Source organism: Mus musculus, chromosome 2 (assembly GCF_000001635.26).
Source record: "Mus musculus strain C57BL/6J chromosome 2, GRCm38.p6 C57BL/6J".
Lineage (NCBI taxonomy): Eukaryota > Metazoa > Chordata > Mammalia > Rodentia > Muridae > Mus > Mus musculus.
Window position 1 is genome coordinate 176,621,458 of NC_000068.7, and position 72,089 is coordinate 176,693,546.

General features: G+C 40.4%; 2 protein-coding genes across 6 annotated transcripts in view; one reads left to right on the forward strand and one right to left on the reverse strand.

The window, feature by feature from the left end:
• Nucleotides 1-14,966, reverse strand: part of Gm14308 (predicted gene 14308) — a 16,491-nt gene extending 1,525 nt beyond the window's left edge. The window contains exons 1-6 of one of the 5 annotated variants that reach the window (XM_030245967.1): nt 14,783-14,958; nt 11,265-11,319; nt 9,858-9,959; nt 4,114-4,240; nt 3,848-3,908; nt 1-2,690 (exon numbers count right to left, since the gene is read on the reverse strand). The exon at nt 1-2,690 is cut by the window's left edge and continues 1,487 nt beyond it. In XM_030245967.1, the coding sequence (XP_030101827.1) occupies nt 1,385-2,690; nt 3,848-3,908; nt 4,114-4,147 (1,401 nt within the window). In that variant the 5' untranslated portion in view covers nt 4,148-4,240; nt 9,858-9,959; nt 11,265-11,319; nt 14,783-14,958 and the 3' untranslated portion in view covers nt 1-1,384. Of the gene's footprint in view, nt 3,909-4,113; nt 4,241-9,857; nt 9,960-11,264; nt 11,320-14,782 lie in introns of all 5 variants that reach the window. The other 4 variants (NM_001099349.2, XM_030245968.1, XM_030245965.1 and 1 more) reach the window with 4 other exon arrangements.
• A 34,098-nt stretch (nt 14,967-49,064) lies between these two features.
• Nucleotides 49,065-59,633, forward strand: Zfp973 (zinc finger protein 973). Its single transcript, NM_001242943.2, has 4 exons — nt 49,065-49,202; nt 57,079-57,205; nt 57,412-57,472; nt 58,625-59,633. The coding sequence occupies exons 1-4, from the start codon at nt 49,143-49,145 to the stop codon at nt 59,331-59,333; spliced, it is 957 nt and encodes a 318-aa protein (NP_001229872.1). The 5' UTR covers nt 49,065-49,142; the 3' UTR covers nt 59,334-59,633.
• The last annotated feature ends 12,456 nt before the right edge of the window (nt 59,634-72,089 follow it).

The window sequence follows — 72,089 nt, forward strand, 5'->3', positions numbered from 1 at the left end:
ATTCCCCACTCCTGATACCAATTTGTCTTAGTCAGGGTTTCTATTCCTGCATAAACATTATGACCAAGAAGCAGTTGGGGAGGAAAGGGAATCCACTCACAATTTCCACATTGATATTCATACCAAAGGATGTCAGGACTGTAACTCAAGCAAGACAATAAGAAACATTTCTTGTATCCCCTTGAACTTTGTATGATTATTTTCAGGATTATAAAGAATTAGAAATGTTTAAAGGCTTCCCCATATTGAATGCATTTATGGGTTTCCCATTCATAATGATGAAGATTTGGGAAATCTGAAAAGGTTTCACCATATTATATTCCTAAATTTATTTGCAGTATGAATTGTTTCATTGTGAAGACTCTAAAATATTCAAAAAGTTTCACCATATTAAACACACTCAGCCTTTTGTTACATTTTGTTTTCTTTTGTGTCTTTGAATATGACTGACAAGTGAAAGCAATACCACATGGCTTGTAGACATCGGATTTCTCACCTCTATGTCTTCTTTTATGTATTTGAAGATTTTAATGCACAAGGCTCTGTTCACTTGTTCATTTCATAGTGTTTTTCTCAACTGTGTCTCTTTTTATTTACTTAGAGACTACTGTGACTTATAAAATGTTTACCACATTGCCTATATTCATAGGGTTTCTATCTAGTGTGTATACTTTTGTGTTGGGAGATGACTCTTTTGTACAATTGCTTTCCCTAATTGGTGTTATTCAGAGGATTTCTCAAAACCTCATGTTCCTTACAGATTTGAAGATGATTGTGATGTAGAAGTGTTTTAAAACATTGCCAATATTCATAGGGTTTCTCTCCTGTATGTGTTCCTTTATATATTTGGAGGCCACTGCTTTGTGAAAAAGCTATAAAAGCACCATTGCTAACATTCAAAAATCTCTCTCCTATACGTGCTCTTTCATGATTTTGTTGATGACTGCTTTTTGAAAAAGTTTAACCACATTGGTTAAAATCAAAGCATTTCTCTCAACTATATGTGCTTTTATGTGTGTAAAGACTATTGGTTTTCGAAAAAGGTTAAACACATTGGTTACGTTTAAAAGGTTCCTCTCTGGTATATGTTCATTTATGTACTTGGAGATCAATGCTTGCTGCAAAGGCTTTATAACATCAGATACCTACATAGAGTTTCTCTCCTGTATGGTCTTTTCTCTTTAAAGGTCACTCCTTTCTGCAAAGACTTTACCACATTGGTTACATTCCTGGGTTTTTCAGCTGTGTGTGTTCGATTATGATATTCAAGACCACTGCTTCCTTCAAAGGATTTACCACCTTGGTTTCATTCATATGGTGTCTTTCGTGTATGTGATCTTTTATGGCATTGGAGACCACTGCTTCCTGCAAAGGCTTTACCATACTAGTTACATTCATATTGTCTCTCTCCTGTATATGTTCGCTTATGGATTCGGAGAGAACTGCTTTGTGCAAAGGCTTTACCACAGTGGTTACATTCATAGGGTTTCTCTCCTGTATGAGTTCGTTTATGTTTTTGGAGGTCACAACTTCTTGCAAAAGCTTTTCCACATTGGTTACATTCATAGGGTTTCTCTCCGGTATGTGTTCGCTTATGTATTTGGAGGACTCTCCTTGTTATAAAAGCTTTACCACATTGGTTACATTCATAGGGTTTCTCTCCTGTATGTGTTCGGTTATGGATTTGGAGAGTACTGCTTTCTGCAAAGGCTTTACCACATTGGTTACATTCATAGGGTTTCTCTCCTGTATGTGTTCGCTTATGTATTCGGAGATGACAGCTTCTTGCAAAGGCTTTACCACATTGTTTACATTTATAGGGTTTCTCTCCTGTATGTGTTCGCTTATGCATTTGGAGAGTATAGATTACTGCAAAGGCTTTACCACATTGTTTACATTCATAGGGTTTGTCTCCTGTATGTGTTCGCTTATGCATTTGGAGAGTATAGATTACTGCAAAGGCTTTACCACACTGTTTACATTCATAGGGTTTGTCTCCTGTATGTGTTCGCTCATGTTTGTGGAGATGACTGCTATGTGCAAAGGCTTTACCACATTGTTTACATTCATAGGGTTTCTCTCCTGTATGTGTTCGTTTATGTTTTTGGAGGTCACCACTTCTTGCAAAGGCTTTTCCACATTGGTTACATTCATAGGGTTTCTCTCCTGTATGTGTTCGCTTATGTATTCGGAGATGACTGCTTTGTGAAAAGGCTTTACCACATTGTTTACATTCATAGGGTTTCTCTCCTGTATGTGTTCGTTTATGTTTTTGGAGTTCACCACTACTTGCAAAGGCTTTTCCACATTGGTTACATTCATAGGGTTTCTCTCCTGTATGTGTTCGCTTATGTATTTGGAGGTTAATCCTTCTTTTAAAAGCTTTACCACATTGGTTACATTCATACTGTTTCTCTCCTGCATGTGTTCGATTATGTATTTGGAGATGACAGCTTCTTGCAAAGACTTTACCACATTGTTTACAGTCATAGGGTTTCTCTCCTGTATGTGTTCGCTTATGTATTTGCAGGACATTCCATGTTCTAAAGTCCTTACCACATTGGTTACAGTCATGGTGTTTCTCTCCATTATGTTTAATTTGATGCCTTTGTCTACCACTCTCATATGCAAAGGCTTTACCACATTGAATAAACTCAGAGGGTTGCTCTGCAGAACAACTTCTTTCATGCCTGCAAATAAAATTTGCACACGTGAAATCTTTCTTACACTGATTATACTGATGAGTCTTTTTATCTGTATGAATTGTTTTAAATTTTGGTTTCATTGAACAGAGCAATCTAATGTTAACATAATATTACTTTGTTTATATTCAAAGGAGTTCTACTAAATTATGAATTGTTTTACATCTTCGAGGATATATGAAATGGGAACAGTATTGATTATCTGGCTCACATTTATAACATACTTTTTCTATAAAAGGTTACTCACATATTTGAAAAAAAACAGGAAGAACTCACAGTGTTTGCACAATTATTGCATTCACAAATTTTGTTATCATGAGAGTAATACTACATTTGGAATATGAACAAATGCAAAAGAAAAAAAAAATTCTACTGCCTTAATTCTCATTACTATTTTCAGCAGTTAGAGTTGGTAAATGTCCCCAGCAATGTTCGGAAACAAATTTTTTATAAACTTATATAGCACATTTAGTATGTTGTTCAAAATATGTTATACTGCATATCCTCTAATTGTTCTGGAAAAGTGAAAGGTATGTGGCTTCTTTCAATGCCCCAGTGATCACAAGGCTTGTATCAATCGTAACCTATGACATCCACATCAAAAGAAGAATAACAAGTGAAAATTCCACATTACATTCACAGCTGACTTTTTTTTGTCACAGAGATGTGGTACAGAGATTAAGGTTTTTCCACAAAACCATTTTTGAATCTTATGAACTGTTCATCTCACTAAATTTAGCAATGTTATTACAAGTATATCATTGAGCTCAGATACACTATGGATTATTTGCTCATTACTAGGTTTTAGACATATACTTGTCACCTAATCACTGTGTGTTCCTTTTGCAATAGCTAAGCGATATGAGACTGAAGACACTCACACTTGTATAGCATGGCTGTACTAGGCTTGATTTAAACAGTAACATACCTGTTAAGCCATTATTTCTCTGTCTTTGACCTAATGGAATGTCTTGCAAACAACAGTTACATATCTGCCATAAACATATATGATTTTTATGAAAGTCAGTAAACATCCATCACTGAAAGCAGTGCTTATTGTACCCTATTGGTTTTCTTTACTACTTGTAGCACAAGTTAAACTTTCTTCATAGGCATTTTCTCCTCAGCTTGCAGAGTAAAATTACCTTCCATGACTTCTAGAAGTTTGAAAATGGTCTTCAATCGTATGTTCTTCCCAAATGTAACCTAAACCCAGTACCAGAGAAAGTATGTTACATTATTGGCAATTAAACAGTATTTAAGTTATTAACTCCATTGAACTTTAAAACCATGAGTGATTTATTCATCATATTCTTCCTCATTCTCAATTGAAATTATAAAAACAAATAAAATAACAAAGAAACAGTTGTGCATACATGTTATAAAGTAAATAAAAAAATCATAATATTACCTATAGCTGTGAGATTCTTATAGGTCTCTAGCATCACACCCTTGTAGAGACTCTTCTGAGAAGGATCCAGCAAAGCCCACTCATCCTGAGTGAAGTTCACATGCACGTCATCATAGGTGACTAAATCCTAAAAGATTCGATACGTGTGAATATTAAAAAATATGATACAGACAACAGTGTAAAGGTGTACTTCAAAATGAGTATTCGCTGACTGCCCTGCCCACCCACATAGTACTTTTTATCCAGTCTTTCACAGTTGGACAACAAAAACTTAAGTAAATAAATGATCTCTGGGAACCTGATGCCTTAGTATTAAGATGTTAATACATGGAACCATGTAGAATGCTGCTAGACCTTCACCCATATTTTGTTCCCTGAGACCCAATATGCAAGAGTGCCCTTAGGACTGCAGTTTCCTCTCACCTGTCCATGCTACCTGCAGATACAAAAGACCTTTTCCATCTCCCCTTCCTTTCTTGCCACATGTCTGTGTCTTAGCCCCCAAGTATGGGCAGACACACCCTTCTCAACCATAGCCAGTACTCCCGAAGAACAAGCAATCTGTCTAAAGACCAAGACCATTATCTGTTATCCTAGACATAATTCTCATAGTAGCCCACAGAACTGCAACACAATATCAGGGAAAGCTTCCTCTGCCCATTTCCATGTGGCCAATTTTCAACTTTTCTTCAATAACTAATACAACTACACCAGGAACAATGTGAACTTGACCAATGTTACCTGTGCTAGTATGTGTATAGAAATAAAATCATATTTCCTGACTCCGATAAAAATAACATAAATAAGTGACCCTGAAACTGTTATAAATCTGACCCTCCAGATACTACTGATCTGTCTTCAAACAGAGAGGCCCCATGCTCTAGAGTTCTCATTGAAATTGTTGATGATGAGAAAGTTGGACTATGGCTCAATAGCTGTTCATGACCCTTAGTAATTTCATGTTAAACCAGCCCCACCGAAGTATACAAAACAATGCTGAATGATAATTTAATGTCTGCTTCCTGCCATATGCATTATGTTCCAATCTGTCCTATCCACCCACCCAGCACCATCAACACCTGAGAAACTTCTGCATGTCAGAAGCTTTTTTTTGTAACCAAGAATTGAAGTTCTGTGAATCATTGCATTTTGACAATAGTTAACAGAAAGATAAAAGGAATCTAATCAAATATTTCTGAAGGATGATCGTGATCAGCTCTTTACTACTAACTTCTAAAGTATTTATAAAACTAGTCACACAAAACTGAATACAGAAGGGTCAGAAATTCTAGAAATCAAACCATTGCTTTTCCAATGTTGTCCTACTACACACCAAAGGCAATTCCTGTATATACACACTGCATAGTGACATTTAAGTTTCATACCTTGCCACTCCCAGGGCTACCGAGCCTCTGGGAGCCCTGTAAATCCACACTTAGGAAGAGTCAAAGGACGAGGAGCTCTGTTATGATCACCACATGGACCAACAGAACCACACTCTGACCCACAGTCCATTTAGAACCAGCAGATCAGACTCAAATAGCTCGCAGACTTGCTCCTCCTGTATTCTCAGTGGAGATTACTATAATAACCAGGGGATGGCTTGTAGTCTTCCAGGCAGCTTGTAACACATGCATCTGAGGAGAATCTTGTAAAGAACCTGTAAGCTACCTTCCCCTAGTGTTCCTGATTGTTAGTCCTGCCCAAAGTCCCTCATTAACTTGGAAAAGCCAGCAGGGCCTCAGGGCAACAGCAGCTCCTCTACTGTGGGATCACTGAGCAAAAGACTCAGACAGCTGAAACCTTCCAAGCTCAACTGTTACACCCTACAAGCAGACATAGCCCTAGTCTGGAAAATTTACATTGAAAAGAATATTCTAGTCCTGCAGACCAAGTATTTTCCATTTAAAAGGCCTAGGGTCCTTTCTTTGTATATTCAATTATGCATGCAGCCAACTCTTCTTCATAGTGGGGAGGTCCTGCAGACAAACTGGGATCAAATTCATACATTAACAATATTAAAAGTAAAAGTGGCTATGAATTTTAAAGATAGAAACTTTTAATGGGCAAAAAAAAAAAAAAGGAAGAAAATGAAGAAATAAAATGTAAAGACATCACTGCTCCTAGGTATGGTAGAGGAGAAAGTATATTATACACAAAAGAGTGAACATAGCCAGACCCAGTTATACCTGGGATAATACAGAGTAGACATGACCTGGGACCTTGTGGAGAGAGGAAGGAGGGCAGAAGCAAGAGTCAGATCAGGATGATTAATGATAGATGAAAAGTCCAGTTCCTAAATGATTGAATTGCATAAGGAATGGCAGCTGGGAGATTGGCAGTCCTACTGCTGGGGTAGATGGTGAGGTATGCCAGCAATATGGTGTCACAACGAGGGCCTGTGATCTCATTTGACATTGCCCTAATCTGAAAAATGCCTGAAGATGACCAGTATGGAATTTTACTGATTGTGTAAAATTGATTACTTGACTCCTCACGGTGAATGTCAACTACTGCCAAAGCAGAAAGACCTCACCTACTGTACTGGCTAGTTTTGTGTCAACTTGACACAGCTGGAGTTATCACAGAGAAAGGAGCTTCAGTTGAGGAAATGCCTCCATGAGGTCCAACTGTAAGGCATTTTCTCAATTAGTGATCAAGGGGGAAAGGCCCCTTGTGGGTGGGACCATCCCTGGGCTGGTAGTCTTGGGTTCTATAAGAGAGCAGGCTGAGCAAGCCAGGGGAAGCAAGCCAGTAAAGAACATCCCTCCATGGCCTCTGCATCAGCTCCTGCTTTCTGACCTGCTTGAGTTCCAGTCCTGACTTCCTTTGGTGATGAACAGCAGGGTGGAAGTGTAAGCCGAATAAACCCTTTCCTCCCCAACTTGCTTCTTGGTCATCATGTTTGTGGAGGAATAGAAACCCTGACTAAGACAAATTGGTACCAGCAGAGTGGGGTATTCCTGTGACAACCTGACCATGTTTTGGGGAGGACTGTGGAAGGACTTTGGAACTCCGGGCTTGAAGATCCATCCGTTGTTAAGAGCTCTGTCGGATGTTGTGTAGGAGCTTGGAAGATAGTGTTGAGAACACTGCAGAAGATGGAGGTCTGGTTTGTGAAATTTCAGAGGGAAATTAAAGACTCTTTTCAGGGCCATTGCTGTTTTGAATGTGAAGATTCTGTAGTTCTGGTTAGCTGGGGCTGAAGAATCAGCTGTCATTAACAAGATACCAGAACTACTAAAGCAAAAACTTTGCATTACTGGGACTATTGATGCTGGTTAGCTGGAGCTAAGAAATTAGCGGTGATTAAGAAGAGACCAGCATCATTGAGGTGACATCTTCTGGGAAGTGTTTTCTGAAAGCACAAAGAGGCTGTGTTCCAGAGATGGCCAAGGTTGTACTCCTGCTGCAGCAGGACTTAGTAATATGTAAGGGTCACCCAGGTGGTACTGGTTTTGAAGGCATGAAGGGGTCACGCAAAGCAGCTGAGGCTCGGCACTGTGAGAGGCCATGGAAGGCCATTGGTGAAGGTGCAGCCTCAGTTGCAATTGAAGGCCCAGGATTGAAAGGGTCATGCAGTATTTTGGAGATGCCAGTACCATGAGATGACCACCAAGAGCAGCAGCAGCAGTTGAGTACAGGCATCTGGAGCCTAGAGGATGACGCCTGTGCTACAAAGGGCCTGGCTGGAGAAGTGACCCAAGCCCTTGGAGGACCCCAGAAGATCGTGAGTTGGATCCCAGACATTGGACGGTTGGAGATTGACTTTTGCTTTTGATTGTGACTGTGCCCTGATATTTTTCCTCTTGAAGGAAGAAACTGTTTTAGTGGAGCCCACAGTTAAGAGACTTTTAATTGTAAATAGACTTTGGATTTTAAAAGAGATGGATATTTTAAAGAGATTGAAATTTTAAGAATATGTAAAGACTGTGGGACATTTAAAGTTATTTAGATCTTGGGGATGAATAAGAATGTAAGGGTTGAGGCTTACTAGTGATGTGTTTGTGTGTCAAGTTGACAAGGGGTCAATTGTACTGGCTAGTTTTGTGTCAACTTGACACAGCTGGAGTTATCACAGAGAAAGGAGCTTCAGTTGAGGAAATGCCTCCATGAGGTCCAACTGTAAGGCATTTTCTCAATTAGTGATCAAGGGGGAAAGGCCCCTTGTGGGTGGGACCATCCCTGGGCTGGTAGTCTTGGGTTCTATAAGAGAGCAGGCTGAGCAAGCCAGGGGAAGCAAGCCAGTAAAGAACATCCCTCCATGGCCTCTGCATCAGCTCCTGCTTTCTGACCTGCTTGAGTTCCAGTCCTGACTTCCTTTGGTGATGAACAGCAGGGTGGAAGTGTAAGCCGAATAAACCCTTTCCTCCCCAACTTGCTTCTTGGTCAGCATGTTTGTGCAGGAATAGAAACCCTGACTAAGACACCTACCTTATTCCTCCTCCATTTCTGTGCTGCAAGTAGACCAGCTTCAAAGTTGGTCAGTGAACTCAACCTTATACCTGTCCCTCTTTATTTGTAACCCCCTAATTTGTAACCCTGTAACCCAGGGAGGTTAGACAACACTCATTCCCTGGTGTCTTTTGTCTCACTGATCAGTCAGAACCCAGCCTGAAAGCAGTTGTAGGACTGTTTTCCAAGCCCTGGGCAGCAGAGGCTGGAAGAGGAGTTCAAAGCAAGTTTTAACTACATGACATAAAGAAAGTAGGAGCTACAGGAGATGTTTCTCTAAACAGACAGATATGAAATCTCTTTAAAAATAGGAATGAAATTCTTAATTAGGGGAAATATTGGAGAATAGAAACACGTAAGACGTCAAATCACCTATGCATAATGAAAATGAAATTCAGAAAAGTAATACCAAAATTTAATATTTAAAAAGATCAATATAATTGAAAAAATATATTCCTGTACTGATTTGAAAAAGATCAGGCCCTTCCTGGTAGAAGGAATGTCATTAATAAGATAGCATTTGACCTTGCCCCTATGTGCTTTGTTAACTACTGAGACCTATAATGTGACACACACAGTTACAAGTAATGGCATGTGTTTTACATTTTTGAGCTCACTTAAATATGTCACCCAAGGATTGCACATGTTTATCTAATACAGATCCTGAAATGGGAATTCATTACTAATTGGTTCTAGCTAACCTGCCCAAATTAAACACCCACCAATCAGATTTTACTAAACTATATCCATAAATTAATATAATCTGTGAAGTTATCAAATTATTCTCACTGCCCTAATCAGGTCCTTCTCCATAACAGTGACCCCTGCAGCATACTCCCCTCTGGTCTGTGACCTAGCTCTTGTCAGCACTGTTTTATCTGACAGTGTACACAGTAAGCTGTTTCTCTGGTTCTCATCCTGCCAAGTGTATTTCCACACACAAGCCCCTGCCACAAAGGTTTTGTCCAGATGCAGGCTTATAATAAAGTTACTCAGAGGCCACAGCCTGGTCCAAAAGGAGAGACTAAGTCCACAAGGGACCTCACAGGTGGCCCCATCTGTCTGGCTGAGGCTTACCATCCTGCCTCTGGGAAGACCTATTATACAGGCATCCTTTGCTAAGATGTTTGCTCACCCCACTTCGTTGGAGATGAAGTTGCACTTACCATGTCTGAAGTTCTAAGCTTGCCTGAGCTAATCTCACAGCATTCAGTAAAAATAATAAGAACCGATTCCACAGAAAATCTGAGAGCAGCTGAGTTACACAGAGAAACTTGCAGGCTTAGTACCTGGAAGAGTCACCTCCTCTTCTGCCTGGCAACTCCATGTGGAGGTTTTGATTGGCCATTGAGTCTTGAGTGACATGAGGACCATGCTTAGGGTCAGAGTGTCTGTAGGGACACAGCACAATGGTTCGAGCCTGGGCAAATCCTTTTCCATATCTGCAGATTTCCAGTTCAGTAGCACTAGTGTGTCTCCTCCAATGGCCTACCTGTCTGATCCCCTGCCAAGCCCTTCTGAGGGGCTAAGATTCTTGATCCCTGCTGCTTACCTGCCTGCCTCTCCACCTTTCTGGTCAGTGACCCTGGGTTCACTGCTTTGAAAGGTTGGAGCTTGCCTGAGCTCCAAATCCAGCGCTCAGGAGGCATTTCCCCTTCTTCCTCCTGGAATCAAGCTGGGTAGCTTGCATACCCCATCAATCAGCTGACACTGGAGTTACCAAACTGTCCACAGGTGGTCAGTGCCAGAATATTAGCAACTGAAGAGGGATTTTAGGACACAAGATTTTGTTTTGTGGCTTCAGGCTGGGTTCAGGTAAATTGCAAGTACTTTCTACCTAATGGCTATGAGACAAGGCTCAGAGCAAAGCAGGACACATGTCACTGAGGAGCACTCAGTGCATTAATCAGAACAATTGTCCTCACTGGGTTGGTAAAACAAACATAACAACAACAAACCCACACCTATATTAGTAAAATATATCACTGTTCTGATTTGAAAAAGACCAGGCCCTTCTTGGTAGAAGGAATGGCATTAATAAGATAGTGTTTGACCTTGCCCCTAAGTGCTTTGTTAACTACTGATGTCTACAATGTGACACACACAGCTACAGATAATGTCATGTGTTTAATATTTGTGGGCTCACTTAAATATGTCACCCAAGGATTGCACATATCTCATAATACAGATCCTAAAAAGGGAATTCATTACCCACTGGTTCAAGCTAACCTGCCCAAATTAAACACCCACGAATCTAGTTTTATATACGTCCATGCATAATTAATACAATCTGTGAAATTACAAAATCATTCTCACTGCCCTAATCAGGCCCTTCTCGATAACAGTGGCCCCTGCAGCATACTCCCCTTTTCTTTGGTCTGTGACCTAGCTCTTGTCTGCACTGTTTTACCTGACAGTGTACACAGTAAGCTGTTCCTCTGGTTCTCATCCTGCCAAGTGTATTTCCACACACAAGCCCCTGCCACAAAAGTTTTTTCCAGTGCAGTCTTATAATAAAGTTACTCAGAGGCCACAGCCTGGTCCAAAAGGAGAGACTAGGTCCACAAAAGACCTCACAGGTGGCCCCATCTGTCTGGCTGATGCTTACCATCCTGGCTCTGGGAAGACCTAGTACACAGGCATCCTTTGCTAAGATGCTAGCTCCTCCTCTTTGTGGGACATGACACTGCACTTACCATGTGTGAAGTTCTGAGCTTGCTTGAGCTAAATTCACAGCATCCAGCGAAGACACTAAGAACAGATCACACAGAAACACTGAGATCAGCTGAGTTACACAGAGAAACTTGCAGGCTTGGTACCCGGAAGTCACTGCCTCTTCTAACTGGCAGCTCCATGTGGAGGTTCTGATTGGCTATTGAATCTTGAGTGACATGAGCAACACCCTTAGGTTTAGAGTTTGCTGAAGGGACACAATATAGAGTTTCCAGCCTGGGCCAATCCTTTTCCATATCTGCAGATTTCCAGTTCAGTAGCACCAATGTGTCTCCTCCAATAGCCTACCTGTCTGTTCTCCCGCCAAACCCTTGGGAGGGGCTAAGACTCCTGATCCCTGCTGCTCACCTGCCTGCCTCTCCACCTTTCTGGGCAGTGACCCTGGGTTCACTGCTTGGAGCTTGCCTGAGCTCCAATGACAGGACTCAGGAGGCAATTTCCCTTCTTCCTCCTGGAATCAAGCTGGATAGCTTGCATATCCCATTAATCAGCTGACACTGGAGTTACCAAACTGTCCACAGGTGGTCAGTGCCAGAATATTAGCAACTGAAGAGGGATTTTTGGACACAAACTTTGTTTTGTGGCTTCAGGCTGGGTTCAGGTAAATTGCAAGTACTTTCCACCTAATGGCTATGAGACAAGGCTCAGAGCAAAGCAGGACACATGTCAGACACTGTGGAGCACTCTTGTTAATCAACTCATTGTCCTCAGTGGGTTGGTAAAACAAACATAACAACAACAAACCCACACCTATATTGGGAAAAATATATCACTGTACTGATTCGAAAAAGATCAGGCCTTTCTTGGTAGAAGGAATGGCATTAATAAGATAGTGTTTGACCTTGTTCCTATGTGCTTTGTTAACTACTGAGATCTATAATCTGACACACACAGCTCCAGCTAATGGCATGTGTTTTCCATTTCTGATACATTCTATCTATATAGTACAGATCCTAAAAGAGAAATTCATTATCACTGGCTCAAGCTAACCTGCACAAACTAAGCACCCACCAATCTAGTTTTATTTAATATCATGCATTATTTAATACATGCTGTTAAATTACAAAATTATTCACCCTGCCTGACTCTTATCCTTCTCTAGAATGGTGACACCTGGAGCAGATTCTCTTATGGTTTTATCTATGATCAAGCTATCTCCTGCCCTGTTTCACCTGACAGAGATAACAGTAAACCATTGCTCCCGTTCTTATCTAAAGGTGGAAGAAATGGAGGGTTCATTATATGACTCAAATGAGCAATTATAAAACACTTTTTTGCTACATTCTTTAACTCAAGAATTTAGGAATTTATATCAAGAGGAAAGCAAGGCCATTGTCCTGGGTAGCAGCAGACCAGGATCAAGGCTACCTGAGTCAAAATAGCTTGTCTTAGAAACATCTCTATATGGGGAAGAAGAGACAGCTCTCCCAGAACTAACATGTCACCCCAGAAAAAATCTCTCCATATAAAACTAAAATATTAATTAGGAAAAATGTCTTAATGACAGCATGGATTCAGCTGCGGCTAATGCTCAAAGACCAGGCAGCCAAAAACAGGTTTTGGATTCCACACATGCTCTCACCCATAAGTTTCTTTCCTGTTCAGTCCCCAGGTTATTTTGAACAATTTTAATATGGACTGGAGATTACAAGTCCTACTTAAGACTGCTAGGAGATTTACACAGCAAAGACCCCCAGAATCACTTATTAAGTGTCTCAGAGCCCTGAAATAGCAAGCCATTTCTCAGAGATGGGTTCCTGAGTTGGAGGTCGCAGGAGATGAGAAAAATAGCAAAAGTAGAAGGTAGAATTTACAACAGCTGCAGTGGGGACAGCTTACACAAGCTATGTCTTATGCCAAGTAAACTTTTTAAGAGTAGCATCAGCCGGGCGTGGTGGCGCACGCCTTTAACCCCAGCACTTGGGAGGCAGAGGCAGGCGGATTTCTGAGATCGAGGCCAGCCTGGTCTACAGAGTGAGTTCCAGGACAGCCAGGGCTATACAGAGAAACCCTGTCTCAAAAATAAAATCAAAAAAAAAAAAAAAAAAAAAAAAAAGAAGAGTAGCATCTTGTATCCTACTTACAGGGATAAGTGGAAAGAAATGGAGACCTCTATGAAGTTTGCAGAAGCTAGAATACACTGGGACAAATTCAGGAGAAGTCTAATAAAACAACCCTGCACAAGGGAACTGCCAAGTATCTAAAAAAAACATTACTGACCAAGCCCCCAGTGGACTTGGGGACCCTACTCAGTGCAGGGTGGCACAGAATTACTGCATGGCACAGCAGAGACAGAGGTGGAATTGACTGGCACTGCAGAAGCAGGTTTGCAACTTCCCCTCCCTGCCTGCATTCCTTTGTATTTGCTGGAACCCTCGCACCAAGGCTGGCAAGAGATCTCCGTGGAAAACCTTTGGTACCCAAGTCCACAAGCTACTAGGGCTACTGAGCTTCCCTCATCCCCATTAATCCACACTCAGGAAGGGGCAAAGGACAAGGGCCTCTGCTATGATCACCACATGGACCAACAGAACCACAGTCCTTGGAAATAGCAGAACTGACTCAGATAACTCAGGAAACTTGCTCCTCCTGGCCTGGCAAAGGAGACAATTACAATCACCATGACATGGCTTTTGGCCTTCTTCACAGTTTGCAACAGATGGCTCTGAAGAGACTCCCATAAAGAACCCCAAGCTACCTTCCACTAGGGTTCCTGATAGAGAGGCATGGACAGAGTCCCTCATTAGCCTGGAAAACACAGCTGGGACTGGGACAACAGCAGCTCCTCCACTGTAAGATCACAGAGCAAATGATTCAGACAGCTGAAGCTTTCCTGGCTCAGCAATTCCGCCACAGTTGCAGACAGAGCTCTAGTCTGGGAAATTTGCATTCACTAGAATTTTCCAGACTCCACTTATTTTCCTTTTTAAAGGCACAGAGCCTTTCTTTGCAATTAAAGAGCATTATTAAATTATACAGGCAATGTCCAGTGCAGCCATCTCTGCTTCATACTTGGGAAGCCCTGCAGCCAAACTGCAATCAAATTCACACAGTAACAAAAATTAAAAAGAAAACCTCCGGCCAGAAGGCCATCCTGTGCTCCAGCCCCGGACCTGACCAAGGACGCTGGCTCGCGTGGGAACCATTCAGTGGCCCCTATCCCCCAACTTCTCCTCCCTTTGGCCCCGAAGCCAGTGCCACCCCGGGGACCCCATTCTGTCCTAAGCTCTTCCGGGGTATCCAGCGTGGGATGCTGGAGACTGGGAACCTGGTGCCTAGAGCTGCCCTTGTCCACCACCCACCGAGTTGGGTCCGTGCCTTCCCATGGCCAGACAGCCACCCGCGGCCATGTGGAAAGCGTCCTGCAGTCCTCCCGCTCCTGCCTGCCCAGGGCAATGGAACTCTGGCCAGAAGCGAGTTCTCTCCCACTCCCCTCTTTTCCCCACACCGACGGCACCGCAGGAGATGACCTGGCACTTACCACGTTTGGAGTTCTGAGCTTGACTAACCTTCTCTCACAACACCCAGTAGAATCACGCAGAACACATCACACAGAAACTCTCATGATCGCTGAGTTACAGAAAGGAGCTTGCAAGCTTGACCTGGAAGAGCCGCCTCCTCTTCTGACTGGCAGGTCCATGTGGAGGTTCTGATTGGCTATTGAGTCTTGAGTGACATGAGCACCACCCTTAGGGTTAGAGTATGTTAAAGAGACAGGGCACAGAGGTTCCAGCTTTGGCCAAACCTTTTCCAGATCTGCAGATTTGAAGTTCATTTGCACAAGTGCCTCTCATCCAATTGCTTACCGGTCTGTCCTCCCATCAAGCCCCTGGCAGAATGTAAGACTTCACATCCCTGCTATTCAACTGCCTGCTTCTACCCCCTTATGGGCAGTAACTCTATGCTTCCCTGCTTTGCAAATTTGGAGCTTGCTTAAGCTCCAATCACAGCACTCAGAAGATATTTCCACTTCTTCCTCCTGGATTCAAGTTGGATGGCTCTCACAGTCAATAAATCAGATTACAATGGAGTTAAATCTGTCCCAAATGTGGAAATGTGCCCAGAATATTAACAATTAAGAAAGATTTTAGAAAGCAATATTTGTTTGGTGCCTTCAGGCTGGGTTCAGCTACAATGCAAGGACTGTTCACCTGGTGTTTCTGAGACAAGCCTCAGAGCAAAGCAGGAAACAACAACCACAAACCCACAGCTGTGCTATCAAAGATTCTTCTGATGAACAGAGCTGATAGAATGAATCTCTATTATATAGTTAATGCATGTATTAGAATGACTCACAGGATGCCATTCAACCAGTCCAAAAATGGCTGTCTACACATTTAAAATTTCCAATAGTGGTTCAGTTCATGTGGCTTGACGTCTCAACTAGTCTTCATTATATACCTAAATTTTCAAAATTATGCACTACTGCCAAAAAACAAACAAACAAACAAAAACAAACAAACACACACAATAACAACAACAACAAAAAGTTGTTAGAAAGAGGTAGGGCATTAAGGCAAAGAGATAGAGCTACCATCTTCAATGTCCTTTATATATGTAGGCTGTCACCATAAACTGTTGCCTAGATCCAAGGTGGATCTTATCACCCCAAAAGACCCAGATTAAAAATACTTTTCCCAGATTGAAAACTACAATTAAGAAAAATCCCTCACAGTACCCAACTCTTTCTGTTTCAGCTAATTCCAGATGTGTTCAATTTGACTGACAAGAATACCTAGCACAGCAGACAAGACAGAACAGCTTCAAAAGATTTTTCCGGTGATGGGTAAGGAGAGCACAGGAGCCATTTCCAAAGCAACGCCTTTCTTCAAGTGTGGGAGCATTGAGATTTTACTCAGGGAATCTAGACACATTTACACATAGATCTGCCTACTCCTATGAATGTTAAGTTAAATTCTTTTCTGAAGATGATCAAATGTAAAAGCTGAGATATTGAAGGGTATTCTTACCTCATAGTCATCCAGAATCATCCATAAATTATAAAAATGTTGGACATAAATGCATCTGGAAAGTACATCTTGTAGTACAGGTCTTAGCTGTAAATCAAGGGAAAGGTGAGAACTCATAATTTGAACTCCACGAAAGTGGGAGCTTGCAATATCGGCGTGTTAAGAAGAGGATAAAGCCTGAAAATGCACCCAAGTGTCACACCTCTTCCAAAAAGGCAGACCTGTGTTCCTTCCCAAACAGTTCCACAAACTAGGAAGTCTATGGGAGCCATATTAATTTAACCTATGAGTCTATGGGAGCCATATTAATTTAACTACCATCTGTCTCCTTGAAAGTAAAAACACCTGTTTACCTAACATCACTGTACCATATCCTAAAGAGAGCCTATTATGCTTTCAACACACAATGTCACAAAAGAAGCCTTACCAGAAAGAATCAGAGCATTATAAACAATAAACAGAACAAACAAGACCAAAATTCAACAGGGAATCCATCAAAACTAAAAGTTTCTTGTTCAGCAACTTGAGATTATGATGAAATTGCCTTAGCCACAAGGTCTTAGGAACTCCCACTCTTCTAGGTCTGTCACCTGAAGCACACACAGCTTTGTTTTCTCAAAGTCGCTGTCTTCTTTCAGCTTTCCTCAAAGCTTGTGTTTTTATCTCAAATCTATAATGTATAGCACTCTCTCTTATTTTATTGAAAGTAGGTTAGTGGGCTACAGGGATCATTCAGTTGTTATTAAGAGCACTGCTCAAACCCATTTCACTTCCTAGCACTCAAATGGGAGTTCACTCATCTGTAGCTACACTTCTATGAAAATACTTGAGTATAAGCTGGTACCTGGAATTGACTTGGATGGTTACATAAGTGATACATTTGCTCTAAGTCCTGACATCTAGATGTAAGATTAATGATATCAAAGTATACCTCTGTTGCCAAGGACCAAGCCTGGGCTTGGAGACTGGTAGAGAGAGAAGGGGTGTCTGGGAGCATGAAAACAAAGGACTGGTAGTCAAGTCCTGTGTCCAAGCTGTCAGTCTATGCTCTGCAGGAGACAGCTTCCCATCCTCCTTTCGCTGTATTCTGTTTTCTTTCTGATCTGCTTGCTCTGCAGGTCTCCAGACAGCTCTCTGTTTATGTTCTGCTGGAGACTCTTCACCAAGCAGCTATCTCCTGCTATTCTAAAAAATTCACTCAATAGTTCATCTCCTGCATACCATAACCAGAATCTATTATATCTCTCAAACCTGCCATTTACTCCAGTTTTCCTTTTGATTGTCTTAAGAAATAGATCCTGTGTCCACAGGAACTTAATTCTTATGAGACAGGAAGCACACATTTTCTTTTAACCTTACAAAAGGAGATCTTTGCCTGCCTCTGTGAAGCATAAAGGCTAAGATCAAACTGGCTGGGTGGGACCCAGGCCTTAAATTACCATTTCTACCACACATGAGACTAAATTTGCTCTTTCCCAGGCTGATACTGAAATCAGTAAACTGTGAGCCTTTCTAAGCATCATCATCATCAACAACAACAAAAACATTAGCTGGGTGAGATCTTCTGTGATCACCAATTACAAATCTCTTTATCTCCTTCCTTAGTATCTTTCTGAGAAGTTGGCTTTCATTCCTTTAGATCTTGATGTCCCTCATAATTTATATACATTATTATTTATTGAGAAATAATATATTTTTAATCGATGTTTTAGGGGTCTGTTCCACAGTCTTAAGGGCTGTCTTGAAAGTCCCAGCATTTACCATTTGGCTGAGACATGAGCCACACTTTTGCTTTTGGACTTGTGCTGTCTCTGATCTTCATGCACTCATTAATGTTAACAGGGAGAACATTCCTTAAAGGAGATTGTAAAATATGTGCATTATTCTGTAAACAAGCCTTAAGCTCATGGTAGTCATTAGCACTTTCAGACGCCCACATCCACTGGTCCTGTGAGAGGGGCAGAAACCATGCCATTCTGTAGTAACCAAGTTTTTATATGGTTTCCAGGGGCAGAATAGAGCATCAGCAACTAGGCACAATATGATTGGTGGAACAGTGCACCCTTTAAACTGGTCTTTAGGGAATGAGGTGACCAGGAACTTCCCTTGTCTGAAAGGGGGCAATGGTCCATCCTGTGGAATGTGTCCCCACCCACAGGTTGGTTCCTGCCCTGTGGTCTGAGAAATGTTAATTACCCTCTCCCTTATGGAGGGGCAAGTGTTTCATGACCTTCGCAAAGTTCCTGAGGTGACCTTTTCAAGAGACCTTATTGCGAAGCTGTGGATAAAGTAAGACTCTGGCAAGCATCAGCTTACAGGGAAACCCCTGAGTGAACAATGCAGAGCAGAAAATCAATGCAAAAAGCAAGAGGAATTTATTGTTTGAATGTTTTGGGATTATACTACACCTGAAGGAGAGGTGGTGACCTCGTGCAGCCCATTCATTAATTTTTTTATACAGTTTTCAGAGCAGCAGCAAGTAGACACAATGTGACTAGTGGAAGAGTGTACCCTTTAAAGAGTTTGGTCTTTATGGGCTGAGGTAGCAAGGGCTTTTCGTGGCTGCGGCGGCAGGGGGGAGTTCAGAGGAGGAGAGGTGGTGGGGGGATGCGACCTGTCTCTTCACCTTGAGGAGTGTGTCTATGTGCTCTGGGTTTCCCTTATCTGCATGTGGTCAGCAGTAGGTCCCCCCTATGGTCTGCAGAATTTAATTAAATTAGCTTCTCCCTTCTGGAGCACAGGGGTGCCTACATGTTCTATGACCATTGTCTTTTAGGAGGAAATTGTCTTTTCAGGTGTGGTGGAATTTCCCAAAGTTGTTGAGCTCAACTTTTCAGTAGCATGCAATGCATTTCTTCAGTCCAGGCACTCAGAACTCAGAAGAGATCCCTGAGATTTTGGATAGCCATTGTTACATATCAACACACACACACACACACACACACACACACACACACACACACACACAGAAACACACACACACTCACTCACACACTCACAGGAAAAGAAAAACAAATTTAATAACATGATAAAAAGAGCATTGGGGAATTGGGACAGTACTATAACCCTTAAAGTCATTTAAGATGTTTGGATCCAATGCCACACAATCATTTTCAAAAATGAATATAGCCAAACATAATAGCATGTTCTATCAATTCCAGCAGTTTGGAGGCAAATTCACATCCATGAATTTGAGGACACACTGTTCTACATAGTCATGTCCATATTTTTAAAAAATAGTTATGGTTGCACTGTCAAGAACAAAGGAGAAATGACCTAAATGATGTGAAGTTAAAAGTTATTTTATTTCCAGGCCAATCCTGCAGTCTCCTCTGAATTAGGAGAGAATAGCAGTCCCGAGTAAAAACACAGGAAATTTTCTATTTAAACTCAAGGCCAAGGTTCATAGTAGGTGATTACAAAACTAGAATTGCTGTGCAGTCAGTAATTTAGTTAAAAACCTGGCAGCTCTAAAACCATACCACGAACACTGGAAACAATTTACACCATGTAAATCTTAAGATTATTGGGGAAAAACAAGTCAAAATGAAAAGTTGTCCTTTAACATAGAACATGAGTAGAGAAAATACCGTATTAAACAATATAGAAATTACTGTATTTTTTTCTTTAGGATTAATTTGGAACAGGAAAAAGAATAGTCTTTAACTGGCCCTTAAAATATAGTTTAGATTGTTTATCATCCTTTTTTTTTTGAGACTGGTTCTCATTTATAATGCAGCTGACCTTTACTCACTAAATAAACTACTATTTACAACACTTATTGGATCTGTAATAAAGAGTAGTATTTATTTCATCCTGTGTTTTGGGCCACCATTACTTAAATGAGAGTCTTCAGTACAAGATGGACCTGATTCATGATTTGGTATTGGTTGGGTTAGAAGTAAAGGAGAATGTTCATAAAGGGGTTGCTTCTCCAGGGAAGTCTATAATTGTCAATCTTGGGATCATGCCTAACTTCAAAGACACAGGACAGAGATAAAGTTTGAACAGTATTCCATCCTGGTTCCTATAGTTGGAAGGGGAGGATTTTCTGGGTTCTGACCTTCCACACAACATGTGTATATATTTACTTTTCTATTGTTATTATAAAACACACCATGGACAAATTATAATTGAAGGCATAAAATCGGGTTTACAGTTCCAAAGTGTTAGAGTCAATTATAGCAGCAAAAACACATAGCATCAGGCAGAGATGAGAATTCATATTTTGATCCACAGGCAAGAGGTAGCTAGCAATATGGTCATGGTCAGAAGATGCTAAAACCTGAAAATGTACCCATGTGACAGACCTCTTACAAAAGGGCCACATGTATGCTCTCTGTCCCAAAGAACTCCACAAACTAAACGTAAGTTTTCAAACATATGAGTCTATGGGAACCACTCTCATTTAACTACTACAAGTTTTTTCAGAAGTAAAAACTGTTTTTATCTGACCACACTGTACCATATCCTTAAGAGAGACATTATGTTTCCAACATACAGTGTTATAATAGAAACACAGCTTACCAGAAAAAAGTCAGAAGATAGGAAAGAATGAACAGACCAAACAAGACCAAAATTCAGCAGGGAAAACACCAAAACTTATAGCTTCTTGTTCAGCAATTTGAGATTATGATGAAATTGCCCTGACTCTAAGGTCTTAGGTATTCCCACTCCTCTAGCTGTGTCACCTCCTGCATACATAGCTTCCTTTCTAAAAAACATAAATAAAAAAGATTTATTTATTACTTATATGTAAGTACACTATAGCTGTCTTCAGACACACCCGTAGAGGATGTCAGATGTCATTATAGAAGGTTCTAAGCCACCTTGTGGTTGTTGAGATTTGAACTCAAGACCTTCAAAAGAACAGTCAGTGTTCTTAACCGCTGAACCATCTCACCAGCCCCTACATAGCTTTTGCTGACAGGACCCTAACATAGCTCTCTCTTCTGAGTCTATGACAATGCCTGGCAAATACAAAAGGGGATGCTCACAGTCATCTATTGGATGGAACACAGGCCCCATAATGAAGGATTTAGAGAAAGTACCCAAGGAGCTAAAGGTGTTTGCAAAACTATAGGCAGAACAACAATATGAACTAACCAGTACCCCCTACCCAGAGCTATGCCTCTAGTTGCATATGTAGCAAAGGATGACCTAGTTGGCTATCAATGGGAGAAGAGCCCCCTTGGTATTGTGAAGATCATATGCCCCATTACAGGGGAATGCCAGGGCCAGGAAGCAGGTGTGGGTGGGTTGAGGAACAGGGCGGGGGGGGGGGTATAGGGGACTTTGGGGATGGCATTTGAAATGTAAATGAAAAAATATCTAATAAAAAAAGTGGTTGAGTATACATGGAATAAGGTAATCCAGGCTTTGATCTCAAATGTAGGAAACAAAGGCATGAAGATAGAGTGATAACTTACCACAATAAATAATTAGAGGTGTTAATTTCTACACAATGGAAAATGAATCGAAAAACTGCCTTAAAGAAAAATTTAAAAGTCTATGGTATTATGGGAGAGAATCTATATTTGTGCTAATAGCAAGGAAGAAATTGCCTTGGACCTCTTCCAGAGTGATATAGCTCAGATGTGACAGGGGAAGACCCCCTGAAGATCTTGGCTACCAAAAATTAATGTTTGAGAAAATCCAACAGGCAGGCACCATGATTTGCTGTTTCCTACACATGGGAACAGCCCTGTAACTAGCCTAGACATGTAAAGTCGCTAGCCAAAACTTCAGCTAAAATTAGAACATATATATTATTGGTTATGGAACACTTAATATTCATCGTCATCCATCCTATGACATGAATGAAGATTTATTATTGATTAAATTAACACATAAAAGAATAGTTGTCTTTCACCTGCTCTAACGAGGAGCAAAAATTAATTCTTAACTGATCTGTGCTCCTTTCACATTCCATATGAATATCTTAATAGAACTGAAATCATTACTGTAAGATTCACATTTGCAGAATGTGCCCCGCCAACTAGATTCATTAGTTGGGATGTTGAGTTGACCTCTTTTTCCAGGTACCTGCCTCCTTATACTGTTTCCAGAGACTTGCTTCCAGAACAGTTTCAGAAATTGCTGCTGATTCAAAATGGACTTGATTCATCCAACCTTTCAGACAGATAACTGAACTTCAGTCAAAACCTGAGTGTTCTAAGCATGCAGAGACTGGAAAACAAATGCTTTCTTAATTCTAACCAGGTTTTCTAATTTTCGCACCCCTACTCACCCCTTTAAACTCAGCAGGACGACATTGTGCAGTCTTGTCATGCTGATCCCTGACTTTTGGGTGTGGTTATTTTATAAATTATGGTTTGGTTGTCATTTTAAGGGATGAATTAATATCTTTTTTTCTGTTCTAATTATATGAGATGTGTGTAGCCACATCATGTTTGATACTTACTGGTTTTAATAGTAATATATTTACTCCATGTCTCCATTATGGAGTATTGGCTTATAACTCATTGGGTATGATTAAAAATTTGGAACACTGGTAAGAGAAAGTTACCTTAAAACTGGTAACTCAGGGATGGAGTCATTCTAAACAACAACTAATGACATGAGCCAACCCAGGAAAGCAGGTCTCTAAACATACTTCTAAATGAAAGTAATATATTATGTAATTCTTATCCTAGAACTAAACTAATAAAAATGGATTAAAAAGAATATCTCTTTTATGAGGTATTAAAACTGTACTGTCATGCATTCATATATATGAACTTGAAAACAAACTTTGTAATGGCAAAGTAATGCTCTTGGTATTGATTTTAAAGAGAACAGATGGTTTGCACTGATAAAAACTGGGTTTTGCTTTCCAAAATTATGGTTATGCTATAATATTAAAAAGAAACTTAACAATAGAGATTCACTGCCAATGTCCCATTAGCTACAGTATTCAATTTGATCACAAGCTCAAGAGTGTTAATTCACCCATATTTGTAATTAAGAAAAAAATCAACTCCTATGCTTAGGCTCTTCCCAGGACAGAAGACCATCAACTTCTGGCTACCTGCAGAAGAATCTGGCTGCTTTAAGATTCACATTTGGTAAGATCCTTACCAAAATAGCACCAGGAGAGAGCTAGTCTCCCAGGAGTACTGAAACACCTGTGAGTACAGGTAAAACCATTACTACTGGTCACAGGGACCCTCCTGAAAGCCTCAGGACACAGAAACCTAGAAGCAGCCTGGGACAGGAGCCTTGTGGTATCTGTCAGGAAGCCCTTAAAGAGGAAAAAAAATCCCTTAAAAAATTACAGGAAGCCGGGCATGGTGACACACACGTTTAATCACAACACTTGGGAGGCAGAGGTAGGTGGATTTCTGAGTTTGAGGCCAGCCTGGTCTACAGAGTGATCTCCAGGACAGCCAGGGCTATATAGAGAAACCCTGTCTTGAAAAACCAAAAAAAAAAAAAGAAAAAAGAAAAGAAAAAAGAAAAGAAAATAAAAGAAAAGAAAAGAAAAGAAAAGAAAAGAAAAGAAAAGAAAAATTACAGGAAAACACAACCAAACAGGTAAACAGGTGAAGGAAAGGAACAAAACTGCCCATAATCTAACACGGGAAATAGAAACAATAAATCATAAAGGGAGACAACCCTGGAGATAGAAAACAGGAAAGAGATCAGGAGTCATGGATATAAGCATCACCAACAGAATACAAGAGATACATAAGAGAATCACAGGTGCAGAAGATACCACAGAAAACATTGATTCAACATTCAAGAAAATGCAAAAATGCAAAAAGCTCTTAACACAAAACATCCAGAAGATCTAGGACACAATGAGAAAACCAAATCTAAGGATAAGAGGTATAGCTGGACAGTGGTGACACACACACACGCCTTTAATCCTAGCATTTGGGAGGCAGAGGCAGGTGGATTTCTGAGTTCGAGGCCAGCATGGTCTACAGAGTGAGTTCCAGAACAGCCAGGGCTACACAGAGAAACCCTGTTCCAAACAAAACAAAACAAAACAAACAAACAAACATACAAACAAACAAAAAGATAGTAGGTATAGAAGGGAGTGAAGATTCCCAAATTGAAGAGCCAGTAAATATCTTCAACAAAATTATATAAAAAAACGCCCCTAACCTAAAGAAATAGATGCCCATATACATACAAGAAGCCTACAGAACTCCAAAGAGATTGGACCAAAATAGATATTCCTCCTGTCACATAGTAATCAAAACACCAAATGCACTAAACCAAGAAGTAGTAATAAAAGCAGTCAGGGAGAAAATGTCAAGTAACTTATGAAGGCAGACTTATCAGAAATACACTAGACTTCTCACCAGAGACTATGAAAGCTAGAAGATCCTAGAAATCTCATACAGATGCTCAGAGAACACAAATGCCAGCCCAGTCTACAGTCCGCAGCAAAACTCTCAATTACAATAGATGGAGAAACCATGATATTCTGTGACAAAACCAAATTTACACATCAACTTTCCACAAATCCAGGTCTACAAAGGAAAATAGATGGAAAATGCCAACACACGGAGGGAAAGTGCACTCTAGAAAAAGCAAGAAAGTGTTCTTTTGCCAGGCTTGGCAGTGCATGCCTATAATCCCAGCACTTGAGGGGCAGAGGCAGGGGGATTTCTGAGTTCGAGGCCAGCCTGGTCTACAAAGTGAGTTCCAGGACAGTCAGGGCTATACAGAGAAACCCTAGTATGGAATGAAAAAAAAATGCTTTAAAGAAAATTTGAACACATTTATGGCAGAGCAAACACTTAGATTCTTTTGAATGTGATCCATACAGAATTCTGGGATTGTTCATGCACATATGACAATTTTAGACCTGGGAATTAGGATTATACAATAAGGACACAGGAATTTAATGAAAGTACATGGGTGAGAAAAAATTTAAAGGTTTTGAACTTAAATTATAGGTCAAATGTTAACAGGGGATAATTGAAAAACCTTATCTCAGACAGATGATAGAAATTTATGTTAATTCAAGTTATATAATCATAAAGGGGACATATTTAGTGACAGATACATTAATCTCTATAGAAAGGAAAATTTAAGTATATAGTTGAATAAATAACTTAAGTCTTGATCACACGGAGGTATGTAAGACCCTGCTTGAATCTGGAACTTTCTTTGAACATGCTGGCCTTAAACTCTGGGATCTGTTTGCCTCAATCTTCTGGGATTGAAGGTATGAACTACTTTTCCTGAGCCTAAGATTTTCATGGTCACTATGCCTCAAACTCTTCATGTCAAGATGCAATCTGAAACCTATGCCTTCTTGCCTCAGGATCTGGGTCACATGTGTAGCCTCCATTTCTGGGTTCTAGTTCATTCCATTTATAGTCTAGTTGACAAACAGGAATAGCCATCATGGGCACATGTAATGAAATAGCAACAGGACAGTAGAAGTACTGTGCAGCTCTCCTTTATTTTTTATAACATTTGAATCCTGTTGCCTAATCCACATCTCACTGTTCTTGTTTTAGTATTAAAATAATCGTTTAGCCATGCATGGTGGCACATTCCTTAATCCCACCAATTTGTAGCTAGAGGCAGATGGATATCTGTGAATCTGAAGCCACTCTGGTCTACACAGTGATTTTCAAGATGTCCAATATGCCCTCACACTTCATGTGGGCAGCCTGTCATCTCTGTCACCATCTGAGTAGTACCCTGGCTTTCCTATTGACACCCAAAGGCCCTATTAATTTAGGGAGCCTCTATTTACTTACAAAGTAATGCAAAGTTTTGTTTTAGTTTTGCACCTTCCCATTTATTCACAGTGTGCTGCATGGCTCTTTTCAGTTATGAACTTTTGCTTCATTTTATTAAAGGCTTATTTTGCATTTGTTGCTAAGGCTCCTCCTCAATCACCGATGTAATAGTTCCACAGATTCAATATAAAGGCAGTCTTAGTTGGGTGTCCATTGTTGTGAAGGGGCTCCATGACCAAGGCAACTTTGATAAAGGCAGAATTTATTTGGGTGTCTAATCGGTTCAGAGGTTCAATCCAATATCATCATTGCAAGAGGCATGTCAGGATTCAAGCAGACATGATGCTAGAGAAGAAGCTGAGAGTTCTCCATCTTGTACGAAAGTTATCCAGAAGACTGTCTCCCAGACAACTAGGAGGATGTTCTCTGTGGAGAGCCGCAATAACATTTACCATCTTAAGATGGCGCTGGCTCCGCAGTGCCTTATGCCACCTAAACAAAGAACAAGCTATATGCACATGTGCTAAAAGCAAAAACCCGCCAAAAGTCACCAGCCCATTTCCAGGCACCAGTCCATCCCCCAGGGCACTAGCCCAACCCCTGGGGTGTTTAGCCTATCCCTAGGGTGCATGAGAATCGTGGGTGTTGCTACCAGTCCTAGTTTAGACACGTCACCAAAAAGTATTTAAGCCACACACTTTCTGAACCTTCTTTGTGTACCTCACTATGTTATTGAAGTAAAGTTAACCATGGAAGAACCTGGCGTGTCCTGTGTTTATTTCCTGTGGAACAGGGAGAAGGTCAGGATAGTTCTCAAAGCCCATTCCCACAGTAACAAATTTCCTCCAACAAAGCTATTCCTCCTAACAGTGCTGCTTTTTGAGCTAAGCTTATGCAAACACCACAGAGCCCATCATGCATAAATGGGCAAACCATACTTAACTGTAGTCTATAATTCCTCTCTTTTTCTCAAACATGTTTACCCCTACAAATAACCCCATTTTTTCTGTATCCATACATTGAAACATGCTGACCTCCTTTTGAACTTGGTCTTCTCACATGGTAAACATGAAGATCTTTTGTTTCCAGTGGTGAGGAGACATTTACAATTCTTGTCTATTAATTCCATGTTGATGTTTTAACATAATTTTTAGAATTTTTCTTTTTCCTTCTTGAAGTCTTCTCAAAGATTGGGCATTCTCTACACAGTACAGAGTATATTGGAGCTAGAGAGTTTACTCTTTATATAAAGCTCTTGCACTGAAAGAGCATAACATAAAAACTAGGCCTTAGGCCCAGGCTTGAGAATGTGACCTTTGTGATTCAATGCTCCCAGGTATGCTAATCATAAAACAGATAGCAACATTCCTTGTGACGCACCTGCTTCCTGGGTTCTGAGAGTGTTCATTCAAAGAAAATCACCATGACCCACCCTGACCATGGCTGGAATCCGCTATCCAAAAGTGCTATTGCTAGAGGTTCATTGTAACTGTCTTGACTTTCCACTTCCTTGTAATTCTTAACTGGTATTTTTGGTGTTTTTCTCCCCACCCCTTTGAGTTGTGGTTTCTTCCTTTAAATACCCCCTTACCCAGATACTCGGGGAGCCACGGTTCTCTACCCCTGTGTGGTTTATGACCGTGAGCCCGAGAGCACTCTTGATAATAAAAGTCCTCTTGCAGTTTGCAGTAAGACCTTTACTCATGAGTGATTTGGGGTGTCACCTCTCCTGAGTCAGAACGTGGGGGAGTCCTCACGTTGTGGTTCTTTCACAAGCATCAACACAGGGACCCAAGTTCAGATCCCAAGTACTCACATAAAATCTGAGAGTGGTAGCACTTGCTGTAATCCCAGCACTGGTGAGGCAGAGACAGGAGCAACCTCAGGGCTTGCCTGCAAGCTAGTCTACTCAGGTTCAGAGAGAGAACTGGCTGAATACAGAAGGTGGGGTCTGAATGAAGAAGGCACCCAGCCTTGATCCCTACATGCATGTGAACATGCAAGAACTAAACAGAGAGATAATGAAACTAACAGACACTATGAATCAAATAGACTTAACAAACATCTATAGGATGTTCCACCCAAACACAATGCAATATAACTTCTTCTCAGCACCTCATGAATTCTTCTCCAAATAGAACCATGTAGTCACCCACAAAGCAAGTTTCAACAGATAAAGAAAATTGAAGTGGGGCTGGAGAGATGGCTCAGCAGTTAAGAACACTAACTGCTCTTCTGAAAGTCCTGAGTTCTAATCCCATCAACCACTTGGTGGCTCCCAACTGTTGTGAATAGCCCTGGAGCTAATTATATTAGATGTTAATTCCATTCTCCTGTGAGTGGTTGTGAATAAGGAATGAGTCAGCACTCAGGTGATTTCCTGTAAACCTGCTTCCCACCTTCATTTGTAAAATATAGGAGAGCTGATGATTGGGCAGATAAAAGGGAAGGTGGAGCAGAAGGTGAGAGAGAGAAGAAGGAGAAAATTTGAGAGGGAGAGGATGCAGAGGAGGAGGAAGAAGAAAAGCAGAGCAGAAAAGCACATGGCCTAGAGAAACCCAAGTTCTATGGGGTCTCATAGATGGAGAAGATGGTTGTGTAGCAGTAGATCTGCCCAGTCTAAGCATACAACTTGTATTCATATTAACTGTGTTGTGTTATCATTGACAGGGCATATTTGGGTTGGAGATTTACCACAACATACAACTATCCAGAATGAGACCTGATGTCCTCTTCTGTTGCATCTGAATACAACTATAGTGTACTTACATATAATAATCAATAAAACTTCAGGCTGGAGCAAGCAGATTCTGAGCCATCGTGGCTGATCAAAGTAAGCAACCTTCACTCCCAGCAACCAGGTGATGGCTCATAACCATTAGTACAGCGACATTGTACCCATATACATAAAATAAATAAATCTTCAAAAAAGAAAAAAAATTGAAGTAATAGTATCATATCAGACAATATGAATAAAGCTGGATTTCAATAACAACAGAAAACCTAAAGCCTAAATACACTTGGAGATTGAACACCTCAATGATCTCTGGAAATGAAAGAAAAAAAAAAGATATTAAAGACTGTATAAAATTAAATGCAAATGAAGGCAAAACATACCAAAATTTATGGGACACAATGAAAGCAGCCCTAAGAGTAAAGTATATAGTGCTAAGTGCCTGTATAAAGTACCTCCAGAGCTCATATGTCTAGCTGCATATGTAACAGAAGATGGCCTAGTCAGCCATCACTGGGAAAAGAGGCCCCTTGGTGTTAGAAACTTTATATGCCCCAGTACAGGGGAATGCCAGGGCAAAGAAGTGGGAGTGGGTGGGTAGGGAAGCAGAGCTGAGGAAGGGTATTGGGAACTTTCAGAATAACCCACCGAGACTAGTATGAGTAGGTGAGAGTGTGGACTACAGAAGCTAACAGCTTCTGGGATAGGCCCTGTTTTGGGCCTTCATCTTCTGCCAGGAGGCAGGTTCAAATGCCAGATATCAGTGCACCTTCCCTGCAAGAGGAGTGCATGCCTGCAGAGAGTGTTCTACCCACTTAAACTCAGGAGAGAGCTAATCTCCCAGATCTGCTGATAGACGATAACAGAATCACGAGAGGAATAAGCTCTAACTAGAGACAACTATAACAACTAACTCCAGAGATTACCAGGTGTCGAAAGGCAAACGTAGGAATCTTACTAACAGAAACCAAGACCACTCACCATCATCAGAACCCAGCACTCCCACCTCAGCCAGTCCTGGGCACCCCAGCACACCCGAAAAGCTAGACCCAGATTAAAAAGCATATCTCATAATGATGGTAGAGGACATCAAGAAGGACTTTAATAACTCACTTAAAGAAATACAGGAGAACACTGCTAAAGAGTTACAAGTCCTTAAAGAAAAACAGGAAAACACAATCAAACAGGTAGTAGTCCTTAAAAAAAAAGAGGAAAGCACATCCAAACAGATGATGGAAATGAACAAAACCATACTAGACCTAAAAAGGGAAGTAGACACAATAAGGAAAACATAAAGTGAGACAACGCTGGAAATAGAAACCCTAGGAAAGAAATCTAGAACCATAGATGGGAGTATCAGCAAGAGAATACAAGAGATGGAAGATAGAATTTCAGGGACAGAAGATTCCATAGAGAACATGGGCACAACAATCAAAGAAAATGCAAAATGCAAAAAGATGCTAACTCAAAACATCCAGGAAATTCAGGACACAGTGAGAAGACCAAACCTACGGATAATAGGAGTAGATGAGAATGAAGATTTTCAATTTAAAAGGTCAGTAAATATCTTCAACAAAATTATAGAAGAAAATGTCTCTAACCAAAGGAAAGAGATGCCCATGAACATACAAGAAGTCTATAGAACTCCAAATAGACTGAAGCAGAAAAGAAATTCCTCCCGATACATAATAATCAGAACAGCAAATGCACTAAATGAAGATAGACTTTTAAAAGCAGTAAGGGGAAAGGTCAAGTAACCTATAAAGGCAGACCTAGTAGAATTACACCAGACTTCTCACCAGAGACTATGAAAACCAGAAGATCCTGGACAGATGTTATACAAACACTAAGAGAACACAAATGACACCCCAGGGTACTATACCCAGCCAAACTCTCAATTACCATATGTCTTAGTTAGGGTTTTACTGCTCTGAACAGACACCATGACCAAGGCAAGTCTTATAAAAAACATCATTTAAGTGGGGCTAGCTTACAGGTTCAGAGGTTCAGTCCATTATCATTAAGGTGGGAGCATGGCAGCATCCATGCTGTCATGGCGCAGGCAGAGCTGAGAGTTCTATGTCTTCATCCAAAAGCTGCTAGTGGAAGCATGACTTCCAGGCAACTGGGGTGAGAGTTTTAAGCCCACACCCACAGTGATACACCTACTCCAACCAGGTCACACCTATTCCAACAAGGCCACACCTCCAAATGGTGCCACTCCCTGGTCCAAGAATATACAAACCATCACACCATAGAAGAAGAAACCAAAGTATTCCATTACAAAACCAAAGTCACACATTATCTTTCCACGAATCCAGCCCTTCAAAGGATAATAAAGGGAAAACCCAAACACAAGGGGGAAATTATGCCCAATAAAAAGCAAGAAAGTAATCCTTCAACAAACCTAAAGGAAGATAGCAACAAGAACAGAATGCCAACTCTAGCAACAAAAATATAAGGAAGCATAATTACTGTTCCTTAATATCTCTTAAAATCAATGGACTCAATACCCCAATAAAAAGACATAGACTAACAGACTGGCTACATAAACAGGACCCAACATTTTGCTGCTTACAGGGAACGCATCTCAGGGAAAAATACAGACACTACCTCAGAATGAAAGGCTGGAAAACAATTTTCCAAGCAAATGGTCTGAAGAAACAAGCTGGAGTAGCCATTCTAATATCGAATAAAATCAACTTCCAACCCAAAGTTATCAAAAAAGACAAAGAGGGGCACTTCATACACATCAAAGGTTAAATCTTCCAAGAGGAACTCTCAATTCTGAATATCTATGCTCCAAATGCAAAGGCATCCACATTTATTAAAGAAACTTAAGATCCAAGCACACATTGCACCTCACACAATAATAATGGGAGAGTTCAACACCCCATTCTCATCAATGGACAGATCCTGGAAACTAACTAAACAGACACAGAGAAACTAACAAAAGTTATGAAAGAAATGAATTTAACAGATATCTACAGAACATTTTATCCCAAAACAAAAGGATATACCTTCTTCTTGACACCTCATGGTACCTTCTCCAAAATTGACCATATATAATCAATCACAAAAACAGCCTCAAAAGATACAAGATTATTGAAATTATCCCATGCATCCTATCAGATCACCACTGGACTAAGGTTGATCTTCAATAACAACATAAGTAATAGGAAGCCAACATTCAGGTGGAAGCTGAAAACAACACTCTACTCAAGGATAACTTGGTCAAAGAGGAAATAAGGAAAGACATTAAAGACTTTTTAGAGTTTAATGAAAATGAAGCCGCAACATAACCAAACTTATGGGACACAATGAAAGCATTCCTAAGAGGATCATACATCATGATCAATTAGGCTTCATCCCAGGGATGCAGGGATGGTTTAATATATGGAAATCCATCAACATAATCCACTATATAAACAAACTCAAAGACAAAAACCACATGATCATCTCATTATATGCTGAGAAATCAATTGACAAAATCCAACACCCATTCATGATAAAAGTCTTGGAAAGAGCAGGAATTCAAGTCCCATACTTAAAAATAATAAAAGTAATACATAGCAAACCAGTAGCCAACATCAAAGTAAATGGAGAGGAACTTGAACCAATCCCACTAAAATCAGGGACTAGACAAGGCTGCCCACTTTCTCCCTACCTATTCGATATGTACTTGAAGTCCTAGCCAGAGCAATTCGACAACAAAAGGAGATCAACGGGACATAAATTGGAAAGGACGAAGTCAAAATACCACTATTTGCAGATGATATGATAGTATATATAAATGACCCTAAAAATTTCACCAGGGAACTCCTAAACCTGATAAACAGCTTCAGTAGCTGGATATAAAATTAACTCAAACAAATCAATGACCTTTCTCTACACTAAGGATAAATAGGCTGAGAAAGAAATTAGGGACACAACACCCTTCTCAATAGTCACAAATAATACCTTGGTGTAACTCTAACTAAGGAACTGAAGATATGTATGATAAGAACTTCAAGTCTCTGAAGAAAGAAACCAGAGAAGATCTCAGAAGATGGAAAGATCTCCCATGCTCATAGATTGGCAGGTGCAGTATAGTAAAAATGGCTATCTTGCAAAAGCAATCTACAGATTCAATGCAATCCCCATCAAAATTCCAACTCAATTCTTCAATGAATTAGAAAGGGTAATTTGAAAGTTCATCTGAAATAACACAAAACCTAGGATAGCAAACTCTTCTCAATGATAAAAGAACCTCTGGTGGAATCACCATGCCTGACCTAAAGCTGTACTACAGAGCAATTGTGATAAAAACTGCATGGTAATGGTAGAGTGACAGGCAGGTAGACCAATGGAATAAAATTGAAGACCCAGAAATGAACCCACATTTGTTAAGCAGGGATGTTAAACTAGCTGAAACAGTTCTGAAGTTACCTTTTCTATAACATTTGGGTTTAACCTTGCTCTGCTTGCTCTGTCCCAGTCTGATCCTGAACTCAGGAATCTGTCTGCCTTTAAAAACATTAAAAAAAAAAAAAAGCTGAATGGGAGAATGGGATCTCCTGTGATCACCACTCCCTAAATCTCTTTATCTCCTTCCTTGGTATCTTTCTGACAAGTTAGCTACAAGACAAGTGCTTTTCTTCCTTTAGATTTGTGAAGACCCTCATGATTCAAATTGCATCATTATTTTTTGAGGAATTAACATGTTTTGAACCCATGTTTTTATATGTCTTTTCCAAGCTTTAAAGGGAAGTCCCAAAGGTCCCAGCATTTACCATTTTGCTGAAACATTAGCCACACCTTTGCCTCCTGGACTTGTGATCACCATGCAGTCATTAGCTTTAACTGGGAGGACATTGGACATTCCTTAAAGGAATATGTACATATTATTGTTTTGATTTGATTTGATTTGACTTGTTTTCTTTCTTTCTCTCTCTCTCTCTCTCTCTTTCATTCTTTCTTTCTTTCTTCCTTCTTTTCTCCTTCCAGAGATAGGCAAATTTCTGAGTTCAAGGCCAGCCTGAGTTCCAGGACAGTCAGGGCTATATATAGAAACCCTGTCTCAAAAAAAAAAAAAATTTAAAAAAATTGAGCACCAACATCTAGGCACAATATTATTGGTAAAATAGTGCACCATTTAAACTGATTGGTCTTTAGGGAATGAGGTAACTAGAATGTCCCACATCTGAAGGTGTACAAAGGTCTATCCTGTGGAATGTGTCCCCACCCCTAGGTTGGTCCCTGCCCTGTGGTCTGAGGAATGTTAATGGCCTCTCCCTTCTGTAAGGGCAAGTGTTTCATGACCTTCCCAAAGTTCCTGAGCTGACCTTTTCAGGGTCATCAGCCTTTTTCAGCTTTTCCCTACTTCAACCACAGGAGTCCCTGACTTCAAACCATTGGATGGGTGCAAGTATCTGCTTAGTCAGCTGCTTGTTGGTCCTCTCAGGAGGCAGCCTTGCTAGGCTCCACCCTATAAGCACACTGTAGAATCAGTAACAGTGTCAGGCCTTGGAGACCCCCCATGAGAAGGATCCCAATTTGTTCTGGTCACTGAAACGCCTTCCCCTCAGTCTCTTTTCCTTTTTTGTCTCTGAAGTTCTATTAGAAAGGAACAATTCTGGGTCAGAATGTTTGACTTTTGGATGGCAATCCCATCCGTCCATGTAATGTCCAGTCATTATACTGTAGGTGGATTCTACATGTTCCCTCTCCCCATTGTTGGTCATTTCATCTATGGTCCCTCCCTTTGTGTCTTGGGATTCTCTCACCTCTACCAGGACTTTAGTACAATCTAGAGATCAAGCTTCCTTGATGATGATGACTAATCATTTTGATGTTTTCTAAAGCACTTAGTATAACAGCCTTTTTTAATACACAGAGAAACCTTTGCATGTGGAAGGTTATACATGTGGTTACAGCATCTTCCCAAATTTTGATGTGAGAAGGAAGCAACAAAAATACCTTTGACAATCAAACATATTCATCTGACTCTATGATTCATTTTGAGCAGAAAAACTTGATCATTGGAATTTCTTTAGAAATATTTTTGGGAATTCCTTTCCAGTACAAATATTTGAATGAAATTCTGCACACAATTGGTGGTATTTGATGAACATAAAGCATTTAAAATACAATGTCATGAGCAGGGTCATGAGGTAGAACTATGTCAAGTTTTCTCAGAAACCACCAAATTGATTTTCAGAGTGGTTGTATAAGTTTATAATCCTAACATCAATGAAGGAGTGTTCTCCTTGCTTCCCATTCATGCCAGTATGTGTAATCTTTTGAGTTTTTTGATCTTAACCATTATGATGGGTATAAAATGGAACCCCAGAGTTGTTTTGACTTGCATTTCTCTGATGAGTAAGGGCTTTGAACATTTCTTTTTTTTTCCAAAAACAATTTTTATAGATATTTTCTTCATTTACATTTCAAATGCTATCCCCAAAGTACCCTATACATTCCCCACGTCCTGGTCCCCAACCCACCCACTCCCACTTCTTGGTCCTGGCATTCCCCTGTACTGGGGCATATGATCTTCACAATACCGAGGGTGTCTCCTCCCATTGATGGCCGACTAGGCCATCCTCTAATACATATGCAACTAGAGGCATAGAGCTCTTGGGGTTACTGTTTAGTTCATATCGTTGTTCCTCCTATAGGGTTGCAAACGCCTTTAGCTCCTTTAGTACTTTCTCTAGCTCCTTCAGTAGGGGCCCCATATTCCATCCAATAGATGTCTGTGAGCATACACTTCTGTATTCCCAGGCATTGGCATAGACTCACAATAGAGAGCTAAGTCAGGGTCCTGTCAACAAAATCATCCTGAGTGAGGTAACCCAATCACAAAAGAACTCACATGATATGCACTCACTGATAAGTGGATATTATCCCAGAAACTTAGAATACCCAAGATAGAATTTGCAAAATACATGAAACACAAGAAGAGGAAAGACCAAACTGTGGACACTTCGCCCATCCTTAGAATTGGGAACAAAACACCCATGGAAGGAGTTACAGAGACAAAGTTTGGAGATGAGATGAAAGGATGGACCATCCAGAGACTGCCCCACCCGGGGGTCCATCTCATAATCATCCACCAAACACAGACACTATTGCATATGCCAGCAAGAATTTGATGAAAGGACCCTGATATAGCTGTTTCTTGTGAGGCTATGCCAGTGCCAGGCAAACACAGAAGTAGATGCTCACAGTCAGCTATTAGATGGAAAACAGGGCCCCCAATGGAAGAGCTAGAGAAAATACCCAAGGAGCTGAAGGGGTCTGCAACCCTATAGGTGGAACAATAAAATGAACTAACTACTACCCCCAGAGTTCGTATCTTTAGCTGCATATGTAGCAGAAGATGGCCTAGTCGGCCACCATTGGGAAGAGAGGCCCCTTGGTCTTCCAAGCTTTGTATGCCCCAGTACAGGGGAAACACCAGAGCCAAGACATGGGAGTTGGTGGGTAGGGGAGCATGGGGGGAGGGGGGAAGCAACGTTTAGGGGACTTCCGGGATAGCATTTGAAATGTAAATAAAGTAAATACCTAATGAAAAATTGGAAGGAAAAAAGTCTTTCACCAGGGATTGACTGTTGAACGTATTGGAGAGGTTGGCTATTTTACCTTCAATTTTTGGTGTCAATGGCAAGTGCTGTTCTCTGTCTCTTATGGAGGCACCATCCAAATTTTTTGTTCTCTTTGTTGCCATATGACAATGTTTCCAGTTTTTTTCTCTTAGTTGAAACAATTGTGCCTAAATGAGTTCTAATATTACATGGATATGTTTAGCTTTTCTGTTTTTAGGGACTGTCTCTCAGTTTTATACATTATGTTACACAGAAGACATCGTTTTCTTCACTATGAGTATTTTCTGTATATCCATTTGATAATATCTGACAACAAATAGGTTCTTAATGTAGGTGTGAGTATTATTTTATTTAACACTTTTGCTTAGTTATTACTCAGTTTTCCGTTGACTTCATACTGTCAGAAAGCTGGGGTTTCTATGATAAGCATTCATCAGATTGAAATACTATTTATTGTGTACTATGACCAATGCTCAAGAAAAATACAGAAAATTAATAAACAGAAATTTGAGGTATATGAGCCTAGATAATGACTTAATTAATTTGTTTTTAATAGATTTTCAAATGTTAAAATGGCATTTGTGGGCTGGAGAGATGGCCCAGTGGTTAAGAGCACTAGTTGTTCTTACAGGCATCCTGAATTCAGTTCCCAGCAACCACATGGTGCCTCCCAACCATCTGTAATGGAATCCAATGCTCTCTTTTGGTGTGTTTGAAGACCACTATGGTGTACTCATTTACATAAAATAAGTAATTAAATCTTTAAAAAATGGCCAAAAAAAAAAAAAAAAAAGAACTGAATGATCCTTCCAGTCCACTAACCCCCTTTCAATAGAATAAAAGAGAATACAATACAAAAAAGATTCAAGATACAAGGACCAGCTTTGAGGACAACTGCAGGAAGGTAGTGGCGTTTGTAGGAAAGAAGCTATGTTGGGGCTGGAGAGATGGCCCAGCAGTTAAGAACACTGACTGTTCTTTTGAAGGCCTTGAGTTCAAATCCCAACAACTACATGGTGGCTTGCAGCCTTCTATAATGACATCTGACATCCTCTACTGGGGTGTCTGAAGACAGGTACAGTGTACATACATAAAAATAATAAATAAATCTTTTTTTATTTTTTTTAAAAAAGAAGCTATGTATGCAGGAGGTGACACAGCTAGAGGAGTGGGGTTACCTAAGACCTTAGAGTCAGGGCAATTTTATCATAATCTCAAATTGCTGAACAAGAAGCTATAAGTTTTTGTGTTTTCCCTGCTGAATTTTGGTCTTGTTTGGTCTGTTCATTCTTTCCTATCCTCTGACTTTTTTCTGGTAAGGTGTGTTTTATTATAACACTGTATGTTGGAAACATAATGGCTCTCTTAAGGATATGGTACAGTGTGGTCAGATAAAAATAGTTTTTACTTCTGAAAAAACTTGTAGTAGTTAAATGAGAGTGGTTCCCATAGACTCATATGTTTGAAAACTTACGTTTAGTTTGTGCAGTTCTTTGGGACAGAGAGAATACATGTGGCCATTTTGCAAGAGGTCTGGCACATGGGTGCATTTTCAGGTTTTAACATCTTCTGACCATGCCCATATTGCTAGCTACCTCTTGCCTGTGGTTCAAAATATGAATTCTCATCTCTGCCTGATGCCATGTGTTTATGCTGCCATGATTGACTCTAACACTTTGGCACTGTAAGCCTGATTTTATACCTTAAGTTATAATTTGTTTGTCCATGCTGTGTTTTTTGATAACAATAGAAAAGTCAATATACACACGTGTTGTATGGAAGGTCAGAACCCAGAAAGTCACCCCTTCCAACTATAGGAACCAGGATGGGATATTGTTCAAACTTTACCTCTAGAGCAGTTATAATCTGTCCTGTGTCTTTGAAGTTAGGAATAATCCCAAGATTGACAATTATAGACTTCCCTGAAGAAGCAACCCCTTTATGAACATTCTCCTTTACTTCTAACCCAACCAATACCAAATCATGATTCAGTCCCATCTTGTATTGAAGACTCTCATTTAAGTAATGGTGGCCCAAAACACAGGATTAAATATATACTACTCTTTATTACAGATCCAATAGGTGTTTTAAATTGTAGTTTATTTACTGAGTCAAGGTCAGCTGCATTCTAAATGAGAGCCTGTCTCAAAATAAAAAGGATGCTAAACAATCCAAACATATATATATATATATATATATGGTTTTTCGAGACAGGGTTTCTCTGTATATCCGTGGCTGTCCTCGAACTCACTTTGTAGACCAGGCTGGCCTCGAACTCAGAAATCTGCCTGCCTCTGTCTCCCAAGTGCTGGGATTAAAGGCATGTGCCACCACCGCCCATCTCTAAACTATATTTTTTAACAGCCAGTTGAAGACTATTCTTTTTCCTGTTCCAAATTAATTCTAAAGAAAAACATTCAGTAATTTCTATGCTTACTATGGTATTTTCTCTAATCATGTTCTATGTTAAAGGACAACTTTTCGTTTTGACTTGTTTTTCCCCAATAATCTTGAGATTTACATGGTGTAAATTGTTTCCAGTGTTCATGGTATGCTTTTAGAGCTGCCAGGTTTTTAACTAAATTACTAACTGCAAAGCAATTCTAGCTTTGTAATCAGCTACTATGAACCTTGGCCTTGAGTTTAAATATAAAATTTCCTGTTTTTTCACTCAGGGCTGCTATTCTCTCCTAATTCTGAGGAGATTGCAGGATTGGCCTGGAAATAAAAAAAATTTTACTTCACATCTGTTGGGAGATATTTAGACAACACTATTGTCCTGATCTCTAAATTGGGCCTCTCCCCCGAGAAGAAAAGGGGGTCAAAAGCTGGCCACGTACACACCATTGCCGATGTTCTGACCACACCCTGATACCACCAAGTTCCTGCTTCCCCAAGTAACTGCCTAAAGAATGTGCAATTCTATTGACCCCTCCCCCCGCACTGATAAGTACTTCTCCTTTTGCTTGTATTGCCCCACCCCTCCGGCTGATAAGTATCTGTACTTCCCCTTTTGCTTGTGCATTTAAGCCTTGGGCCTTTCTCAATACATTGGGGTCTTGATGCAATCCAGAACGTTTCCGTGTCATTATTTGCACAAGAACCTCGTCTCTCTCTACCACCACCCCCCCCCAATTTGGTTTTTAGGAGAAGGTCCCCTCAAGACCCTCGAATAAGTGGACCTGCTGGACCGGTCAAGTGGCCCCAGACATGGGGCACAGGTACGACCACCATCCAAACAATGGATTAAAGAGGTACCACACAGACAGTGAGACAGTGGGAGAGTCCCCCACCACTTCACTAGAGTGTCACGGATGGACATCGGACAACGGAGAGGTAAGCCTAGGCATTCAGTTGTTGTCCCATTAACCATGGGGAAGGTTCTGTCCAAAGAGGCAGTCTTTATTCAAGATATGAAGGGTTCTCTTAAGGAGAGAGGGATAAGAGTTAAAAAAAAAGGATTTAATAAAGTTTTTTTTTGTTTTATGGACGAGAGATGTCCATGGCTGGTATTGAATGGTTCCGAAATACACCCTTTAACTTAGAATAAAGTAGGCAAAGATATTAATGCTTTGATAAAACAAGAAGCTGTCCCTGAGTCCTTTTTTTAGCAATTGGGGAATCATCAGAGATCTCCTTAAACAGGCAGAAGAGGGTGGAGAAGGTGCTCGCCTCCTAGTCCTTACTGAAGATTTTTTAGAAAACTCCCGATCGCCATCTCGCAAAAGCGAAGCTAAGCTGCTGGCGCACAGTATCTATATTAGAAGGTTTAGCAGGGGAAGGCTACTTGATACCCAGTGAATGAAATAAAGTTGTTCAGTCTGTCCTCACTAGAGACAAATATTTAACTTGGAAGTCAGAGTTTAGGGCTGCCCTGAGAAGTAAAAGTAAAAGTTTAGATATAAATGGTATGATCAAACTTTGTAATGAGGTAGATGTGTTTTCTCAACAAGATTCTAAGTCTATTAACCTGGCCATTGGGGCTGCTCTACAACTAAATAAAGGAGAAAAAACTTGCTATAGATGCAACCAACCTGGACATTTTGCTAGAGAATGCCCTACACAAAGACAGAACACCCTAGTAACGAAGGTCCAGGGAAACGACCAGAGGGCCCCCCTGCGAGGCCTGTCTCCCCTAATAACAACTGCAGACAACCCCCTACCCCCCACGGGAGATTGTGCAGGGTTTCAGCAGAAAGCACATCAAGCTCGAGAGTGCGGCCTTCTTCGCCCCGAGCCCCTCATGGCCTCGGCCCGTGCCAGGTGAGCCCGAGGGGCCCGGGAGCAGCCTAGGTCCCTACCTTGGCAGACGCCAGGAGCCCTCGCCCTCGAGGCAGCCACCAGGTAGGCCTGAAGGCCAAGGCTGGGCCTTCGGGGCTTCTGCGGCCTAAGGCAGAGGGTCTGAGCAAGAACACTGTGCCATCGCAGGCCCGCCCATGGCCAAGCACACAGACCTGGATAAACCGAGGCCTCGATGGGCCTGGACAAAGGTGTGGGGGGGGCTCTTCCACTGATTTACTGTGGTCTATATTAAATGCTTCTGCTTTAGCCTTGTTGGATGAGACACAAAGAGATAATGCGTCAGAATTTAAAGATTGCTGGATGTGCTTTTCTGCTTCCCCACGCCCTTTTAAGAGGGCATAGCCTTATTTGGAAATTTTACCCTGCTTTCAGATGCTAGGCAGCTTCCCTTTGAGTCAGTTCAGCTTACCTTGACAAAACTCTCTGGCGTAGGAAGTTGTGTGTTGGGCCAGGCATGCTTCCGCGAGGCCCTTGCTAGAGATTTGCAGTAACATGTTTTGAGTAAATAAAAATGGCTTTTAAAGAGACTTCATAATGGTCAAAATATAGCTCAATTATTACTGTTACCTTATTTACAACTCCCCAATCCTACATTGTGTCAAAAAATTCATAGATTAGGTTTTATTGGAAGTTAAGAAAGCATTTCCTAAAACATATATAATTCATTTTGCCGATGGTGTTTTTGTTGGTTGCAAAAAATAGAGAGCGTTTTTGCAGATGGCTATAAAATATTTGACTAAGTGTGCACTGATAATGGCTTCAAAAAAGATTTAGCATGGTAAACTTTTAGGGTATTTGAGACATTTAGTGTATAGAGATTGTGTGTTTTCTCAAAAATTTGCCCTCAGATTAAATAAATTAGAAGTTTTAGATGCTTGCCAGAGCTGTTAGAAAATTTTGGATTTTAATCTTGGTTTGACAAGCTGCCTCTTACAAGCAGGAAAGGAAAGGAAGGGATAGAGGAAAATGGATTTTAGAACTCTCCCAGGGACAGAGAGAAATCGGGGGATGCCCTGTTTTATTCTCTCTGGCCCCTACAGGAGAAGTTCTCTACCCTCTTTCTATTGTCTATGTTTGGTGCACCAATCATGTGTCAATTCATGTAAGTTTTCTGTTTCATTGTCTGAATGATTGTTTCGTTGTCTGAATGACTGACTGTTTTATGTTTCATGTTAAAGAAAAAAAATGGTTAAAACTTTACCTGCTAAATCACTCTCAGTTTGCACAACTGAGGATCAGAGGCCCCTCCCTTTAGCCAAACATCAAGCACAGCAGGAGAGGTCCTGCTGAAAAATTTGTTTTTAAAGAAAAGGAATCTGCAAACTCTTAGTTCTAAGGCAAATAAGTTGATAGTTGTTTTTTTTCCCTAAAAAATTCTCTACAATTTTGTGAGTATTGTGTTTAGCAAATGACAAAGTGTGTTTTTATCTTATAAGTATAGCTATAAAAAGTAAAATTCTTTGATTGATCTAAATTTATAAGATTCGTGTAGCCACTTCATTTGGGTTTTGACTGGTCTTAAAGGTATAAATATAATCTGCATATCTTGGTCATAGAGAATTGGCTAATAAGTTATTTGGGTATGATTAAAAAGGTATAACACTGGTTACAAAGTTAGCTTAAGTAGTAACTCAGGGCTAGAGTCATTTTCAAACAAAAGCACCTGGCATAAACCCGCCCAGAAAATTACTCCTCTAAAGATACTCCTAAATTGACATAATATTTTATGTAATTCTTATCCTAAAAGGAAGACTTATAGAGATAAGTTTTTAAAACAATGTCTCTTTAATAGAACATTAAAATTTACACTGTCATGCATTCATGAATTGGCAGCCAAACTTCGTAACGTGATAGTGATGTTTCTAGTATTGATTTTAAGGAGAATAAATTGTTTAAAATTGGGTCTTGCTTTCCAAAAGTTATAGATATATTCTAATATTGCAACGGAAACTTAAAAATTATGGTTAAAATTGCCAGTGTTCCATTGACTGCAGCTTGAAGATTGATTTCAAATTTAAGATCTTTATTTCACCTGTATATTGTAATTAAGATAATTATAAGAGTAATCATCTTTAAAAAAGAGTATCAAAAATTAGAGGCATAGACAGTTAAATTGTTCCTCTAAAATCGGTCCTTATTACAGGAAGGCCAAAATGCTCAGATTAAAAAATATTTTATGTTTGAGTTAATGCAGGGCTCAAGGCAGCCCAAAAAAAGCTTGTAACCTTCTTTTATCTTGCAAACAGTGCCTGACAAAGTTTGCCCTGTGTTCAAGGGAATTTTCAGATGTTTAAAATAATGCTTAAATTCGAAGAGTTTTGCTTTTAATGAACTGGTGATCACTAGATAATTTTGCCTGTAGGTATGGCTAACATAGCTTTACAATATGTAAGAAATTTTTATTGTCTGCTTCAATACAAGAAACAAAGTTTAACTCTTTCAGTATATATTGTTTCCTAAATGAAAATTACTCTATTAGCCAATGCCTCTAAAGGAAAGTTTAAAGTTCTGGGGAATAATTGTTGCTCCATAAGATTCAGAGGCAATATTTTTAATATTTAGGGTTTTAGTTATACTGGAAAATTGTGGTAAAATTTGCTTTAAATTTTTATTTTCAAAAGCTTCCAGGAGATGTTAATTGGCTAAAGACCTTACCTTAAACTCACCACAGGAGAACCTAAGCCTTTGTTAGGTGCTATCAAGTGAGATTCAAATTAACTGGTGAGAACCAAAAAGGCTTTAAGAGAAAGTAGAGGAAAAGTCTATAATCTATTGGTATCGATTATAATTGGTGGTAATCAAATATTAGCTACATATTCTAGTTATTGTTATTAAATGTGTCCACAGCTATTCTTTGGCAGGAAAAATCATTAAAGTAAAATCATTCTTCTTCACCTTAAAGTTTTAACATCCTATTATAAAGCTGCTGTGGTGCTAATTAAGAATTCCTTGTTCCAAACAGCAATTGTTTATTGCAAAATATTGATATTTGACCTATTGCATACCATCATTTTAAATAAAATTGATACTCATCCTAAAAATAGGTTAAAAATTGCTTATATACATGCTTTTGTATCTTCTATAAATTCATGCATGCATGCATCCCATTTACTGTATTTAAAAACAACCCTTCTATGGGAAAAAAGTATATGTGAATTGATCACATGTTTATTCTTTCGAGTTTCTGCCTGCTTCAGCACAGATAATTAAATTATGTGCTGTAGATGGTGTTTTAAAATGTAAAAGATTGCCTGTAAAAGATCTCTTAAGACAATGCCACGCTAGATTTATATCCCAGGTAGATTATGGATCTTATACAAAAATAATTGGCCATATAATCTCATTCTTTCCATCATCAAAATAGTAATGGCTTAAAATAATAATTTGGTACTTCAAATAAATAAATAAATAAATAAATATGCATGTCATATTGTAAAGATTTGCTCTCAGTGTCCTCAGTTTCTACCTGTTCCACACATTGGTGTTAATTCTCGAGGATTTATACTTCATCAATTATTGCAAAAGGATACTCATTTTTAATAAAAAAAATATACACATGACTATTGATACCTTTTTAGTCTTTCTAATTACAACTACTTTAACAAGAAAAACAACTAAAAGTATAGTTAATCATTGCCTGTGTTGATTTTTTTTCTTGGTGTTCTAAATCAAATTAAAACTGGCTATTACAACCCAAGATTTGAGATGTTTTGTCAACAGTTTAATGTTACACATGTTACTGAGATATTTTATGATTCTCAAAGACAAGGTATTATAAAACTTTAAAAACTATATCTTCTTTAAAAACAAAGAAGGGGAGAAATTATATCCCTGTGCACATTATTTGGATCACATTTTTGTGAGAAATTATATCCCCGTGCACATTATTTGGATCACATTTTTGTGAGAAATTATATCCCTGTGCACATTATTTGGATCACATTTTTGTTTTTGGAAAAACTGGATATAATAGTGTCTAGGGCAGATAATAAGGATCTACTTATTGGCACATGCCATGATCCTGTTCAGATACTTAATATGGGGAAAACAGGGAATGTTTCTGTTTTTTCCACAGAATGCTTACAAGAGCATGCTAGCTTCCAATGTGACAGGCTGACCTGTGACCTGTGAGTGCCCTGACAGTGATGACCAGAAAGCTGTGTTGAGTGCACAAAAGAGGAGAAATCTGAGAGCAGCCACTTACAAACAGATAAAGAAACTTCATATCTCCACCATGGGCTGCAGCAAGGGGTACCAACCTGGTGCCAACTTAAAATAAAAACAACTAAAAAAGCTGACTAATGAGGCAAAAAGACTGGTACAGAGAATGTACAAGATGCTTTCGTCAGAGACACTGTTTTTGTCCATTCAGGCCAGATCCTTATAGCTATGAAAGTTTGTGTACCTTACCTATATGCTTATTGTTAGATAACTTTAAGAGATAAGATCGCCAATCTTGGCAAGTCTTTTTATATTCATTATAATTCTTGTCAATCAATTTATTGTGTAGATCCTAATTTAGATAAGAAATCTACTGTTATGGTTTTGTAAGAGACCTGCTTATGTTTTGCGACCTATTAGAGTTAGAAAATGATCCTTGGTTTAATAATCTGAAAATGCAAACTTTAAAAAGGTATCTACCACAGCTTTAGATTAGCAGCTACGTACTGCCCATTTTGTTAATGATAAGCATAGAAATATTTCCATAGCTTTGTCAGAGCAACATATTATATAGATAAAAATTTGGAGGCAAAAGATAGCATCCTAGATAGTCCTTGAGCTGACCATGGGCTTGGAATTCAGAAAGAAAGTTGCCTATTCAGTGACATTCAGAATTACCTCTGGCATTACACTATCACTTTGAATAAAGGCTAGGTTACTTCCTTACACAGGAATCTACTATCACCTACGAAGAAGGAAGTTTAAGACCTAAAGAGGAACCAGAGTAGATACTTAGAACTATAGATAGCTGAGTTACACCCATACACACGCATTTACAATGCCCTAGGAGAAAGGTGGACTACTAAAACTGGTTTTCAACCTCCCCCTGACCTTGTTGCCCTCCCTTTTAGGACCCCTATTGGGACTCCTATTATTGCTCTCCTTCGGTCCTTGGGCATTTCAAAAATTGACCCAATTTGTTAAATCTCAAATTGATTCATCTCTTTCAAGTACATTTGTTTCAGTTCATTACCATCGGCTGGACGTTGGCGATAACAAGCAGGTTACTAGAAAAGAGTCAGACGTAGATACTGCTTCATCACCCTCATTTAAGGGAGAGAGACTCAATTTCCATAAAATGCTTAAGTAAGATCATTCCCCTCCCCCTAAATTCGGCCATCAGTCTCATGCCACAAATCATTTATAGATTGCCGTAGTCTGTGCTTCCGACATGGTAATATACGTTCTCGCCACACTGGAAACTAAACAGTCCTCCCAGGCTAGACACATAGAAAAGTTGGAACTTGAAGCAGTCGCCCGTGAGAGTTGTAAGACTAAGTACTGCACAGAGATTAGTCTGGAAGCTGTTAATCTCTGAGAGGCATGTCTGATTGCATGAAGGTTGAGTGCCCTAGGGTCCTTCCCCCAAGAAAAATGGCACAGGAGCAGGTCAGGGTTACTCTGGGTAAAAATCTGTGGGCATGAGAGTCAATCCTGTATATGGCCCCTAACATTGCACACTGGGGATCAGACCTCTACCTCTACCCATGGAGCTTGCTTCGTTCCTAAATCCCTTTGCTGGCCCAGGTTATACCCAACAGACTGGGACCATTAATTCAAGCCTCATAGATGACTTGTCCTTGGGTCCTTCGTGGTTTTAGAGAATCACCCAGTGAGCAAACAGACGTTTAGGCGATCGTTAAAAACGTGGCTACAGATTTATTATACAATATGCCTTTATAAAAATATTAAAATGGGGGAGATGTTGGGAGCTATTAAGACAACTCTTGATCTCTGAATTGGGCCTCTTCCCCCGAGAAGAAAAAGGGGTCAAAAGCAGGACACCGAACACATGGATTCTGAGAACCAGGGGATGTTCCAGCCCTAGGTCATCACCGATGTCCTGACCACACACTGATACCACCAAGTTCCTGCTTCCCCGTGTAGCTGCCAAAAGAATTTCTATTGCCCCCCTCACATAAGTACTTCTCCTTTTGCTTGTATTGCCCTACCCCTCCCACTGATAAGTATCTGTACTTCCCCTTTTGATTGTGCATTTAAACCTCGGGCCTGGCTAATACATTTGGGGGCTTTGATGCATTCCAGAACGGTTTCCGTGTAGTTATTCGCACAAGGCCCTCGTCCCTCTCTACCCCCCATTTGGTTCTTAGGAGGAGGTCCCCTCGAGACCCTCGAATACCTGGACCTGCTAGACGGGTCAGAAAGGCTGACAGATTACTGATTTCAGGATCAGCCTGGGAAAGAGCAAATTTAGTCTCATGTGTGGTAGAAATGGTAATTTCAGGCCTGGGTCGCACCCAGCCAGTTTGAGCTTAGCCTTTATGCTTCACAGAGGCAGGCAGATATCTGCTTTTATAAGTTTAAAAGAAAATGTGTGCTTGCTATCTCATAAGAATTAAGTTCCTGTGGACACAGGATGCTATTTTAAGACCATCAAAAGGAAACCTGGAGTAAATGGCTGGGTTGAGAGATATAATAATAGATTCTGGTTATGGTATGCAGGAGATGAACTATTGAGTGAATTTTTTAGAATAGCAGGAGATAGCTGCTTGGTGAAGAGTCTCCAGCAGAACATAGACAGAGAGCTGTCTGGAGACCTGCAGAGCAAGCAGATCAGAAAGAAAACAGAATACAGCGAAAGGAGGATGGGAAGCTGTCTCCTGCAGAGCATAGACTGACAGCTTGGTCACAGGACTTGACTACCAGTCCTTTGTTTTCATGCTCCCAGATACCCCTTCTCTCTCTACCACTCTCCAAGCCCAGGCTTGGTCCTTGGCAACAGAGGTACACTTTGATATCATTAATCTTAAATCTAGATGTCAGGATTCAGAGCAAATGCACCACTTATGTAACCATCCAAGTCATTGCCACGTACCAGCTTATACTCAAGTATTTTGATAGAAGTGTAGCTACAGATGAGTGAACTCCCATTTGAGTGCTAGGAAGTGAAATGGGTTTGAGCAGTGCTCTTAACAACAACTGAATGATCCCTGTAGCCCACTAACCTACTTTCAATAAAATAAGAGAGAGTGCTATACATTATAGATTTGAGATACAAACACCAGCTTTGAGGAAAGCTGAAAGAAGATAGTGACTTTGAGGAAACAAAGCTGTGTGTGCTTCAGGTGACAGAACTAAAAGGGTGGGAATACCTAAGACCTTGTGACTTATGCAATTTCATCATAATCTCAAGTTGCTGAACAAGAAACTATTAGTTTTGATGGATTCCCTGTTGAATTTTGGTCTTGTTTGTTCTGTTTATTGTTTATAATGCTCTGATTCTTTCTGGTAAGGCTTCTTTTGTGACATTGTATGTTGAAAGCATAATAGTCTCTCTTTAGGATATGGTAGAGTCATGTTAGATAAACAGGTGTTTTCACGTTTGAGGAGACAGATGGTAGTTAATTTAATATGGCTCCCGTAGACTCATAAGTTTGAATACATGTTTCCTAGTTTGTGGAACAGTTTGGGAAGGAACACAGGTCTGCCTTTTTGGAAGAGGTGTGACACTTGGGTGCATTTTCAGGCTTTAACATCTTCTGACCACGCCCATATTGCAAGCTCCCACTTTCGTGGAGTTCAAATTATGAGTTCTCAGCTGTCCCTTGATTTACAGCTAAGACCTGTACTACAAGATGTACTTTCTAGATGCATTTATATCCTACATTTTTATAATTTATGGATGATTGTGGATGACTATGAGGTAAGAATGCCCTTCAATATCTCAGTTTTTACATTTGACCATCTTCAGAAAAGGATTTAACTTGATATTCATAGGAGTTGGCAAACCTATGTGTAAATGTGTCTAGATTCCCTGAGTAAAATCTCAATGCTCCCACACTTGAAGAAATGCATTGCAAAATCTTTTGAAGCTAATCTGATTTGTTGACTGTGAGAGCCATCCAACTTGAATCCAGGAGGAAGAAGTGGAAATACCTTCTGAGTGCTGTGATTGGAGCTCAAGCAAGCTCCAAATTTGCAAAGCAGTGAGCATAGTGTTACTGCCCACATGGGGGTAGAAGCAGGCAGTTGAATAGCAGGGATGTGAAGTCTTACGTTCTCCCAGGGGCTTGATGGGAGGACAGACCGGTAAGCAATTGGACGAGAGGTTCTTGTGCTAATGAACTTCAAGTCTACAGATCTGGAAAACTTTTGGCCAAAGCTGGAACCTCTATGCTGTGTCTCTTTAACACACTCTAACCCTAAGGGTGGTGCTCATGTCACTCAAGACTCAATAGCCAATCAGAACCTCCACATGGACCTGCCAGTCAGAAGAGGAGGCGGTTCTTCCGGGTCAAGCTTGCAAGCTCCTTTCTGTAACTCAGCAGTCATGAGAGTTTCTGTGTGATGTGTTATGCGTGACTCTACTGGGTGTTGTGAGAGGAGGTTAGTCAAGCTCAGAACTCCAAACATGGTAAGTGCCAGGTCATCTCCTGCGGTGCCGTCGGTGTGGGGAAAAGAGGGGAGTGGGAGAGAACTCGCTTCTGGCCAGAGTTCCATTGCCCTGGGCAGGCAGGAGCAGGAGGACTGCAGGACGCTTTCCACATGGCCCCGGGTGGCTGTCTGGCCGTGGGAAGGCACGGACCCAACTCGGTGGGTGGTGGACAAGGGCAGCTCTAGGCACCAGGTTCCCAGCCTCCAGCATCCCACGCGGGATACCAGGGAAGAGCTTAGGACAGAATGGGGTCCCCGGGGTGGAACTAGGCTTCGGGGCCAAAAGGAGGAGAAGTCTGGGAGAGGGTTCGCTGAATGCTTCCCACGCGAGCGAGAGTCCTTGGTCAGGTCCGGGGCTGGAGTACAGGATGGCCTTCTGGCGGGAGGTTTTCTTTTTAATTTTTGTTACTGTGTGAATTTGATTGCAGTTTGGCTGCAGGGCTTCCCAAGTATGAAGCAGAGATGGCTGCACTGGACATTGCCTGTATAATTTAATAATGTTCTTTAATTGCAAAGAAAGGCTCTGTGACTTTAAAAAGGAAAATAAGTGCTCTGGGAGACTGGAATAGTCTATCGAATTTAAATTTCCCGGACTAGGGCTCTGTCTGCAACTGTGGCAGATTTGCTGAGCCAGGAAAGCTTCAGCTGTCTGAATTATTTGCTCTGTGATCTTACAGTGGAGGAGCTGCTGTTGTCTGAGTCCCAGCTGTGTTTTCCAGGCTAATGAGGGACTCTGTCCATGCCTCTCTATCAGGAACCCTAGTGGAAGGTACTATGCGGTTCTTTATGGGAGTCTCTTCAGAGCCATCTGTTGCAAACTGTGAAGAAGGCCAAAAGCCATGTCATGGTGATTGTAAAGTGTCTCCTTTGCCAGGCCAGAAGGAGCAAGTTTGCAGAGCTATTAGAGTCAGATCTGCTGGTACCAAGGACCGTGGTTCTGTTGGTCCATGTGGTGATCATAGCAGAGGCCCTTGTCCTTTGACTCTTCCTGAGTGTGGATTAATAGGGGTGTGGGAAGCTCAGTAGCCCTAGTATCGTATGGGCCTGGGTACCAAAGGTTTTCCGCGGAAATTTCTGGCCAGCCTTGGTGCGAGGGTTCCAGCAAATACAAAAAAATGCAGGCAAGGAGGGGAAGTTGCAAACCTGCTTCTGCTGTGCCAGTCAACTCCACCTCCGTCTCTGCTGTGCTATGCCATAATTCTGTCCCTCCCTGCACTGAGTAGGGTCCCCAAGTCCACTGGGGGCTTGGTCAGTAATGTTTTTCTTCAGATACTTGGCAGTTCCCTTGTGCAGGGTTGTTTTATTAGACTTCTCCTGAGTTTTTCCCAGTGTATGCTAGTTTCTGCAGACTTCATAGAGGTCTCCATTTCTTTCCACTTATCCCTGTAAGTAGGATACAAGATGCTACTCTTAAAAAGTTTACTTGGCATAAGACATAGCTTGTGTAAGCTCTTCCCACTGCAGCTGTTGTAAATTCTACCTTCTACTTTTGCTATTTTTCTTATCTCCTGGGAACTCCAACTCAGAAACCCATCACTGGAAAATGGCTTGCTATTTCAGGGCTCTGAGGCACTTAATAAGTGATTCTGGGGGTCTTTGCTGTGTAAATCTCCTAGCTGTCTCAAGTAGGATTTGTAATCTCTAGTCCATATTTAAATTGTTCAAAATAACCTGGGGACTGAACAGGAAAGAAACTTATGGATGAGAGCATATGTGGAATTCAAAACCTGTCTTTGGCTGCCTGGTGTTTGAGCATTAGCCGCAGCTGAATCCATGCTGTCATTAAGAAATTTTTCCCAATTAATATTTTAGTTGTATATGAAGCGATTTCTTTCTGGGATGACATGTTAATTCTGGGAGAGCTGTCTCGTCTTCCCCTCATAGAGATGTTTCTAAGACAAGCTATGTTGACTCAGGTAGCCTTGATCCTGGTCTGCTGCTCCCCAGAGCAATGACCTTGCTTTCCTCTTGATATAAATTCCTAAATTTTTGAGTTAAAGAATGTAGCAAAATAGTGTTTTATAATAGCTCATTTGAGTCATATAATGAACTGTTCATTTCTTCTACCTTCAGTAGAGAACAGGAGCAATGGTTTACTGTTATCTCTGTCAGGTGAAGTAGGGCAGGAGATAGCTAGATTATAGACGAAAGCTTAAGGGAATCTGCTCCAGGTGTCACCATTCCAGTGAAGGATGAGAGTCAGGCAGGATGAATACTTTTGTAATTTCGTGAAATGTATTAAATAATGCATGTGATTAAATAAAACTAGATTGGTGGGTGCTTAGTTTGTGCAGGTTAGCTTGAGCCAGTGATAATGAATTTCTCTTTTAGGATCTGTACTATATAGATAGAATGTATCAAAAATGGAAAACACATGCCATTAGCTGGAGCTGTGTGTGTCAGATTATAGATCTCAGTAGTTAACAAAGCACATAGGAACAAGGTCAAACACTATCTTATTAATATCATTCCTTCAACTAAGAAAGGTCTGATCTTTTTCATATCAGTACAGTGTTATATTTTCCCAATATAGGTGTGGGTTTGTTGTTATTATGTTTGTTTTGACAACCCACTGAGGACAATGTGCTGATTAACAAGAGTGCTCCACAGTGTCTGACATGTGTCCTAATTGCTCTGAGCCTTCGCTCATAGCCATTGGGTGAAAGTACTTGCAGTTTACCTGGACCCAGCCTGAACCCACAACACAAAATCTTATGTCCTAAAATCTCTCTTCAGTTACTAATATTTGGGCACTGACCACCTGTGGACAGTTTGGTAACTCCAATTTCAGCTGATTGATGGGGAAATGTAAGCTATCCACCTTGATTCCAGGAGGAAGAAGGGGAATTGCCTCCTGAGCGCTGGAATTGGAGCTCAGGCAAACTCCAAACTTTCAAAGCAGTGAACCCAGGGGCACTGCCCAGAAAGGGGAGAGGCAGGCACTTAGGCAGCAAGGATCAGGAATCTTAGCCTCTCCCAAGGGCTTGCGAGAGAACAGAGTATTGGAGGAGACACACTGGTGCTACTGAACTGCAAATCTGCAGATCTGGAAAAGGATTGGCCCAGACTGGAACCACTTGGCTGCATCTCTACAGCACACTCTAACCCTAAGCCTGGTGTTCACTTCACTCAAGACTCAATAGCGAATTAGAGCCTCCACATGGAGCTGCCAGTCAGAAGAGGAGGTGACTCTTCCAGGTACTAAGCCTGCATGTTCCTCTGTGTAACTCAGCTGATCTCAGTGTTTCTGTGGAACCGGTTCTTATTTTTGCTGGTTGCTGTGAGGTTAGCTCAGGCAAACTTAGAACTTCAGACATGGTAAGTGCAATGTCATCTCCCACAAAGAGGAGGAGCAAGCATCTTAGCAAAGGATGATTGTGTAATATCTCTTCCCAGAGGCTGGATTGTCAGCATCAGCCAGACAGATGGGGACATCTGTGAGGTCCTTTGTGGACCTACTCTCTCCTTTTGGTCCCAGCTGTGTCCTCTGAGTAACTTTATTATAAGACTGCATCTTGTCAAAACCTTTGTGTCAGGGGCTTGTGTGGAGAAATATACTTGGCAGGATGAGAACCAGAGGAACAGCTTACTGTGTACACTGTCAGGTAAAAGAGTGCTGACAAGAGCTAGGTCACAGACCAAAGGAAAAGGGAGTGTGCTGCAGGGGTCACTGTTATGGAGAAGGACCTGATTCAAGGACTGAGAATGATTTTGTAATTTTACAGACTGTATCCATGTATGGATGTAATTTAGTAAACCTAGATTGAAGGGTGTTTTATTTGATCAGGTTAGCTTGAGCCAGTGGGTAAGGAATTCCCATTTTAGGATCTGAATTATGTAGATTTGTGCAATCCTTGTTGACAAATTTAATTGAGCTCAGAAATGTAAAACACATGCCATTCGCTGTAGCTGTGTGTGTTAGATTATAGATCTTAGTAGTTAACAAAGCACTTAGGGACAAGGTCAAACACTATCTCATAAATGCCTTTCCTTCTACCAAGATAGGCCTGATCTTTTTCAAATCAGTATAGTGACATATTTTTCAATTATATTTATCTTTTTAAAAAGCCAATATTTGGTATTATTTTTTAAATTTTTATTTTCTTTATGTATAGGTGCTCTGACCTCTTACTTCTTCCTATTCTCCAATATTTCCCAGAAATCAATAATTTAATTCCTATTTTTAAAGAGATTACATATCTTACTGTTTACAGCAACATTGGTAGCTCAGGCTTTCCTTATGCCATGTAGTTAAGCCTTGCTTTGAGCACCTGAACCTAAAACCTTCCTTGCTCTTTCTGAGGGTAGAAGACATGGCTTCGGTGATTAACACCTGTAGCCTAACAGCAGAGGATTAAGCAGTGTGGCCTTTGCTCTATCTCAGAAGGAACTGCTGGTCTCTAACTTTTAGCCTGCAGGTCAGAAGTCACAGGAAGAAAATGAGACACTCAAAGAAGTGGTTATGGAGTTTTTACTAAGTTGTCAAAAGTTACCTATGAAAGCTATCTAAGAGGAAAAGCGAAAAGATCCTAAGTGGGGAAAGGCAAAAAAACTTCTCCTTTCTCTTTTCCATATCTCCTTGTCCTCTGTACTTATAAATCTTTCAGAATACCTGATCACATGTTACTGAGTACACTACAAGTTCACACAAAAAATCAAATCATAAATTGAGAGAGAAGTTTACAACAGAGAATGGTTATTAGTAAAACTAGATTGGTGGGTGTTTATTTTGGGCAGGTTAGCTTGAGCCAGTGAGTGATGAATTCCCATTTTATGATCTGTATTATAAGATATGTGCAAACCTTGGTGACATATTTAAGTGATCTCAGAAATATAAACACGTGCCAGTAGCTGTAGCTGTGTGTGGCACATTATAGATCTCAGTAGTTAACAAAGATCATAGGGGCAAGGTCAAACACTATCTTATTATTGCCATTCCTTCTACCAGGAAGGGCATGATCTTTTTCAAATCAGTACAGTAATATATTTTTTCATTTATTTTTTTCTTTTTAAAAAGTTCATTTTTGGTATTAGATTTTAAATTTCATTTTCACTATCCATGGGTGATCTCTTAAGTGTTTCTGTTCTCCAATATTGCCCCAAAATTAAGAATTTCATTCCTGTTTTTAAAGAGATTTCATATCTGTCTGTTTAGAGAAACATCTCCTGTAGCTCCTACTTTCTTTATGCCATGCAGTTAAGACTTGCTTTGAACTCCTAATCCTCCCTCTGCTGCCCAGGGCTTGGAAAACAGTCCTACAACTCCTGTCAAGCTGGGTTCTGACTGATCAGTGAGACAAAAGACACCAGGGAATGAGTGTTGTCTAACCTCCCTGGGTTACAGGGTTACAAATTAGGGGATTACAAATAAAGAGGGACAGATATAAGGTTGAGTTCACTGACCAACTTTGAAGCTGGTATACTTGCAGCACAGAAAAGGAGGAGGAATAAGGTAGGTGAGGCCTTTCTGCTTTGGCAGTAGTTGACATTCACTGTGAGGAGTCGAGTAATCAATTTTGCACAATCAGTTAAATTCCATACTGGTCATCTTCAGGCATTTTTCAGATTAGGGCAATGTCAAATGAGATCACAGGCCCTCGTTGTGACACCATATTGCTGGCATACCTCGCCATCTACCCCAGCAATAGGACTGCCAATCTCCCAGCTGCCATTCCTTATGCAATCCAATCATTTAGGAACTGGGCTTTTCATCTATCATTAATCATCTTGATCTGGCTCTTGCTTCTGCCCTCCTTCCTCTCTCCACAAGGTCCCAGGTCATGTCTACTCTATACTATCCCAGGTATAATTGGGTCTGGCTATGTTCACTCTTTTGTGTATAATATACTTTCTCCTCCACCATACTTAGGAGCAGTGATGTCCTTACATTTTATTTCTTCTTTTTCTTCCTTTTTCTCGCCCAATAACTGCTTCTAGTTTTAAAAGTCATAGTCACATTCACTTTTAAATTATTGTCAATGTATGAATTTGATTGCAGGTTGGCTGCAGGACTTCCCCAGTAAGAAGTAGAGGTGGCTGTAGTGGGTATTGCATGCATAATTGAATATATAAAGAAAGGACCTTGGGCCTTTAAGTGGAAATTACTTGGTCTCCAGGACTAGAACATTCTTATAAATGTAAATTTTCCAGACTAGGGCCATGTCTGCATGTAGGGTGTAACAGCCTAGCTTGGAAGGTTTTAGCTGTCTAAATCTTTTGCTCTGTGATCCCACAGTGGAAGGAGCTGCTGTTGCCCTGAGGCCCAGCTGACTTTTCCATGCTAATGAGGGACTATGGGCAGGACTAACAATCAGGAACACTAGGGGAAGGTAGCTTGCAGATTCTCTACAGGATTCTCCTCAGATGCATGTGTTACAAGCTGCCTGGAAGACCACAAGCCATCCCCTGGTTATTATAGTAATCTCCATTGACAGTACAGGAGAAGCAAGTCTGCAGAGCTATTTGAGTCCGATCTGCTGGTTCTAAATGGACTGTGGGTCAGAGTGTGGTTCTGTTGGTACATGTAGTGATCATAACAGAGGCCCTTGTCCTTTGACTCTTCCTGAGTGTGGATTTACAGGGGTGGGGGTAGCTTGGTAGCCCTGGGAGTGGCAAGGTATGGAACTTAAATGTCACTCTGCAGTGTGCATATACAGGCATTGCCTTTGGTGTGCCATAGGACAACATTGGAAAAGTAATGGTTTGATTTCTAGAATTCATGACCCTTCTGTATTCAGTTTTGTGTGACTAGTTTTATAAATAGTTTAGAAGGTAGTAGTAAAGAGCTGTCAGCGATCATCCTTCAGAAATATTTGATTAGATTCCTTTTATCTTGCTATTCCCTGTTATCAAAATGGCATGATTCACAGAACTTCAATTCTTGTTACAAAAGGAGCTTCTGACATGCAGAAGTTTCTCAGGTGTTGATGGTGCTGGGTGGGTGGATAGGACAGATTGGAGCATAATGCATATGGCAGGAAGCAGACATTAAGTTATCATTCAGCATTGTTTTGTATATGGGCTCCCGTGGGCCTGGTTTAGCCTGAAAGTACAAAGGGTCATGAACAGCTATAGAGCAATAGCTCAACTTTCTGATCATCTACAATGACAGAACTCTGGAGCATGAGGCCTCTCTGTTTGGAAGAGGGATGAGTAGTAACTGTTGGGTCAGATTTATAACAGTTTAGGGGTGACTGAGTTATTTTTATTGGAGTCAGGAAATATGATTTTATTTTATTTCTATACACATACTAGCACAGGTAATATTAGTCAGGTTCACATTGTTCTTGGTGTAGTTGCCTTAGTTATTGAAGAAAAGTTGAAAATTGGTCACATGGAAATTGGCAGAGGAAGCTTTCCCTGATATTGTGTGGCAGTTCTGTGGGCTACTATGAGACTGTTCTGTCTAGGAAAACAGATAGTGGGCTTGTTCTTTAGACAGACTGCTTGGTCTTTGGGAGAATTGGCTATGGTTGAGAAGGGGGTGTCTGTCCATACTTGGGGGCTAAGAAGGGAAGGAAACATGTGACAAGAAGGGAAGGGGAGATGGAAATGGTCTTTTGTGACATGGATAGGTGAGAGGAAACTGCAGTTTTAAGGGAACTCTTGCATATTTGATCTCAATAACAATAATGTCTACCAGCATTCTACATGGTTCCATACAGAACATCTTAAAACTAAGGCATCAGGTTCCCAGAGATCATTTATTTACTTAAGTTTTTGTTGTCCAACTGTGAAAGACTGGATAAAAAGTACTATGTGGGTAGGCCTGGCAGTCAGCGAATATTCATTTTGAAATAAACCTTTACACTGTTGTCTGTATATTTTGCTTTGTGCACACTTATCAAATCCTACAGGATTTACTCACCTATGATGACGTGCATGTGAACTTCACTCAGGAAGAGTGGGCTTTGCTGGATGCTTCTCAGAAGAGTCTCTACAAAGGTGTGATGGTAGAGACCTATAGGAATCTCACAGCTATAGGTAATATTGGATTTTTTTTTTTTTACTTTATAACATGTATGCACAACTGTTTCTTTGTTATTGTTTTTTGTTTTGTAATTTTAATTGAGAATGAGGAAGAATATGGTGAATAAATCACTCATGGTTTTAAAGTTCAATGGAGTTAGTAACTTAAATGTTGCCTAATTGCCAATAATGTAACATACTTTCTCTGGTACTGTGTTTAGGTTACAGTTGGGAAGAACATACAATTGAAGACCATTTCCAAACTTCTAGAAGTCTTGGAAGGTAATTTTCCTCTGCAAGCTGATGAGAAAATGCCTATGAAGAAAGTTTAACGTGTGCTACAAGTAGTAAAGAAAACCAATAGGGTACAATAAGCACTGCTTTCAGTTATGGATGTTTATTGAATTTCATAAAATCATATATGTCTATGGCAGATATGTAATTATTGTTTGCAAGACTTTCCATTAGTTCAAAGACAGAGAAATAATGGCTTAACAGGTATGTTACTGTTTAAATCAAGCCTAGTAGAGCCATGCTGTACAAGTGCGATTGTCTTCAGTCTCATATCGCTTAGCTATTGCAAAAGGAACACACAGTGATTAGGTGACAAGTATATGTCTAAAACCTAGTAATAAGCAAATAATCCATAGTATATCTGAGCTCAATGATATACTTGTAATATCATTGCTAAATTTAGTGAGATGGACAGTTCATAAGATTCAAAAATGGTTTGGTGGAAAAACCTTAATCGCTATACTACATCTCTATGAGGAAAAAAGTCACGTGTGTGAATGTAATATGGAACCTTTACACTTGTTATTCTCTTTTAATATGGTTGTCATACGTTACTATGGATACAGCCCTTGTGAGCATAGGGGTATTGAAAGATGCCACATACCTTTCAATTTTTCAGAACAACAAGAGGATATGCAGTATAACATACTTTGAGTGACATTCTAAATGTGATGTAAGTTTATAAGTACTTAGTTTCCCAACATTATTGGGGACATTTACCAACTCAAACTGCTGAAAATCATAATGAGAATTAGGGTAGTAGAAATTATATTCTGTTTGCGTTTGTTCACGTTCCAAATGTAGTATTACTCTCATGATAACAAAATTTGTGAATGCAATCAGTGTGCAAAGACTTTGAGTTCTTCCTTTTTTTTCAAATATGTGAATAACCTTTTATACAAAAAGTATGCTATAAATGTGAGCCAGATAATCAATACTGTTCCCATTTCATTTATCCTCAAAGATGTAAAACAATCCATAATGAGGAGAACACCTTTGAATGCAAACAAAGGCATATTACATTAACATTAGATTGCTCATTTGAATGAAGCCAATTTTTAAAAGAATTCATACAGATAAAAAGACTCATCAGTATAATCAATGCGAGAACAATTTCACATGTGCCAATTGTATTTGCAGGCATGAAAGACGTTCTTCTGCAGAGCAACACTCTGAGTTTATTCCATGTGGTAAAGCCTTTGCATATCAGAGTCGTAGTCAAAGGCATGTAAGAATACACAATGGAGAGAAACACTATGAGTGTAACCAATGTGGTAAAGACTTTGGAACAAGGAGTGTCCTCCAAAGACTTAAACGAACACATTCAGGAGAGAATCCCTATGAATGTAACCACTGTGGTAAAGCCTTTGCAGAAAGCAGTACTCTCCAAATCCATAAGCGAAAACATACAGGAGAGAAACCATATGAATGTAACCACTGTGTTAAAGCCTTTGCAAAAATGAGTGAACTCCAAATACATAAACGAATACATACAGGAGAGAAACCCTATGAATGTAAGCAATGTGGTAAAGCCTTTACACAAAGCAGTCATCTCGGAATCCATAAGCAAACACATACAGGAGAGAAACCCTATGAATGTAAACAATGTGGTAAAGCCTTTGCACGAAGCAGTACTCTCCAAACCCATAAGCAAACACATACAGGAGAGAAACCCTATGAATGTAAACAATGTGATAAAGCTTTTGTAAGAAGGGGAGAACTCCAAATCCATAAGGGAACACATACAGGAGAGAAACCCTATGAATGTAAGCAATGTGGTAAAGCCTTTGCACAAAGCGGTACTCTCCAAATCCATAAGCGAACACATACAGGAGAGAAACCCTATTAATGTAAGCAATGTGGTAAAGCCTTTGCACAAAGCGGTACTCTCCAAATCCATAAGCGAACACATACTGGAGAGAAACCCTGTGAATGTAAGCAATGTGGTAAAGCCTTTGCACATAGCAGTACTCTCCAAATCCATAAGCGAACACATACAGGAGAGAAACCCTATGAATGTAAACAGTGTGATAAAGCTTTTGTAAAAAGGGGAGAACTCCAAATCCATAAGCGAACACATACAGGAGAGAAACCCTATGAATGTAAACAATGTGGTAAAGCCTTTGCACAAAGTGGTACTCTCCAAGTACATGAGCGAACACATACAGGAGAGAAACCCTTTGAATGTAACCAATGTGGTAAAGCCTTTGTACAATGCATTGCTCTCCGAATACATGAACGAACACATACAGGAGAGAAAACCTATGAATGTAAACAATGTGGTAAAGCCTTTGCACATAGCAGTACTCTCCAAATCCATAAGCGAACACATACAGGAGAGAAACCCTATGAATGTAAACAATGTGGTATAGCCTTTGCACATAGCAGTACTCTCCAAATACATAAGCGAACACATACAGGAGAGAAACCATAAGAATGTAAACAATGTGGTAAAGCTTTTAAAAGAAGTGGTGACCTTCTAATACATAAGCGAAGACATACATGAGAGAAACCCTGTGAATGTAAGCAATGTGGTAAAGTTTTTATAAGAAGTGTTGACCTTCAAATACATAAGCGAAGACATACAGGAGATAAACCCTATGAATGTAAACAATGTGGTAAAGCTTTGCAGAAAGCAGTACTCTCCAGATATATAAGCGAACACGTACAGGAGAGAGACCCTATGAATGTAACTAGTGTGGTTAAGCCTTTGCAGGAAGCAGTGGTCTCCAATGTCATAAAAGATCACATACAGGAGAAACACCCCATGAATGGAACCAAGGTAGTAAACCCTTTGCAGGAAGCAGTGGTCTTGAATATCATCGAATACATACAGCTGAAAAACCCTATGTATTTAACCAATGTGGTAAAGCCTTTGCAGGAAGGAGTGACCTCCAAAGACAAAAGATCATACAGAAGAGAAAGTCTATGAAGGCATCTAATGTTATAAAGTCTTTGCAGCAAGCATTGATCTCCATGTATATAAATGAACACATACCAGAGAGGAACCTTTTAAATGTAACCAACATGGTAAAGCTTTTTCAAAAACCAATAGTCTTTACATACATAAAAGAATATATACTTGAGAGAAATGCTTTGACTTTAACCAATGTGGTTAAACTTTTTCAAAAAGCAGTCATCAACAAAATCATAAAACAACACGTATAGGAGAGAGATTTTTGAATGTTAGCAATGTGCTTTTACACCTTTTTTCACAAAACAGTGGCCTCAAAATATATAAGGAAACACGTACTGGAGAGAAAACCTATGAATATCAGCAATGTCCTGAAACCCTTCTACATCACAATCATCTTCAAATCCATAAAGAACATGTAGTGGAGAAAAATCCTCTGAATATCACTAATTAGGTAAAGCAGTTATAAAGAGTCATCTCCTAACACAAAAGTATACACACTGGATAGAAACCCTATGAATATAAGCAATGTGGTAAATGTTTTATAAGTCACAGTATTCTCTAAGTAAATAAAGGAAGACACACTTGAGAGAAACCCTATGAAAGTTATTAAAGGTACAAAGCCTTGTACATTAAAATCTTCAAATACATAAAAGAAGACATAGAGGTAAGAAACCCTATGTCTGCAAGCCATGTGGTATTGCCTTCACATGTCAATCATATTCAATGACACAAAAGAAATCATAATGTAGACAAAATCCTGTGAGAGTAGTTAATATGGTGAAGCTTTTTGAATATTTCTAGAGTCTTCACAATGAAACAATCCATACTGCCAAGAAATTTAGGAATATAATATGGTGAAACCTTTTCAGATTCTCAAATCTTTATCATTATGAAAGAGAAACCCTATGAATGCATTAAATATGGGGAAGCCTTTAAACATTACTAATTCTTCATCATGAAAATAATCATACAAAGGATTCAAGAGGATACAGGGGTGTTTCTTACTGTATTGCTTGAGTTACAGTCCTGACATCCTTTGGTGATCAACAGCAATTTGGAAAGTGTAAGCTGAAGAAACCCTTTCCTCCCCTCTGCTTCTTGCTCATCATGTTTGTGAAGGAATAGAAACCCTGACTAAGACAAATTGGTATGAGGAGTGGGTATTCCTGTGACAACCTGACCATGTTTTGGGAGGACTGTGGAAGGACTTTGGAACTTTGGGCCAAAGGACACATTCAGTTTTCAGAACTCTGTGGGATGTTGTGTAGGAGCTTGGAAGATAATGTTGAGAACAGTGCAGAAGATGGAGGCCTGGCTTGTGAAATTTCAGAGGGAAAATTAAAGACTCTTTTCAGTGCCATTGCTATTTTGGATTGTGAAGATTCTGGGTTCTGACTAGCTAGGGCTGAAGAATCAGCTGTGATTAACAAGATACCAGAACTACTAGAGTGAAAACTTGGCATTATTGGGACTATTGATGCTGGTTTGCTGGAGCTGAGAAATTAGCAGTAATTAAGAAGAGACCAGCATCATTGGGCTGACATCTTCTCGGAAGTGTTTGCCGAGAGCACAGAGGCTGTGTTCCAGAGATAGCCAAGGTTTACCTTGTGCTATGGCTGGACTTGGTAACGTGTAAGAGTTACCCAGGTGGTACTGGTTTTGCTGGCATGAAGGGATCAGACAGAGCAGCTGAGGCTCAGCACTATGAGAGGCCATGGAAGGCCATTGGTGAAGGTGCAGCCTCAGATGCAATTGATGACCCAGGACTGTGGTGTCATGCAGTGTTTGGAGAAGCCAGGACCATGAATGACCAAGAACAGCAGCAGCAGTAAAGTATAGGCATCTGGAGTCTAGAGGACAAGCTGTGTGCTACAAAGGACAGGGCTGGAGAAGTGACCCAAGCCCTTGGAGGAGCCCAGAAGATCATGAGTTGGATCCCAGACATTGGACAGTTGGAATTTAATTTTTCTTTTGATTGTGACTGTGCCCTCATATTTTTCCCTTTGAAGGAAGAAAATATTTTAGTGGATTCCACAGTTAAGAGACTTTTAATTGTAAAAGAGTTTGGATTTTAAAGGATATTGAATATTTTAAAAGGATTGAACTTTTAATATGTAAAGACTATGGGACTGTGATGGTTTGTATATCCTTGGACCAGGGAGTGGCACCATCTGAAGGTGTGGCCTTGGTGGAATAGGTGTGACCTGGTTGGAATGGGTGTGTCACTGCGGGTGTGGGTATAAGATCCTCACCCTAGTTGCCTGGATGTCAGTCTTCCACTAGCAGTCTTTGGATGAAGACATAGAACTCTCAGCTCCTCCTGTGCCATGCCTGCCTGGATACTGCCATGCTCCCACCTTGAAAATGGACTGAACCTCTAAACCTGTAAGCAAGCCCCGATTAAATGTTTTTTGTTAGACTTGCCTTGGTCATGGTATCTGTTCACAGCAGTAAAACCCTAACTAAGACAGAAGTTGGTACCAGGAGTGGGGTAATGCTGTGATAGGCCTGACCATGCTTTTATTTGAAAGAATGTGGATTTTGGACTTTGGATTTGGGAAGCAGTGGAATGCTTTAAATGGAGCTTAATGGGTCATCCTAGTAGGAAGATGAAAGACTTTGTTGCTGGGAGTGATTTGAACTGTGTTGACCTGTCCCAACAGATTTCAAAGGAGAAGAATTTCAGAATGTGACATAAAGGCTGTTTTTGTGGTATTTTGGTGAAGAATGTGGCTACTTTTTACCCTTGTCTGAAATGTCTGCCTGAGGCTAAGGTGAAGCGACTTGGATTAATTGCATTAATTGCATTGACATAGGAAGTTTCAAAAAAGCCAAGCAGAGACTCTGTTCTCTGGTTAAGTCTCACAAAGAGAATTTTGAACAAGTATAGAAAGCTTAGAAAGGCAAAATTTGAAATATATGGTTTGAGTATTAAAGGGGTGCCAGGAAGTGAAACGGAGCAAAATACTGTGTTCTAGGAGATAAAAGATTAAGGGAGTGGGACCTTGGGGCAAGATTCTACCCAGCTTAATTAGATCCAGGTATGGTGGTACACACCTTTAATCCCATGAGACAAGCATGCTGATCTCTGCATTCAAGGTCAATCTACAAAGCAAGACCCAGGATAGCCAAGCTTAGGCAGTGAAGGATTTAGAAAACATAAAGCTAGTGATAATGTAATAGTACAAGGGGATCATGTTCTAGTTCCTGTAAGCAGCAGATCTCGGCAGCTTCAGCCATGTGGCACTGACTCTAGAGTTAAGAATGGAAGGAACTACTGGGAAAATTGATGCTGGTTAGCTGGAGCTAAGGAATTAGTGGTGATTAAGAAGAGGTCAGCATCGTTGAGGTGAAATCTTCTGGAAATTGTTTTCTGGGAGCACAAAGAAGCTGTGTTCCTAAGATACCCAAGATTGTACCTCATGCTGCGGCTGGACTTGGTAATGTGTAAGAGTCACTCAGGTGGTACTGCTTGTGAAGGAATGAAGGGATCATGGAGAGAAGCTGAGGCTTAGCACTGTGAGAGGCCAAGGAAGGACACTGGAGAAGGTGAAGCCTCAGCTGTAGTTGATGGCCCAGGACTGAAGGGGTCATGCAAAGGATTTGAGGCTTGGCACCCTGAAGATAGCCTATGAGAGGCTATTGGTGAAGCCTAGTTGGAGTGGAACACCACAGTGTATTGAAGATGTCAGTACCATGGGATGATCATCAAGAACAGCAGCTGTAGTGGAATGGATCAACCTGAGCATAGAGTGCTACAGAGACAGAGATGGAGAAGTGATGCCAGCCCTTAGGAGGAGTCCAAAAGATCAAGTGGAATCCCAGACACTGAAAGAAGAAGCTGTAACATTGAAATTGCCTTGGAGACTCAAAGATGTTAAAGATGCCAGAGCCATGGGATACATGCTGAGGAAAACTGCTAACAGGGAGTGGAACCAGCCCAGGAGAAAGCAGTTTGTTGCAGTCAACAAAGATGAAAAAGGAGTGGAGATCTGAAGACCACTTTGACATCAGCCATGGAGATGCAGAGTTTGGAGTTTGCCCAGATGGTTTCCTGCCTTAATTTGGGGATTACAGATAAGTTGAATGAATCTCAGAAAAGACCTTGAACTTTGGACTTTTAACATTGTTGCAACTGCTATAGACTATGAGGACTTTGAAAGTTGGATTAAATGCATTTTACATTATGCTATGTTTAAGTATGGCCCCCATAGACTCATGTTTTTGAACAAGTCTATGGGGACCAGGGAGTGGAATGTAATGGTTTGTATATCCTTGGACCAGGGAGTGGCACCATCTGAAGGTGTGGCCTTGTTGCAATAGGTGTGACCTGGTTGGAATGGGTTTGTCATTGTGGGTGTGGGTATAAGATCCTCACCCTAGTTGCCTGGAAGTCAGTCTTCAACTAGCAGCCTTTGGTTGAAGACATAGAACTCTCAGCTCCTCCTGCTCCATGCCTGCCTGGATACTGCCATGCTCCCACCTTGATAATGGACAGAACCTCTGAACCTGTAAGCCAGCCCCAATTAAATGTTGTTTTTTATAAGACTTGCCTTGGTCATGGTTTCTGTTCACCGCAGTAAAACCCTAACTAAGACAGGGACATTTAAAGTTGTTTAGATCTTGGGGATGAATAAACTAAGGGTTGAGGCTTACTAGTGATGTATTTGTGTGTCAAGTTGACAAGGGGTCAATTGTACTGACAAGTTTGGTGTCAACTTGACACAAGCTGGAGTTATCACAAAGAAAGGAGCTTCAGTTGGGGAAATGCCTCCATGTGATCCAGCTGTAAGGCATTTTCTCTCCCCCCCCCCCCTTTGATTTTTTGAGACAGGGTTTCTCTGTGTAGTGCTTGCTATCCTGGAACTCACTTTGTAGTCCAGGCTTACCTCAAACTCAGAAATCCACCTGCCTCTGCTTCCTGAGTGCTGGGATTAAAGGTGTGTGCCCCCACACCAAGCTCTTTCTTTTTTGGAGGACAGCCATTTTCTCAATTAGTGATCAAGGGGGAAAGGCTGCTTGTGGGTGGGACCATCTCTGGGCTGGTAGACTTGTGTTCTATAAGAGAGCAGGCTGAGCAAGCCAGGGGAAGCAAGCCAGTAAATAAATATCCCTCCATGGCCTCTACTTAAGCTCCGGCTTCCTGACCTGCTTGAGTTCCTGTCCTGACTTCCATTGTGATGAACAGCAGTATGAAAGTGTAAGCTGAATAAATTCTTTCCTCCCCAACTTGCTTCTTGGTCACGATGTTTGTGCAGGAATAGAAACTCTGAATAAGATAAGGGGTAGAAGGTGTGGATTGTATTAAAAAAAAGAGTAAACAATAAAAGAAAGAAACATATATATATGGGAGGGACAGGCAGAAACATTCCTTCAAAATTATAGCTTTGTAAGACCCCCTTTCAGGGACTGCTGCTCTAGTCTGGGGAGAGAGAGTGCACCCAAAGAAACACAAGAATCTTCCTTACTGTAAACACATGCGGTAGGTTAATGACAGCGCTCCATGTCAAAAACGAATCTCACACAAGAGACACTAGATTCGACCACGAGGCTCGAAAGCTAGGGGTTTTTTATGGGGTAAAGGGCTTAGGGGTGGGGAACTCAGCATTGTGACACACTATTGGCTTATTCAAACATCAGCAAAAGAATACGTGCAGGTCAGGGTTCTGTGAGTTGTTGACTCAGTTCAGATAGCCCTGTTATGTCCTCATATTGCTCTTTATCTTTTTGGTCAAGCTGTTCCCAGGAATGCCCGGGTTTGTTTTTCTTTGTTCTCAGCCCCAGGAGCCTCTAAGCTTACAAACAACCAGCAATTTCTGAGTACTTTATATGACTTACAGGTCTTGAAATTTCATCTTTCTTTCAGCTTCATTTTCACACCAATCAGGATTTAAAGACAGGGGCTTATGTAGTTTACTGGATCAACTGTTATAGAATATAGGTATTATAGTTTAAACAATCATTTGGATTTCTTCTTTGGTGGTAAAGAACAGGTGTTATGTTTTGAGAAGCACACTATGAAAAGCAGAAAGCTTTGTTAGAGACAGTCATGTTTTCAAAAACAAAATATGAGTAAAGTTAGGTTGGATCTCCACAATACCTGATGCCTGGAAACTTGAACTTATTTTCACCATATGAGTAAATGGAGGGTAATAACAAAAAGGCAATACTTAGGGCCTGGTGCTTGGATTTGCCTTGTTTTTCTGTTTATTCCCAATTGTTTATTGGTTCTCATGCTACTCATGTTAAATTGTTCCCAAATTTCATGATAATCTTGCAATTGAGACACTGAGATTCCCTGCCCCAAGCTGATTATAACTGGGAAAGTAAAGTGCCGGCAGCCAATGGCTAGGGAGGAGACACAGGCAGGATTTTTGGATTCATGACAAGGGGAACAAAGAGGATCTCCATGCCAGTAAAGGAATTGGATGCTGGCTTGAGAGATGGGAAAGACAGAATACCAGCCACATAAGAGCTGTGGAAGAGTAGTCCCAGTGTTCCCTCTTCTGATTGGTTCTGGGGACGCAGAGATGGGCTATAGATTTTAGTAATTCAGGACTGCCATAGAGGAGCTATTAGCAATGTGGATGATTGGGAGTGTCCCATCTAATGAGCTGATTTGGCATATTAAATTAAGCTTTTTTTCTTTCATTTCAGACTCCAAAGTATTTGCAAGCTGAGCTAGGAACTTACACAGGTGGCATCCTATAGTAGAGCAGAGTAACAACTGAGTCTACAGAAGGCATCACACCTATAGGCTGAAACGCAGTATTCAAAACTTACTGGAGATTCTCGAATGAAAAACCAATGCTAAGATGTGAAATTAAGGGATGGGGAAAATTGGATTCTTAGTGGAGTTGCTGGTTTTGCTGAGCCATCTAGTTCCTCACCAAGTTGTGCAAGTTCACAACTAAAACAAAAGTTGAGCTGAATTGGTTTGCATAATTCTTGGGTTCATGGAATGTGCTGGGACTCACCAAAATCCTCCATGTTGATCCGGGCATCCTTGTTGGTCTGGATTTACCATGGGCCCTTCTCAAAGATTTCTATCTGTCTCAAATAGTTTGAGCTTGGAGGTGCAGTACAGACAGACAGGTAGCTCAGAAAGAAGAGATAGAGGTCGATAGTAGAAGCTGCCCAGAGCTATAATCAGAAAAAAGAATAGAAATCTATGAGATTTGTTTAATTGCTTTTAGGGATAAATGAGACAGAAGTAATTGTTTAAGAGTGTTTGAGGCGGTCTCTGTGGAGGGTCCTATGTTCCCCAGAGGACTCCCCACAAGGCTGGCACATTAGCACACCCAGTTCCTTGAGATCACTGGTGAGTGGAACGCAACATCAGTTCCAAAAAATCCAGAGGGTCTTGTGCTAGCAAAAACAGGGTCAAAGGACATAGGCAGGCCCTAGCACACCCAGAATTTTGGAATCACTGAAACCAGTTTATGCAGAAGAGTACATGGGCAGCAGAAGCAACCAAGTTTCTTGGACAGGGTCCCTTCAGGCCTTCATCCTCAGCCAGAAGACAGAGCTGGAACCCAGACTCCTGGACACCTTCACTGCCAGAGGAGAATTGGCCTCTGGGGAGGGCTCTGACCTCAGGAATCAGGAGGTGGATCTGAGCTCCAGACTTCTGTGCACCTTCTCTGCAAGAGGAGAGCTTGCCTGCAGAGAGTGTTCTGACCACTGGGACACAGGAGAGAATTAGTCTTCCAGGAGTGCTGACAGGGGTTAAAGAACACAGGAGGAACAAGCTTCAACCAGAGACAGCTAGAACATCTAACACCAAAGACTACCAGATGGCGAAAGGCAAATGAAAGAATCTTCCTAACAGAAACCAAGACCACTGGGCATCATCAGAACCCAGTACGCCCACCACAACGAGTCTCAAATACACCAACACACCTGAAAAGCAAGATTCGAATCTAAAATCTTATCTCATGATGTTGGTATAGGATGTTCAGAAGTGCATTAATAACTCACTTAAAGAAATTCAGGAGAACACCGCTAAACAGGTAGAAGCCCTTAAATAGGAAGCACAAAGAATCCCTCAAGGAATTATAGGAAATCACTGCTACACAGGTAGAAGACCTTAAAGAGGAAAGACAAAAATCCCATAAAGAATTACAAGAAAATACAACCAAAGAGGTGACAGAATTGAACAAATCCATCCAAGATCTTAAAATGGAAGTAGAAATAGTAAAGAAAACCCAAAGGGAGACAACTCTGTAGATAGAAACCCTGGGAAAGAAATAAGAAACCGGAGATACAAGCATCAGCAACAATACAAGAGATGGAAGGGAGAGACCCAGGTGCAGAAGATTCCATAGAGAACATGGATACAACAATCAAAGAAAATGCAAAATGATCCTAACCCAAAACATGCAGGAAATCCAGGACTCAAAGAGAAGACCAAACCTACAGATAATAGGTATAAATGAGAATGGAGAATTTCATCTCAAAGCACCAGTAAATATCTTCAACAAACTTATAGAAGAAAATTTCCCCAACCAAAAAGAGATGCCCATGAACATACAAGGGACCTATAGAACTCCAAATAAACAGGACCAGAAAAGTATCTCCTGACACATAATAATCAGAACAACAAATGAACTAAATAAAGATACAATATTGAAAGCAGTAAGGGACAAAGGTCAAGTAACATATAGAGTCAGGGCTATTAGAATTACACCAGATGGTCCCTTCCAGTCGGTGCCAGCACAGGGTCACTTTGGGCTCAGAGTTGGCGGACATCCCTAAGGTCCCTAGAGGACTCTTCTCATGATCTTAGGACCATCGGTAAGTGGAACACAACTTCTGTTCCAATCCATCGCACACGGAACCTGAGACAGCATTAGGGACACAGAAAACCTGCCTGACCAGAGTTACAAGTCCCTGTTGGCGCCAGTACCTGGTCACCTTGTGTGCAGAGTTGACGGACACCCCCATGGTCCCTAGAGGACTGTCCACACTAACTTAGGACCACTGACCAGACAGCTCCACGCTCCTCAAAGGAAACACCACCTCCAGTCACTGTAACATGCCCAGGATCTTTGACAACAGGATCCTAGAATAAAAAGAGCTTGTTCACACCAGTATTTCAGGGTCTCAGAGGAAGCTTGACTGCCAAAAAGTCTGACACACCCAGAATCTCAGATTCACAGGAGCCCACAAGCAAAGGATCACAGAGAAAGCTGGACTCTTACCAGTCCTGAATCAACTGGGATTGTAGGAACGACAGGCTACAATCAGATATATTGAGGGCAGCAAATACTTGAGATGATCAGATGGCAGGATGCAAGCTTAAGAACAGAAGCAACAGAAACCAAGGTTACTTGGCATCATCAGAACCAAACTCTCCCACCATAGCAAGTCTTGGATACACCATCACACCAGAAAAGCAAGACATGGATCTAAAGTCACTTCTTATGATGATGATGGAGGACTTTAATTAGGAAATACAGGAAAACACAGGTAAACAGCTAGAAACCCTTAAGGAGGAAACACAAAAATGCCTTAGAGACTTACAGGAAAACAATACCAAACAGGAGATGGAATTGAACAAAACCATCCAGGATCTAAAAAGGTAATAGAAACAAAAAGGAAACCTAAAGGGAGACAACTCTGGAGATAGAAGAAACCCTAGGAAAGAAAGCAGGAACCGTAGAACAACAGAATACAGGATATGGAAGAGAGAATCTCAGTTGCAGAAGATTCCTTAGGGAACATGGTCACAACAACAAAGGAAATGCAAAATGCAAAAAGATCCTAACTCAAAACATCTAGGATATCCAGGATACAATGAGAAGACCAAACCTATGGATAGTAGGAGTAGATGAGAATGAAGATTTTCAACTTAAAGGCGAGCAAATATCTTCAACAAAATTATAGAAGAAAACTTTCCATACCTAAAAAAGAGATGCCCATGAACATACAAGAAGCCTACAGAACTCCAAATAGACTGGACCAGAAAAGAAATTCCTCCTGACACATAATAATCAAAATAACAAATGCACTAAAAAAAGACAAAATATTAAAAGCAGCAATGGAAAAAGATCAAGTAACATATAAAGGCAGGTCCATTAGAATTACTGCAGACTTTTCACCAGAGACTATGAAAGCTAGAAGATCCTGGACATATGTTATACAGACACTAAGAGAAGACAACTGCCAGCCCGGGTTACTATAACCAGCCAAACTCTCACTTACCATAGATGGAGAAACCAAAGTATTCCATAACAAAACCAGATTCACAAAATGTTTTGCACGAATATAGCACTCAAAAAATAATAACAGGAGAAAACCAATACAAGGATGGAATCTATGCCCTAGAAAAAGCAAGAAAGTATCCTTACAACAAACCTAAAAGAAGACAGCCACAAGAAGAGAATGCCAACTCTAACAACAAAAATAATAGGAATCAACAATTACTTTTCCTTAATATCTCTTAATATCAATGGACTCAATTCCCCAATAAAAAGACATAGACTAACAGACTGGCTACACAAACAGGACCCAACATTTTGCTACTTACAGGAAACCCACCTCAGGGAAAAAGATACTACCCCAGAGTGAAAGGCTGGAAAACAATTTTCCAAGCAAACTGTCCGAAGTAACATGCTGGAATAGCCATTCGAATATCGAATAAAATCGACTTCCAACCCAAAGTTATCAAAAAAGAAAAGGAGGGGTACTTTATAGTCATCAAAGGTAAAATCTTTCAAGAGGAACTCTCAATTTTGAATATCTATGCTCCAAATGCAAGGGAAGCCACATTCATTAAAGAAACTTTAGTACAGCTTAAAGCACACATTGCACCTCACACAATAATAGTGGGAGACTTCAACACCCCACTTTGATCTATGAGCAGATCGTGGATACAGAAACTAAACAGGGACCCAGTGAAACTAACAGAAGTTATGAAACAAATGGATTTAACAGATATCTACAGAACATTTTATCCTAAAACAAAAGGATAATACATCTCAGCACCTCTTGGTACCTTCTCCAAAATCGACCAGGTAATTGGCCACAAAACAGGCCTCAACAGATACAAAAATATTGAAATTGTCCCATGCATCCTATCAGATCATTATGGACTATTAGGCTGATCTTCAATAACAACATAAATAATAGAAAGCCAACATTCACCTGGGAACTGAACAACGCTCTGCCCAATGATACTTTGGTCAAGGAAGAAATAAAGAAAGAAATTAAAGACTTTTTAGAGTTTAATGAAAATGAAACCACAACATACCCAAACTTATGAGACACAATGAAAGCAGTCCTAAGAGGAAAACTCAAAGCTCTGAGGGCCTCCATAAAGAAAGCAGAGAGAGCACACACTAGCAGCTTGAAGCACAACTAAAACCTCCAGAACAAAAGGAAGTAAAATCACCCATGAGGAGTAGATGGCAGGAAATAATCAAAATCACTGCTGAAATCAACCAAGTGGAAATGAAGAGAACTATACAAAGAATCAACCCAACAAAGAGCTGGTTCTTTGAGGAAATCATCAAGATAGATGAACCCTTAGTCAAACTCACTAGAGGGAACAAGGACAGTATCCTAATTAACAAAATCAGAAATGAAAAGGGAGACATAACAACAGATCCCGAGGAAATAAAAAACACCATCAGATCGTACTACAAAACTGGAAACCTGGATGGAATGAACATATTCTAGACAGAT

Excerpts from the sequence above, each read along its gene's own strand:
- Zfp973 (NM_001242943.2), top strand. The coding sequence starts at position 49,143 with ATGCGTGACTCTACTGGGTGTTGTGAGAGGAGGTTAGTCAAGCTCAGA. Across the intron at positions 49,203-57,078 it reads AGCTCAGAACTCCAAACATG|GATTTACTCACCTATGATGA; the intron begins GTAAGTGCCAGG and ends CAAATCCTACAG. Across the intron at positions 57,473-58,624 it reads ACTTCTAGAAGTCTTGGAAG|GCATGAAAGACGTTCTTCTG; the intron begins GTAATTTTCCTC and ends TTGTATTTGCAG.